The sequence below is a fragment of the Zophobas morio genome, unplaced genomic scaffold (assembly GCF_036711695.1).
Source record: "Zophobas morio isolate AGI-343-1 ecotype UQ-CSIRO unplaced genomic scaffold, CSIRO_AGI_Zmor_V1 ptg000090l, whole genome shotgun sequence".
Classification (NCBI taxonomy): domain Eukaryota; kingdom Metazoa; phylum Arthropoda; class Insecta; order Coleoptera; family Tenebrionidae; genus Zophobas; species Zophobas morio.
In genome coordinates this window covers 24,820-96,908 of record NW_026972195.1, presented here as the reverse complement: position 1 = coordinate 96,908, position 72,089 = coordinate 24,820, and the positions used below count along the sequence as shown (strand labels likewise).

Below are 72,089 nucleotides of genomic sequence, written 5' to 3'. Positions count from 1 at the left end.
GAAACGTCACTTTTGAAGTGTTTTCTTGTACTTTTAAGCCAATCAGATACCCTACGGGCTCGGAAAGTGCAACGAAACCATCAAATTTTAGCTAGAAACTGTATTTTTGTCGATTTTTATTGAATTTGAACTATATTTCAACGTTTTTTGATGGTTCTGAGCCACCAAACACACTTAAAGCATGCAGAATCGACTCAGAATAGGAAAAGGAGACGTTTAGGTCAATTTTATGCATTCTGGCGTTCGTAGATACAAGAAAACTGTTAAAATTCTTCAGAAACGTCACTTTTGAAGTGTTTTCTTGTACTTTTAAGCCAATCAGATACCCTACGGGCTCGGAAAGTGCAACGAAACCATCAAATTTTAGCTAGAAACTGTATTTTTGTCGATTTTTATTGAATTTGAACTATATTTCAACGTTTTTTGATGGTTCAGAGCCACCAAACACACTTAAAGCATGCAGAATCGACTCAGAATAGGAAAAGGAGACGTTTAGGTCAATTTTATGCATTCTGGCGTTCGTAGATACAAGAAAACTGTTAAAATTCTTCAGAAACGTCACTTTTGAAGTGTTTTCTTGTACTTTTAAGCCAATCAGATACCCTACGGGCTCGGAAAGTGCAACGAAACCATCAAATTTTAGCTAGAAACTGTATTTTTGTCGATTTTTATTGAATTTGAACTATATTTCAACGTTTTTTGATGGTTCTGAGCCACCAAACACACTTAAAGCATGCAGAATCGACTCAGAATAGGAAAAGGAGACGTTTAGGTCAATTTTATGCATTCTGGCGTTCGTAGATACAAGAAAACTGTTAAAATTCTTCAGAAACGTCACTTTTGAAGTGTTTTCTTGTACTTTTAAGCCAATCAGATACCCTACGGGCTCGGAAAGTGCAACGAAACCATCAAATTTTAGCTAGAAACTGTATTTTTGTCGATTTTTATTGAATTTGAACTATATTTCAACGTTTTTTGATGGTTCTGAGCCACCAAACACACTTAAAGCATGCAGAATCGACTCAGCCCGTAGGGTATGGGCTCGGAAAGTGCAACGAAACCATCAAATTTTAGCTAGAAACTGTATTTTTGTCGATTTTTATTGAATTTGAACTATATTTCAACGTTTTTTGATGGTTCTGAGCCACCAAACACACTTAAAGCATGCAGAATCGACTCAGAATAGGAGAAGGAGACGTTTAGGTCAATTTTATGCATTCTGGCGTTCGTAGATACAAGAAAACTGTTAAAATTCTTCAGAAACGTCACTTTTGAAGTGTTTTCTTGTACTTTTAAGCCAATCAGATACCCTACGGTCTCGGAAAGTGCAACGAAACCATCAAATTTTAGCTAGAAACTGTATTTTTGTCGATTTTTATTGAATTTGAACTATATTTCAAAGTTTTTTGATGGTTCTGAGCCACCAAACACACTTAAAGCATGCAGAATCGACTCAGAATAGGAAAAGGAGACGTTTAGGTCAATTTTATGCATTCTGGCGTTCGTAGATACAAGAAAACTGTTAAAATTCTTCAGAAACGTCACTTTTGAAGTGTTTTCTTGTACTTTTAAGCCAATCAGATACCCTACGGTCTCGGAAAGTGCAACGAAACCATCAAATTTTAGCTAGAAACTGTATTTTTGTCGATTTTTATTGAATTTGAACTATATTTCAACGTTTTTTGATGGTTCTGAGCCACCAAACACACTTAAAGCATGCAGAATCGACTCAGAATAGGAAAAGGAGACGTCTAGGTCAATTTTACGCATTCTGGCGTTCGTAGATACAAGAAAACTGTTAAAATTCTTCAGAAACGTCACTTTTGAAGTGTTTTCTTGTACTTTTAAGCCAATCAGATACCCGACGGGCTCGGAAAGTGCAACGAAACCATCAAATTTTAGCTAGAAACTGTATTTTTGTCGATTTTTATTGAATTTGAACTATATTTCAACGTTTTTTGATGGTTCTGAGCCACCAAACACACTTAAAGCATGCAGAATCGACTCAGAATAGGAAAAGGAGACGTTTAGGTCAATTTTATGCATTCTGGCGTTCGTAGATACAAGAAAACTGTTAAAATTCTTCAGAAACGTCACTTTTGAAGTGTTTTCTTGTACTTTTAAGCCAATCAGATACCCAACGGGCTCGGAAAGTGCAACGAAACCATCAAATTTTAGCTAGAAACTGTATTTTTGTCGATTTTTATTGAATTTGAACTATATTTCAACGTTTTTTGATGGTTCTGAGCCACCAAACACACTTAAAGCATGCAGAATCGACTCAGAATAGGAAAACGAGACGTTTAGATCAATTTTATGCATTCTGGCGTTCGTAGATACAAGAAAACTGTTAAAATTCTTCAGAAACGTCACTTTTGAAGTGTTTTCTTGTACTTTTAAGTAAATCAGATACCCTACGGGCTCGGAAAGTGCAACGAAACCATCAAATTTTAGCTAGAAACTGTATTTTTGTCGATTTTTATTGAATTTGAACTATATTTCAACGTTTTTTGATGGTTCTGAGCCACCAAACACACTTAAAGCATGCAGAATCGACTCAGAATAGGAAAAGGAGACGTTTAGGTCAATTTTATGCATTCTGGCGTTCGTAGATACAAGAAAACTGTTAAAATTCTTCAGAAACGTCACTTTTGAAGTGTTTTCTTGTACTTTTAAGCCAATCAGATACCCTACGGGCTCGGAAAGTGCAACGAAACCATCAAATTTTAGCTAGAAACTGTATTTTTGTCGATTTTTATTGAATTTGAACTATATTTCAACGTTTTTTGATGGTTCTGAGCCACCAAACACACTTAAAGCATGCAGAATCGACTCAGAATAGGAAAAGGAGACGTTTAGGTCAATTTTATGCATTCTGGCGTTCGTAGATACAAGAAAACTGTTAAAATTCTTCAGAAACGTCACTTTTGAAGTGTTTTCTTGTACTTTTAAGCCAATCAGATACCCTACGGGCTCGGAAAGTGCAACGAAACCATCAAATTTTAGCTAGAAACTGTATTTTTGTCGATTTTTATTGAATTTGAACTATATTTCAACGTTTTTTGATGGTTCTGAGCCACCAAACACACTTAAAGCATGCAGAATCGACTCAGAATAGGAAAAGGAGACGTTTAGGTCAATTTTATGCATTCTGGCGTTCGTAGATACAAGAAAACTGTTAAAATTCTTCAGAAACGTCACTTTTGAAGTGTTTTCTTGTACTTTTAAGCCAATCAGATACCCTACGGGCTCGGAAAGTGCAACGAAACCATCAAATTTTAGCTAGAAACTGTATTTTTGTCGATTTTTATTGAATTTGAACTATATTTCAACGTTTTTTGATGGTTCTGAGCCACCAAACACACTTAAAGCATGCAGAATCGACTCAGAATAGGAAAAGGAGACGTTTAGATCAATTTTTTTCATTCTGGCGTTCGTAGATACAAGAAAACTGTTAAAATTCTTCAGAAACGTCACTTTTGAAGTGTTTTCTTGTACTTTTAAGCCAATCAGATACCCTACGGGCTCGGAAAGTGCAACGAAACCATCAAATTTTAGCTAGAAACTGTATTTTTGTCGATTTTTATTGAATTTGAACTATATTTCAACGTTTTTTGATGGTTCTGAGCCACCAAACACACTTAAAGCATGCAGAATCGACTCAGAATAGGAAAAGGAGACGTTTAGGTCAATTTTATGCATTCTGGCGTTCGTAGATACAAGAAAACTGTTAAAATTCTTCAGAAACGTCACTTTTGAAGTGTTTTCTTGTACTTTTAAGCCAATCAGATACCCTACGGGCTCGGAAAGTGCAACGAAACCATCAAATTTTAGCTAGAAACTGTATTTTTGTCGATTTTTATTGAATTTGAACTATATTTCAACGTTTTTTGATGGTTCTGAGCCACCAAACACACTTAAAGCATGCAGAATCGACTCAGAATAGGAAAAGGAGACGTTTAGGTCAATTTTATGCATTCTGGCGTTCGTAGATACAAGAAAACTGTTAAAATTCTTCAGAAACGTCACTTTTGAAGTGTTTTCTTGTACTTTTAAGCCAATCAGATACCCTACGGGCTCGGAAAGTGCAACGAAACCATCAAATTTTAGCTAGAAACTGTATTTTTGTCGATTTTTATTGAATTTGAACTATATTTCAACGTTTTTTGATGGTTCTGAGCCACCAAACACACTTAAAGCATGCAGAATCGACTCAGAATAGGAAAAGGAGACGTTTAGGTCAATTTTATGCATTCTGGCGTTCGTAGATACAAGAAAACTGTTAAAATTCTTCAGAAACGTCACTTTTGAAGTGTTTTCTTGTACTTTTAAGCCAATCAGATACCCTACGGGCTCGGAAAGTGCAACGAAACCATCAAATTTTAGCTAGAAACTGTATTTTTGTCGATTTTTATTGAATTTGAACTATATTTCAACGTTTTTTTATGGTTCTGAGCCACCAAACACACTTAAAGCATGCAGAATCGACTCAGAATAGGAAAAGGAGACGTTTAGGTCAATTTTATGCATTCTGGCGTTCGTAGATACAAGAAAACTGTTAAAATTCTTCAGAAACGTCACTTTTGAAGTGTTTTCTTGTACTTTTAAGCCAATCAGATACCCTATGGGCTCGGAAAGTGCAACGAAACCATAAAATTTTAGCTAGAAACTGTATTTTTGTCGATTTTTATTGAATTTGAACTATATTTCAACGTTTTTTGATGGTTCTGAGCCACCAAACACACTTAAAGCATGCAGAATCGACTCAGAATAGGAAAAGGAGACGTTTAGGTCAATTTTATGCATTCTGGCGTTCGTAGATACAAGAAAACTGTTAAAATTCTTCAGAAACGTCACTTTTGAAGTGTTTTCTTGTACTTTTAAGCCAATCAGATACCCTACGGGCTCGGAAAGTGCAACGAAACCATCAAATTTTAGCTAGAAACTGTATTTTTGTCGATTTTTATTGAATTTGAACTATATTTCAACGTTTTTTGATGGTTCTGAGCCACCAAACACACTTAAAGCATGCAGAATCGACTCAGAATAGGAAAAGGAGACGTTTAGATCAATTTTTTGCATTCTGGCGTTCGTAGATACAAGAAAACTGTTAAAATTCTTCAGAAACGTCACTTTTGAAGTGTTTTCTTGTACTTTTAAGCCAATCAGATACCCTACGGGCTCGGAAAGTGCAACGAAACCATCAAATTTTAGCTAGAAACTGTATTTTTGTCGATTTTTATTGAATTTGAACTATATTTCAACGTTTTTTGATGGTTCTGAGCCACCAAACACACTTAAAGCATGCAGAATCGACTCAGAATAGGAAAAGGAGACGTTTAGGTCAATTTTATGCATTCTGGCGTTCGTAGATACAAGAAAACTGTTAAAATTCTTCAGAAACGTCACTTTTGAAGTGTTTTCTTGTACTTTTAAGCCAATCAGATACCCTACGGGCTCGGAAAGTGCAACGAAACCATCAAATTTTAGCTAGAAACTGTATTTTTGTCGATTTTTATTGAATTTGAACTATATTTCAACGTTTTTTGATGGTTCTGAGCCACCAAACACACTTAAAGCATGCAGAATCGACTCAGAATAGGAAAAGGAGACGTTTAGGTCAATTTTATGCATTCTGGCGTTCGTAGATACAAGAAAACTGTTAAAATTCTTCAGAAACGTCACTTTTGAAGTGTTTTCTTGTACTTTTAAGCCAATCAGATACCCTACGGGCTCGGAAAGTGCAACGAAACCATCAAATTTTAGCTAGAAACTGTATTTTTGTCGATTTTTATTGAATTTGAACTATATTTCAACGTTTTTTGATGGTTCTGAGCCACCAAACACACTTAAAGCATGCAGAATCGACTCAGAATAGGAAAAGGAGACGTTTAGGTCAATTTTATGCATTCTGGCGTTCGTAGATACAAGAAAACTGTTAAAATTCTTCAGAAACGTCACTTTTGAAGTGTTTTCTTGTACTTTTAAGCCAATCAGATACCCTACGGGCTCGGAAAGTGCAACGAAACCATCAAATTTTAGCTAGAAACTGTATTTTTGTCGATTTTTATTGAATTTGAACTATATTTCAACGTTTTTTTATGGTTCTGAGCCACCAAACACACTTAAAGCATGCAGAATCGACTCAGAATAGGAAAAGGAGACGTTTAGGTCAATTTTATGCATTCTGGCGTTCGTAGATACAAGAAAACTGTTAAAATTCTTCAGAAACGTCACTTTTGAAGTGTTTTCTTGTACTTTTAAGCCAATCAGATACCCTATGGGCTCGGAAAGTGCAACGAAACCATAAAATTTTAGCTAGAAACTGTATTTTTGTCGATTTTTATTGAATTTGAACTATATTTCAACGTTTTTTGATGGTTCTGAGCCACCAAACACACTTAAAGCATGCAGAATCGACTCAGAATAGGAAAAGGAGACGTTTAGGTCAATTTTATGCATTCTGGCGTTCGTAGATACAAGAAAACTGTTAAAATTCTTCAGAAACGTCACTTTTGAAGTGTTTTCTTGTACTTTTAAGCCAATCAGATACCCTACGGGCTCGGAAAGTGCAACGAAACCATCAAATTTTAGCTAGAAACTGTATTTTTGTCGATTTTTATTGAATTTGAACTATATTTCAACGTTTTTTGATGGTTCTGAGCCACCAAACACACTTAAAGCATGCAGAATCGACTCAGAATAGGAAAAGGAGACGTTTAGATCAATTTTTTGCATTCTGGCGTTCGTAGATACAAGAAAACTGTTAAAATTCTTCAGAAACGTCACTTTTGAAGTGTTTTCTTGTACTTTTAAGCCAATCAGATACCCTACGGGCTCGGAAAGTGCAACGAAACCATCAAATTTTAGCTAGAAACTGTATTTTTGTCGATTTTTATTGAATTTGAACTATATTTCAACGTTTTTTGATGGTTCTGAGCCACCAAACACACTTAAAGCATGCAGAATCGACTCAGAATAGGAAAAGGAGACGTTTAGGTCAATTTTATGCATTCTGGCGTTCGTAGATACAAGAAAACTGTTAAAATTCTTCAGAAACGTCACTTTTGAAGTGTTTTCTTGTACTTTTAAGCCAATCAGATACCCTACGGGCTCGGAAAGTGCAACGAAACCATCAAATTTTAGCTAGAAACTGTATTTTTGTCGATTTTTATTGAATTTGAACTATATTTCAACGTTTTTTGATGGTTCTGAGCCACCAAACACACTTAAAGCATGCAGAATCGACTCAGAATAGGAAAAGGAGACGTTTAGGTCAATTTTATGCATTCTGGCGTTCGTAGATACAAGAAAACTGTTAAAATTCTTCAGAAACGTCACTTTTGAAGTGTTTTCTTGTACTTTTAAGCCAATCAGATAACCTACGGGCTCGGAAAGTGCAACGAAACCATCAAATTTTAGCTAGAAACTGTATTTTTGTCGATTTTTATTGAATTTGAACTATATTTCAACGTTTTTTGATGGTTCTGAGCCACCAAACACACTTAAAGCATGCAGAATCGACTCAGAATAGGAAAAGGAGACGTTTAGGTCAATTTTATGCATTCTGGCGTTCGTAGATACAAGAAAACTGTTAAAATTCTTCAGAAACGTCACTTTTGAAGTGTTTTCTTGTACTTTTAAGCCAATCAGATACCCTACGGGCTCGGAAAGTGCAACGAAACCATCAAATTTTAGCTAGAAACTGTATTTTTGTCGATTTTTATTGAATTTGAACTATATTTCAACGTTTTTTGATGGTTCTGAGCCACCAAACACACTTAAAGCATGCAGAATCGACTCAGAATAGGAAAAGGAGACGTTTAGGTCAATTTTATGCATTCTGGCGTTCGTAGATACAAGAAAACTGTTAAAATTCTTCAGAAACGTCACTTTTGAAGTGTTTTCTTGTACTTTTAAGCCAATCAGATACCCTACGGGCTCGGAAAGTGCAACGAAACCATCAAATTTTAGCTAGAAACTGTATTTTTGTCGATTTTTATTGAATTTGAACTATATTTCAACGTTTTTTGATGGTTCTGAGCCACCAAACACACTTAAAGCATGCAGAATCGACTCAGAATAGGAAAAGGAGACGTTTAGGTCAATTTTATGCATTCTGGCGTTCGTAGATACAAGAAAACTGTTAAAATTCTTCAGAAACGTCACTTTTGAAGTGTTTTCTTGTACTTTTAAGCCAATCAGATACCCTACGGGCTCCGAAAGTGCAACGAAACCATCAAATTTTAGCTAGAAACTGTATTTTTGTCGATTTTTATTGAATTTGAACTATATTTCAACGTTTTTTGATGGTTCTGAGCCACCAAACACACTTAAAGCATGCAGAATCGACTCAGAATAGGAAAAGGAGACGTTTAGGTCAATTTTATGCATTCTGGCGTTCGTAGATACAAGAAAACTGTTAAAATTCTTCAGAAACGTCACTTTTGAAGTGTTTTCTTGTACTTTTAAGCCAATCAGATACCCTACGGGCTCGGAAAGTGCAACGAAACCATCAAATTTTAGCTAGAAACTGTATTTTTGTCGATTTTTATTGAATTTGAACTATATTTCAACGTTTTTTGATGGTTCTGAGCCACCAAACACACTTAAAGCATGCAGAATCGACTCAGAATAGGAAAAGGAGACGTTTAGGTCAATTTTATGCATTCTGGCGTTCGTAGATACAAGAAAACTGTTAAAATTCTTCAGAAACGTCACTTTTGAAGTGTTTTCTTGTACTCTTAAGCCAATCAGATACCCTACGGGCTCGGAAAGTGCAACGAAACCATCAAATTTTAGCTAGAAACTGTATTTTTGTCGATTTTTATTGAATTTGAACTATATTTCAACGTTTTTTGATGGTTCTGAGCCACCAAACACACTTAAAGCATGCAGAATCGACTCAGAATAGGAAAAGGAGACGTTTAGGTCAATTTTATGCATTCTGGCGTTCGTAGATACAAGAAAACTGTTAAAATTCTTCAGAAACGTCACTTTTGAAGTGTTTTCTTGTACTTTTAAGCCAATCAGATACCCTACGGGCTCGGAAAGTGCAACGAAACCATCAAATTTTAGCTAGAAACTGTATTTTTGTCGATTTTTATTGAATTTGAACTATATTTCAACGTTTTTTGATGGTTCTGAGCCACCAAACACACTTAAAGCATGCAGAATCGACTCAGAATAGGAAAAGGAGACGTTTAGGTCAATTTTATGCATTCTGGCGTTCGTAGATACAAGAAAACTGTTAAAATTCTTCAGAAACGTCACTTTTGAAGTGTTTTCTTGTACTTTTAAGCCAATCAGATACCCTACGGGCTCGGAAAGTGCAACGAAACCATCAAATTTTAGCTAGAAACTGTATTTTTGTCGATTTTTATTGAATTTGAACTATATTTCAACGTTTTTTGATGGTTCTGAGCCACCAAACACACTTAAAGCATGCAGAATCGACTCAGAATAGGAAAAGGAGACGTTTAGGTCAATTTTATGCATTCTGGCGTTCGTAGATACAAGAAAACTGTTAAAATTCTTCAGAAACGTCACTTTTGAAGTGTTTTCTTGTACTTTTAAGCCAATCAGATACCCTACGGGCTCGGAAAGTGCAACGAAACCATCAAATTTTAGCTAGAAACTGTATTTTTGTCGATTTTTATTGAATTTGAACTATATTTCAACGTTTTTTGATGGTTCTGAGCCACAAAACACACTTAAAGCATGCAGAATCGACTCAGAATAGGAAAAGGAGACGTTTAGGTCAATTTTATGAATTCTGGCGTTCGTAGATACAAGAAAACTGTTAAAATTCTTCAGAAACGTCACTTCTGAAGTGTTTTCTTGTACTTTTAAGCCAATCAGATACCCTACGGGCTCGGAAAGTGCAACGAAACCATCAAATTTTAGCTAGAAACTGTATTTTTGTCGATTTTTTTTGAATTTGAACTATATTTCAACGTTTTTTGATGGTTCTGAGCCACCAAACACACTTAAAGCATGCAGAATCGACTCAGAATAGGAAAAGGAGACGTTTAGGTCAATTTAATGCATTCTGGCGTTCGTAGATACAAGAAAACTGTTAAAATTCTTCAGAAACGTCACTTTTGAAGTGTTTTCTTGTACTTTTAAGCCAATCAGATACCCTACGGGCTCGGAAAGTGCAACGAAACCATCAAATTTTAGCTAGAAACTGTATTTTTGTCGATTTTTATTGAATTTGAACTATATTTCAACGTTTTTTGATGGTTCTGAGCCACCAAACACACTTAAAGCATGCAGAATCGACTCAGAATAGGAAAAGGAGACGTTTAGGTCAATTTTATGCATTCTGGCGTTCATAGATACAAGAAAACTGTTAAAATTCTTCAGAAACGTCACTTTTGAAGTGTTTTCTTGTACTTTTAAGCCAATCAGATACCCTACGGGCTCGGAAAGTGCAACGAAACCATCAAATTTTAGCTAGAAACTGTATTTTTGTCGATTTTTATTGAATTTGAACTATATTTCAACGTTTTTTGATGGTTCTGAGCCACCAAACACACTTAAACCATGCAGAATCGACTCAGAATAGGAAAAGGAGACGTTTAGGTCAATTTTATGCATTCTGGCGTTCATAGATACAAGAAAACTGTTAAAATTCTTCAGAAACGTCACTTTTGAAGTGTTTTCTTGTACTTTTAAGCCAATCAGATACCCTACGGGCTCGGAAAGTGCAACGAAACCATCAAATTTTAGCTAGAAACTGTATTTTTGTCGATTTTTATTGAATTTGAACTATATTTCAAAGTTTTTTGATGGTTCTGAGCCACCAAACACACTTAAAGCATGCAGAATCGACTCAGAATAGGAAAAGGAGACGTTTAGGTCAATTTTATGCATTCTGGCGTTCGTAGATACAAGAAAACTGTTAAAATTCTTCAGAAACGTCACTTTTGAAGTGTTTTCTTGTACTTTTAAGCCAATCAGATACCCAACGGGCTCGGAAAGTGCAACGAAACCATCAAATTTTAGCTAGAAACTGTATTTTTGTCGATTCTTATTGAATTTGAACTATATTTCAACGTTTTTTGATGGTTCTGAGCCACCAAACACACTTAAAGCATGCAGAATCGACTCAGAATAGGAAAAGGAGACGTTTAGGTCAATTTTATGCATTCTGGCGTTCGTAGATACAAGAAAACTGTTAAAATTCTTCAGAAACGTCACTTTTGAAGTGTTTTCTTGTACTTTTAAGCCAATCAGATACCCTACGGGCTCGGAAAGTGCAACGAAACCATCAAATTTTAGCTAGAAACTGTATTTTTGTCGATTTTTATTGAATTTGAACTATATTTCAACGTTTTTTGATGGTTCTGAGCCACCAAACACACTTAAAGCATGCAGAATCGACTCAGAATAGGAAAAGGAGACGTTTAGGTCAATTTTATGCATTCTGGCGTTCGTAGATACAAGAAAACTGTTAAAATTCTTCAGAAACGTCACTTTTGAAGTGTTTTCTTGTACTTTTAAGCCAATCAGATACCCTACGGGCTCGGAGAGTGCAACGAAACCATCAAATTTTAGCTAGAAACTGTATTTTTGTCGATTTTTATTGAATTTGAACTATATTTCAACGTTTTTTGATGGTTCTGAGCCACCAAACACACTTAAAGCATGCAGAATCGACTCAGAATAGGAAAAGGAGACGTTTAGATCAATTTTTTGCATTCTGGCGTTCGTAGATACAAGAAAACTGTTAAAATTCTTCAGAAACGTCACTTTTGAAGTGTTTTCTTGTACTTTTAAGCCAATCAGATACCCTACGGGCTCGGAAAGTGCAACGAAACCATCAAATTTTAGCTAGAAACTGTATTTTTGTCGATTTTTATTGAATTTATACTATATTTCAACGTTTTTTGATGGTTCTGAGCCACCAAACACACTTAAAGCATGCAGAATCGACTCAGAATAGGAAAAGGAGACGTTTAGGTCAATTTTATGCATTCTGGCGTTCGTAGATACAAGAAAACTGTTAAAATTCTTCAGAAACGTCACTTTTGAAGTGTTTTCTTGTACTTTTAAGCCAATCAGATACCCTACGGGCTCGGAAAGTGCAACGAAACCATCAAATTTTAGCTAGAAACTGTATTTTTGTCGAGTTTTATTGAATTTGAACTATATTTCAACGTTTTTTGATGGTTCTGAGCCACCAAACACACTTAAAGCATGCAGAATCGACTCAGAATAGGAAAAGGAGACGTTTAGGTCAATTTTATGCATTCTGGCGTTCGTAGATACAAGAAAACTGTTAAAATTCTTCAGAAACGTCACTTTTGAAGTGTTTTCTTGTACTTTTAAGCCAATCAGATACCCTACGGGCTCGGAAAGTGCAACGAAACCATCAAATTTTAGCTAGAAACTGTATTTTTGTCGATTTTTATTGAATTTGAACTATATTTCAACGTTTTTTGATGGTTCTGAGCCACCAAACACACTTAAAGCATGCAGAATCAACTCAGAATAGGAAAAGGAGACGTTTAGGTCATTTTATGCATTCTGGCGTTCGTAGATACAAGAAAACTGTTAAAATTCTTCAGAAACGTCACTTTTGAAGTGTTTTCTTGTACTTTTAAGCCAATCAGATACCCTACGGGCTCGGAAAGTGCAACGAAACCATCAAATTTTAGCTAGAAACTGTATTTTTGTCGATTTTGATTGAATTTGAACTATATTTCAACGTTTTTTGATGGTTCTGAGCCACCAAACACACTTAAAGCATGCAGAATCGACTCAGAATAGGAAAAGGAGACGTTTAGGTCAATTTTATGCATTCTGGCGTTCGTAGATACAAGAAAACTGTTAAAATTCTTCAGAAACGTCACTTTTGAAGTGTTTTCTTGTACTTTTAAGCCAATCAGATACCCAACGGGCTCGGAAAGTGCAACGAAACCATCAAATTTTAGCTAGAAACTGTATTTTTGTCGATTTTTATTGAATTTGAACTATATTTCAACGTTTTTTGATGGTTCTGAGCCACCAAACACACTTAAAGCATGCAGAATCGACTCAGAATAGGAAAAGGAGACGTTTAGGTCAATTTTATGCATTCTGGCGTTCGTAGATACAAGAAAACTGTTAAAATTCTTCAGAAACGTCACTTTTGAAGTGTTTTCTTGTACTTTTAAGCCAATCAGATACCCAACGGGCTCGGAAAGTGCAACGAAACCATCAAATTTTAGCTAGAAACTGTATTTTTGTCGATTTTTATTGAATTTGAACTATATTTCAACGTTTTTTGATGGTTCTGAGCCACCAAACACACTTAAAGCATGCAGAATCGACTCAGAATAGGAAAAGGAGACGTTTAGGTCAATTTTATGCATTCTGGCGTTCGTAGATACAAGAAAACTGTTAAAATTCTTCAGAAACGTCACTTTTGAAGTGTTTTCTTGTACTTTTAAGCCAATCAGATACCCTACGGGCTCGGAAAGTGCAACGAAACCATCAAATTTTAGCTAGAAACTGTATTTTTGTCGATCTTTATTGAATTTGAACTATATTTCAACGTTTTTTGATGGTTCTGAGCCACCAAACACACTTAAAGCATGCAGAATCGACTCAGAATAGGAAAAGGAGACGTTTAGGTCAATTTTATGCATTCTGGCGTTCGTAGATACAAGAAAACTGTTAAAATTCTTCAGAAACGTCACTTTTGAAGTGTTTTCTTGTACTTTTAAGCCAATCAGATACCCTACGGGCTCGGAAAGTGCAACGAAACCATCAAATTTTAGCTAGAAACTGTATTTTTGTCGATTTTTATTGAATTTGAACTATATTTCAACGTTTTTTGATGGTTCTGAGCCACCAAACACACTTAAAGCATGCAGAATCGACTCAGAATAGGAAAAGGAGACGTTTAGGTCAATTTTATGCATTCTGGCGTTCGTAGATACAAGAAAACTGTTAAAATTCTTCAGAAACGTCACTTTTGAAGTGTTTTCTTGTACTTTTAAGCCAATCAGATACCCTACGGGCTCGGAAAGTGCAACGAAACCATCAAATTTTAGCTAGAAACTGTATTTTTGTCGATTTTTATTGAATTTGAACTATATTTCAACGTTTTTTGATGGTTCTGAGCCACCAAACACTCTTAAAGCATGCAGAATCGACTCAGAGTAGGAAAAGGAGACGTTTAGGTCAATTTTATGCATTCTGGCGTTCGTAGATACAAGAAAACTGTTAAAATTCTTCAGAAACGTCACTTTTGAAGTGTTTTCTTGTACTTTTAAGCCAATCAGATACCCTACGGGCTCGGAAAGTGCAACGAAACCATCAAATTTTAGCTAGAAACTGTATTTTTGTCGATTTTTATTGAATTTGAACTATATTTCAACGTTTTTTGATGGTTCTGAGCCACCAAACACACTTAAAGCATGCAGAATCGACTCAGAATAGGAAAAGGAGACGTTTAGGTCAATTTTATGCATTCTGGCGTTCGTAGATACAAGAAAACTGTTAAAATTCTTCAGAAACGTCACTTTTGAAGTGTTTTCTTGTACTTTTAAGCCAATCAGATACCCTACGGGCTCGGAAAGTGCAACGAAACCATCAAATTTTAGCTAGAAACTGTATTTTTGTCGATTTTTATTGAATTTGAACTATATTTCAACGTTTTTTGATGGTTCTGAGCCACCAAACACACTTAAAGCATGCAGAATCGACTCAGAATAGGAAAAGGAGACGTTTAGGTCAATTTTATGCATTCTGGCGTTCGTAGATACAAGAAAACTGTTAAAATTCTTCAGAAACGTCACTTTTGAAGTGTTTTCTTGTACTTTTAAGCCAATCAGATACCCTACGGGCTCGGAAAGTGCAACGAAACCAGCAAATTTTAGCTAGAAACTGTATTTTTGTCGATTTTTATTGAATTTGAACTATATTTCAACGTTTTTTGATGGTTCTGAGCCACCAAACACACTTAAAGCATGCAGAATCGACTCAGAATAGGAAAAGGAGACGTTTAGGTCAATTTTATGCATTCTGGCGTTCGTAGATACAAGAAAACTGTTAAAATTCTTCAGAAACGTCACTTTTGAAGTGTTTTCTTGTACTTTTATGCCAATCAGATACCCTACGGGCTCGGAAAGTGCAACGAAACCATCAAATTTTAGCTAGAAACTGTATTTTTGTCGATTTTTATTGAATTTGAACTATATTTCAACGTTTTTTGATGGTTCTGAGCCACCAAACACACCTAAAGCATGCAGAATCGACTCAGAATAGGAAAAGGAGACGTTTAGGTCAATTTTATGCATTCTGGCGTTCGTAGATACAAGAAAACTGTTAAAATTCTTCAGAAACGTCACTTTTGAAGTGTTTTCTTGTACTTTTAAGCCAATCAGATACCCTTCGGGCTCGGAAAGTGCAACGAAACCATCAAATTTTAGCTAGAAACTGTATTTTTGTCGATTTTTATTGAATTTGAACTATATTTCAACGTTTTTTGATGGTTCTGAGCCACCAAACACACTTAAAGCATGCAGAATCGACTCAGAATAGGAAAAGGAGACGTTTAGGTCAATTTTATGCATTCTGGCGTTCGTAGATACAAGAAAACTGTTAAAATTCTTCAGAAACGTCACTTTTGAAGTGTTTTCTTGTACTTTTAAGCCAATCAGATACCCAACGGGCTCGGAAAGTGCAACGAAACCATCAAATTTTAGCTAGAAACTGTATTTTTGTCGATTTTTATTGAATTTGAACTATATTTCAACGTTTTTTGATGGTTCTGAGCCACCAAACACACTTAAAGCATGCAGAATCGACTCAGAATAGGAAAAGGAGATGTTTAGGTCAATTTTATGCATTCTGGCGTTCGTAGATACAAGAAAACTGTTAAAATTCTTCAGAAACGTCACTTTTGAAGTGTTTTCTTGTACTTTTAAGCCAATCAGATACCCAACGGGCTCGGAAAGTGCAACGAAACCATCAAATTTTAGCTAGAAACTGTATTTTTGTCGATTTTTATTGAATTTGAACTATATTTCAACGTTTTTTGATGGTTCTGAGCCACCAAACACACTTAAAGCATGCAGAATCGACTCAGAATAGGAAAAGGAGACGTTTAGGTCAATTTTATGCATTCTGGCGTTCGTAGATACAAGAAAACTGTTAAAATTCTTCAGAAACGTCACTTTTGAAGTGTTTTCTTGTACTTTTAAGCCAATCAGATACCCTACGGGCTCGGAAAGTGCAACGAAACCATCAAATTTTAGCTAGAAACTGTATTTTTGTCGATTTTTATTGAATTTGAACTATATTTCAACGTTTTTTGATGGTTCTGAGCCACCAAACACACTTAAAGCATGCAGAATCGACTCAGAATAGGAAAAGGAGACGTTTAGGTCAATTTTATGCATTCTGGCGTTCGTAGATACAATAAAACTGTTAAAATTCTTCAGAAACGTCACTTTTGAAGTGTTTTCTTGTACTTTTAAGCCAATCAGATACCCTACGGGCTCGGAAAGTGCAACGAAACCATCAAATTTTAGCTAGAAACTGTATTTTTGTCGATTTTTATTGAATTTGAACTATATTTCAACGTTTTTTGATGGTTCTGAGCCACCAAACACACTTAAAGCATGCAGAATCGACTCAGAATAGGAAAAGGAGACGTTTAGGTCAATTTTATGCATTCTGGCGTTCGTAGATACAAGAAAACTGTTAAAATTCTTCAGAAACGTCACTTTTGAAGTGTTTTCTTGTACTTTTAAGCCAATCAGATACCCTACGGGCTCGGAAAGTGCAACGAAACCATCAAATTTTAGCTAGAAACTGTATTTTTGTCGATTTTTATTGAATTTGAACTATATTTCAACGTTTTTTGATGGTTCTGAGCCACCAAACACACTTAAAGCATGCAGAATCGACTCAGAATAGGAAAAGGAGACGTTTAGGTCAATTTTATGCATTCTGGCGTTCGTAGATACAAGAAAATTGTTAAAATTCTTCAGAAACGTCACTTTTGAAGTGTTTTCTTGTACTTTTAACCCAATCAGATACCCTACGGGCTCGGAAAGTGCAACGAAACCATCAAATTTTAGCTAGAAACTGTATTTTTGTCGATTTTTATTGAATTTGAACTATATTTCAACGTTTTTTGATGGTTCTGAGCCACCAAACACACTTAAAGCATGCAGAATCGACTCAGAATAGGAAAAGGAGACGTTTAGGTCAATTTTAATCATTCTGGCTTTCGTAGATACAAGAAAACTCTCTTAAAATTCTTCAGAAACGTCACTTTTGAAGTGTTTTCTTGTACTTTTAAGCCAATCAGATAACCTACGGGCTCGGAAAGTGCAACGAAACCATCAAATTTTAGCTAGAAACTGTATTTTTGTCGATTTTTATTGAATTTGAACTATATTTCAACGTTTTTTGATGGTTCTGAGCCACCAAACACACTTAAAGCATGCAGAATCGACTCAGAATAGGAAAAGGAGACGTTTAGGTCAATTTTATGCATTCTGGCGTTCGTAGATACAAGAAAACTGTTAAAATTCTTCAGAAACGTCACTTTTGAAGTGTTTTCTTGTACTTTTAAGCCAATCAGATACCCTACGGGCTCGGAAAGTGCAACGAAACCATCAAATTTTAGCTAGAAACTGTATTTTTGTCGATTTTTATTGAATTTGAACTATATTTCAACGTTTTTTGATGGTTCTGAGCCACCAAACACACTTAAAGCATGCAGAATCGACTCAGAATAGGAAAAGGAGACGTTTAGGTCAATTTTATGCATTCTGGCGTTCGTAGATACAAGAAAACTGTTAAAATTCTTCAGAAACGTCACTTTTGAAGTGTTTTCTTGTACTTTTAAGCCAATCAAATACCCTACGGGCTCGGAAAGTGCAACGAAACCATCAAATTTTAGCTAGAAACTGTATTTTTGTCGATTTTTATTGAATTTGAACTATATTTCAACGTTTTTTGATGGTTCTGAGCCACCAAACACACTTAAAGCATGCAGAATCGACTCAGAATAGGAAAAGCACTGTTGATTTGCAATTAAAATTATCAAAAGTAAAATCTGTCAAAAATGGTGGTATGGTGGTTGGTTTTTCCTCGAGGGAAGATAATAACCGCTTTAAGAATGCTGCTAAAGAGAAATTGGCCGATAAGTATGATGTTCTAGAGCTTAAAGGTGTTCAGCCGCGTGTTAAGCTTGTGGGTTTGAAACAGATATACACTGAAGACGAAATTATTGAGTACGTTGAACATGCTATTAAAAACAATTCTGATGATATTAATCTTAATTCTGAATGTTCCTTTGTTAAGTTGTGGCCTACAAAAAAGAACTCCAAAATTTATCAGGTAATTTTACAGCTTGATAGAAAATCGTACGATTATCTTATGAATGCTGGAGGGTTGTTCATAGGGTATGATCATTGTTCAGTTTATGATGCTGTCGAGGTTTTGAGGTGTTTCAACTGTAATGGCTTTCACCACAGCTCTAAAAACTGCAAAAATGCTAAATCGTGTCCTAAATGTGGAATGCATGATAAACTCGATCATGCTGCTGCTGATTGTACTTCAACGGATTTGAAATGTATCAATTGCTTATCTGTCATAGCTAAAGAGAATCTTGATTTAGATGCTAACCATGCAGCTTGGGATGTTACGTGTCCTGTTTATATGAAGGCTGTTGAAAAATTCAAAAAAGATTTGCTTTTTAAGCAATGACTGCGTGCTACAAATGTTACTTCTTCTACCCCTGTATTTCAACATGTGTCTCTCTCCTCTAATAGGAGCGTCCTCAGTAATGATGGTTATTCTGTTACTTTGTCTTCATTATCTATATATTATCAAAATGTGAGAGGTTTGAATTCGAAGACGGTTGAGTTTTATAACAATATTTCAATATCAAATTTTGACCTAATAGCTTTGTCTGAAACTTGGCTTAGAAATGATTTTCATAACAGCGAAATTTTTCCCCCTGATTTTGTGGTCTTTCGTAAGGATAGAGACCTTAATTTATTAAACGTGTCAAGAGGTGGAGGGGTTTTGTTAGCTGCTAAATCCTCCCTGTCTGTGAAAGCTATCGTTTTTGACTCTGATGTTTTGAATCAACTAGGCAATATTGATGTGGTAGGTATAAAAATTGCTACTGGTGATAAATCTTTAGTTGTTTTTGTTACATACTTTCCCCCTGGTCTGAATTCTAATAATTTCTCGACGTTTGTTGATGTTGTACATTCCTTCCAGTTTATTTATGGATCTAATGTAATTTTTGTTGGAGATTTTAATATTCCCGATTTTCATTCGACTTTTAGTTCTGGGCGGATAGTAGGTCAGGTTGTTCCAATTTCACTTTTGATGGAAATGTTAAAACTCAAACAATACAATACTGTTTTGAACTTAAATTATAGATTATTGGATTTGGTTTTGTCTAATATGCCTTGCACTGTTAACAAATGTGATGATAGTATTGTGGAAGAAGACGTACATCATCCTGCTCTTCTCATTATAGTTAACGATATTTGCCGATCGAAGCGCAATTTTATAAAATCGAAGAGTGTGATCTGCAGGTATAATTTTCATAAAGTTGACATGAATTCTCTTAAAGAAGCCTTAAATCTTGTTGACTGGTCTTTTTTAAATGACTGCAATGATGTGAATGAAGCTTGCTCCTTGTTCTACAGTATATTATACGAAATATTTGATGCGGTAGTTCCGAAATATACGTTTCGGAAGAATGTTTACCCTCCTTGGTTTTCCTGTCAAATTATTCGTATGATTAAGCAGAAATTTAAACTGTGGAAAGAGTTCAAAATGCATGGTAATATGTTAACGTATGATAAATTTAAGACTATTCGAAAGGAGATCAAATATGAAGTTTCCAGGCTATATAAGGTATTTGTGGGAAAAATTGAGGTTAACATTTCGAAAGATTGCAATAAATTCTGGCAATTTATTAAAATGAAAAAGAAGGGTACTGGAATTCCTGTTAATATGACCTATAAGAATGAAGCTATTACTAGTCCAAACTCCATTGTTAACTGTTTTGCTGATCATTTTAAGTCAGCATACAGTTCAGTTAAAAGTGATTCCAATTTAAGTTTCGATTTCGACTCCCTTTCTTGTTGGTCCTTAGATACGGTTTCTGAGAAGAATGTAACTAATGCTATAAATAAATTAAAGATGAAATCTACATCTGGCCCCGACAATGTTCCGTCCTTTGTAATTAGAGAGTGCGCTGATGCTTTTTCGGAGCCGTTAACTGTTTTATTCAATTTGGCATTAAGATTAAATACTTTTCCGGATATGTGGAAGTCTGCAGTTATTATACCGGTTTTCAAGAAAGGCGATCGTACCGTCTTGGAGAACTACAGACCGGTATCCTTAATTAACAATTTTTCCAAAATTTTTGAATACCTTCTATCTGAATACATTTCATATTATCTGAAGCACAGCATTTCTGATTATCAACATGGATTTATTGCAGGTAGGTCCACGGTTACTAATTTGTGTTCTTTTACGCAATTCGTTGCTACTCACCTAGACTTAGGCTTACAGATTGATACTATATTCACTGATTTTTCAAAGGCCTTTGACAAGATGAGACACGAGGTTCTTATTGAGAAACTTGGTCGTCTAGGATGCTCTAGTGATTTTTTAAAATTCCTCTTGTCGTACTTAAGGGGTCGTAAACTTTGTGTTTGTGTTCATGGACATTACTCGGATGAGTTTATCGCTTTCTCAGGTGTGCCGCAAGGGTCTGTATTGGGACCGATACTTTTCAATATATTTATAAATGACATTGCTTCTAATTTATCAGTCCCGTGTTTGCTGTATGCTGACGATATGAAATTGTTTTCTGTCATTAGATCGGTTGAAGACTGCAGAAGTTTGCAGCTGAATATCAATAAGATAGTTGCTTGGGGAGATGTTAATGGTCTACCACTTAATGTTAATAAATGTGTTGCATTCACCTTCAGCAATAAAAAGAGGGATATTTCATACGATTACGTAATTGACACATGTATTTTACATAGACCTGAAACTGTCGATGATCTTGGAGTAACTTTTGATTGTAAATTAAGTTTTTCGAAGCATATACTTAAGGTCTGTAAAAAGGCATACGCGGTATATGGTTGTATCATGAGGAATACGAAGGATTTTAATAATGTAAGTACGTTTTTACATTTGTTTAGGACATGTATTAGAAGCATTATAGAATATGCAAATATAGTTTGGTTTCCGCACCACGCTAAATATATTGGGACTTTGGAACGCATACAGAGAAGGTTTCTGAAGTATATTTGTTTTAGACAAGATGGTTTCTACCCTCCAGTTGGTTACGAAATGTCTTTATTACTTGAGAGGTTTTCAATTATCAGTATTTCCGATAGACATAAAATTTCTGGTATAGTATTCCTTTATAAAATTTTAAATTCTAAAATTTACTGTCCTGAATTTTTAGGTCAAATTAATTTCAATATTAGCAAGCGTCTTATTCTGTCCAGAAATCAACAACTGTTTTATGTGCGCACACCGAAGACTGATTTTCTAGCCTTTTCACCATTGTATAAGATCCTAAAATTAGGTAACACAGCACAAAAAATGGTTGATTTATTTAGTTCTAATTCCAGAGTAATAAGATTAATTGATGTACGTGATTTATAAAATTAGTTTCTGAAGAATTACTAGTTTGTACGCATGTTCCGTAATTGGGTTCTTACCTGTGGAACATCGCAATTTATAATAATAATAATAATAATAATAATAGCCATGACGATATACAACGCTCTAGGCCCGTGCCATTATTACACATCTTAGCAGGCGAAGGGGGTACACCGGCCTAAGAGTTTAATGGCTTTATAGTGATTCTACTCATATTCAGATGGCGATGAAGTTGGTAAGTCAGAAATGGCATAACACAATTTGTGTGTGTCTCAGCTAGTCTCTTAGGCCCGAATATTCTCTAGCCCCGTGGAACGTTTATGTGTTATCCTGACTGTGTTGAAAAATTTACCAGGATGTCTACTTGGACATTGACAACTCCACCATCATATTATAATTAACATTTATACAAAATATTGTAAACATGAAAGCTTGAATAAATCTATTTGATTTAAAATTCGGAAATTGATATGTTTTCATGTAATTAAACGAAAAATTGAGCAAGGTTGGTTGCATACTACATTCGCAATGATTTGCAACACTTACAACAGAACACAGCGGCTTTACAATTAAGCTTTCATCTTGAGAACAGCAATGCAAATCTTAAGTTTTATATTTTCGTTTATTTAGTCTCGAATTCAACGGTTTTGCAATTCTGCATTCCTGTTTGCAGAAAGCAATTACTTGCACGTTTGTGTTTACTCTCGAGTTAAAAATACGAGCTGTGAATTTAAGACATTTTTTATTATATTATAAAATTTAATACAATATTAACATGTAAAGTCAGTGTTTAAAATTACAAAAATATCAAAAATTATCACAAATTGTAAACAAAACAAAAAAAAAACAAAAGAGACAGCTGATCCACTAGTTTCATCTTCGCTTAGTTCTCTGATACTGGATCCAGTTGTACACGTCTCGACCACTGCGATCAGAGAAGAGCTGGTTCGTTTCAACAAATTCTGCACACAGCTTCGGTGGTGCCAAATGACCCCTGGATATGTATTGCGAAAAATGTCTCTGCATTAAAGACATTTGCTCTGAGGTGAATGGTTTCTTTCCTCTTCTCTTTACAGGAGTTATTTGCAATTTCTGCTTTATCTCCGCGATTGTCGTTTTTCTTGGTGATTTCTGCGATTTTGGTGACTTCGTGTTCAAAGTTCCCCTGTGACTCGATATTTTTTTCTTTGGTGTTTCAATCCTCCGGTCTTCAGTACTGGCTCTCGCTATAAAAAATATCAGCAATGATATACAATTTTCTAGACTTTTCAGCATACGTACCCCCTACTTTTTCAGAAAGCGCTTCTTGTGTAGTATGTGTAACTTTGTCACACTTTCGACGATCCGAAGGCACTTCAGTAATATTGTCTGTAGTATAACATTCTATCACACCTGATTGTGAGACTTGAGTGTCTGTTGATACCTCCTGCATGAGGTTCGTTTCCATTCTGTTGATTGTACTTTCTGTTGAACAGGTAGTTTCAAACGAATCCAAACTGAGATTGTCTCCTAATAATTCTTCAGAGGTAATATGATCGTCTAACGCCGGATCCTCTTCAGGTACTGGTAAATCTTGTGCAATAGTGAGTATTTCGTCGAGACTTTTACCTCTGTATGAAAAGAGTTCTTCTCCATCTACGATAGTCAAAAATTTTGCCCACCCTGTTAGTTGAAATAAAAGTTCGTCTTGTCGATATACTTGTTCATGGACTTTCTGACTATGACCCATCAATTTTGCAATCTGACCGATTTCATTGTCATTCATTGTTAACAATTGGGAAAGGGTTGCGACTTGTTTTCTTAAATAAGTGGAACGTAAAAGATGCGGTTCTTCAGCACCACATTTCTCTGAGTAATCTCTTAAAACAACTGAAGCATCGATAAACATCGCTCTCGTAGGTATACCAAAAAGGTAATTGTTTGAATAGGGAACACCAGCTTCTTTTCGATATTGGAGAAACATATCTAGATACCTACAACACAATCAAAAATCTTTTAAAAAGTAGAAAAATCAAAGTACTCATTTACCTGCATTGATTTTCGTCCAACAGCACATGTAATATATGTAGACGCTTTCCAATCAAAGTCATAACTTTGTATTTATTCGCTAACTCCCGTTGATACATTGGAAGGGATTGAAGTATTTCATCATCAAGTTCGATTTTTTTGTTATACAATTCCAACGACATACTTGCAACTTCACTGACTCTACGTCTATTGTACACAATAACTCTTGCCAACGCAGCCTTTCCTAATTTTAGCCATGTGTCGAAATCGAAACCGTCCTGTAACCGTTGATACGCCTGCTCCGCTTCAGAAACTATCAATGTGGAAAATAATTTAACGTCCTTTGCCTTTGGTAAATTATGTAATTTGGCTGCTTTTCTTTGCAAGCTGGTTCGACCAGCTGACCTGCCAACATAGATTCCATAGTTTTTATCATGGAGAGTTTTGAAATTGTCGAAACGGCCACGCTCTTCACATTGTGTGGGAAGATTATGAGTTAAATAATCAACGTTAAGTGCGTCTAAAAGAAATGTAATACTCGATCGTAAAGCTTTTGCCAGACTTGGCTTTCCAAACTCGCCTGTTTCCTTGTCAAGTGAACACAAATTGAAAACTCCCTCTAGTAAGGCATCATAACCTCCATAGAGTATCAGATCTTCAAAATCCAGAATGGAGGGGTTTATGTCTTTAACATCTAAAATCAATCGTGCCATTCTACGCAAATGTTGGCGATCGTTCTTTAATGCGCTGTATGAACCACGATGCATTAAGGAATATCTTTCAGCAACAAGTTTCAAACATTTATCTTCTAATATCTCGTGTAGAATTAGCCCAACTTGAACAGGCTCTAAGAAAGCGAGAAAAAGTTTCTGACTGAAAGAATTCGCTGTAAATTCCTTCTGGATAATCTTAAAGCGAGCTTCTTTAAGCACATTTCTTCTATTTGGTGGCCGTCCAGTACATTTGCGTTCATGTCGAGCAAAGTTTCTGGTCATTATTTCACCAAAACAATTTGGGCAAGTAATTAAATTGGAGGCTTGTCCTGTCACTACTCTCCTTATAGCAATTTTTTCCTCACAGGTGGCATTTTTGTTAAAATTATAATCACCCTTTCGCCTGATCTCTCGTAACGCAGCATTCCGTTCCACACTATTAGCTTTCATAGTCATAATATTTTTCACTTCTTCCTGATCTTTGTGTTTTCGAAGAATATGTGAAGACATTTCAACAAAAAACTGTTCACAGAAATAACAACAATGGCGTTTTCCTTTGGTTTTTGACGTTAATGGGTTTACTAGGGCAGAAGAACCACAATCCATAATTAACGGTGTTATGAACTTACGTTCCTCTTCAATCGGCAGTTCCTCCCCTATTAATTTTCCGACGGGGAGACAGTAACGAACTTTCACTTGGATTTCACGTTCGCCAAAATTTCTAGACAGCAGCACAAGTGTTCTGTTTTTGTCGGAAAGTTTATTACCTACAACAAAAATTAAACTTCGATTTGCATTTTTTTGTTACTATACATACATTTATGGTCTGTCGCGGGCAAACCAGAATACAAAAATCCGCTGATGGTATTGTCATCTCCACTGCAAGCATCACAAACGTAATGCCCTTCATGTAAAACGGTGTGTATCTTCATTGAAACGAAACATTTCTTTATATAAATGGTCAAATGAGCGGAAATCCTGCAGTTTGATTCTTCAACAGGCGAAACCAATGGCGTAAACATCAAGTCAAAGTCTTCATTGCGGTTCGAGGTAGTGGGCATTGAAGAACTACTTGAACTTTGTCCTTCTATAAATATTTGAAAAATTATTAGAACATTATAAACGACTAATATTAGGTATAACGTAAGTTGTAAAAATCTCTACAGATGAGAGTAACTTACTTTTCAAATGGCATTGCATACATTATTTATTGGGTTGTTCCAGAGAATTATACAGGGTTAGTATAAAGTCCCGAAACGTTTGAATAACTTTGTTATTTGAAAAGTTTTTTTTTCTGAAATTTGCTTTGGATGTATAATTAAACATGGCAACTTTAATGGAACACCCAGATGTTGTTTCACTAGAAATAAACAAGTTGATAATTTCTGAAATTAGTTTTTTATTCTGCATCAGAAAATGCCAAAAAACCTGTATGTTGTAATCAATGCAATCAATGTTGTAGGTATATATCCAAAAAAAATTTCAGCAAAAAACTTTTCAAATAAAGTTATTCGCCCGTTCCGGGACTTTATACTAACCCTGTATATTAAAATATACTACATTTAGGTATCAGGCATAGCTAGAAAAAATTTTTCTAGTTATTTAAAAAAAAAAGTTTTGGTATGCCAAAAGTCTTATTTGCAACTTACATAACACCCGATTGGTGGTTTGGAGTTTAACATTTGAGTTAAGAAAAGATTTTTCAGATGGACGAATAAAAATATGTGATGGATGTGTGTAAGTTGTTTGTTTTCAAAAATGTGTAATATTGGTTTATGTTTATGCACGAAAGTATATTGGAAATAGCATATGTATAATGTATAGGTAATTAGTGTTACATGTGTTATGTAAGTTACGTTTATTATGTTAAGTTAGGTACTAATCATTTTTATAGCATCTTTGGAAATGTTAGCAAGAAAGCTAACGAAAAAAAATTGACATTTTAATAAAATTGATCAGAATCCGAGAAAATAGAAACCTGAGTTTAAGACAAGAGTAAAAAAATCTAAGTCGGCCATTAAAAAGACGTTTTGGATTTTTTTTACAAAAAGCCTGAATATTTCGTAATTATAATTACTTAATGAAATACCTACCTCCTTCAAACAATCTTTTCTTGCAAGTCTGTAACTGAGACTTCGTGTGCTCAGATGTTTCGCCATTTTCATCGCTTTCTTCTGACACTTCAGAAGTTGGCTCATATTCTTCGTCGGTAGCATTACTTTGGAAAGGTTCTTCGTCGCTGTCACTTATCTCGTATCGGCTGCAGGGTACGTATTCAAAAACGATCTCTTCTATTGGTCGCACCAAATCAACTTGCCAACATTCTGTGTCCTCTAAATGTTGTTTTGCCAATTTCAAAACATTCAGATCTATAGAAGAAGATTGACATGAAATAGATTGATTATAAAGAGTAGAAATGAGTTACCTGAACTACTCATTATAACATTGTCCAGCATCCTTTTTTTGAGTGTTTTATGCCATATTTGAAAGATTTTAGGAGTTCCCTCTGAATATGTCAGGTGATGGGTAAGACGTTTTTTTTTTCTGAAAAATAAGTGATGAACTCGTTAAGACCATAACACAAACACTGGTTCTAAAATTTCTTGGGCGAAACGAAAAAGAAAAAATGCGAAAACATGACAATTTTTTGCTTTGAGCCAGATACACCTTGCCACATATTGGTGTATCGAACTTTTGAAATATCGTGTTTTAATTTTTTTGTTTTGAAGCAAGAAAACAAAATTCCCGTTTTGTTTCTATTTTGAAACCGGAAAACGGGTTTTTCCTGCTTGTTAAGTATTTTTGTTTGAAGCGAATAATTACATAATTATAAGTACCAAATGAAGTTCCAAGATTCCACTACTGATCACAAGCTAAATTTCTAACAATTTTCTACGAAAGCAAAAAGCGAAACTACTTACCAATGCAATCTTTTGACTTCAGTCATTGAAGCGCACAAGGGATCAGGGCAGAAATATAAAACTGTGTCGTCCTCTTCTAAGACCACCACTCTGGCATGAGATAAGCATTGTTCACAAATAACATGCCCGCATGTGACTAAGTAGAAAGACTTACTGGGCAACAATGGCAATCTACAGGAGTGGCATACAATTTTTCCTAATAAAAAAAAGTGAAAAATAAAATGTCAAACACATTTTGTCATAACATACTCATGAGGGGCAACGGATAGTTTTCTTGAGGCTTACAGACTACACATGTTTTTCTTATACAAGTTTCTGTTCTTGTGAGCTCCCTTGTACACATATGATTCTGGATATCTGCTTTATAACTATTTGTTATAACATAGGCTAGCCGACGCAGTTCGATATTAATATTTTGTGAAAAAGGCATCTCCTCACTTTCAACCTGCTCTATTTCCTGCGGAGTTAAATTATGTACCATGATGCACTTTAAACTGCCCAAACATTGGATCTTGTTACATATAATAAATTCATGGCGGTATTTGCACTGAACCCTTCTACATCTCTTCATTAAGAACTCTCTGCAGGGAGTGGGTGTTAAAATTCTAAAAACGAGATCATATAGCACATAAAATTTCAGCGGATCGAACCGATGAGCTACTGAAGCTGATCGATTAAATTGGAGTCAAAGACGAAAAATTAAAAAAAAAAGTACCAATAAAAGAAAGTGGACAACTTCCCTCCTCTATTTGGCCTCTGCATACAGGGCATTGAGGCATATCACGTGCAATCAATTCTCTTAAACAACCTTCGCAAGTACTATGCATACAAGGGTTCAAAATGCACCAAGAGGTCATGCTTATTTCGGAGAAACAGACTGGACAAATAAACTTATCATTTTCTTGTTCCTCTATTGTCCTATGAGTAAATTTGCATTTGCTTCCGTATTTACAGTTGCCGAATTGTTTAAATTCTTGACAAATGCCCGAAATTTGTAATGTTCTCAACGTCTCGTACCTCATGGTGTCGCTTTGATATAGCGTTTCTCTGTACTGGATTTCATCTTTTGAGGACACATGAAGGTATCGACAGTACTCTCTATGACATCTCTCCATTTGAAAGTCCCGACAGAACTTATAGGGATGCTTTAAATTGCACATCGGATCTTTACATTCCCCCTTCGAGAATTTCGTACAATAACTACGACAAAAATAAATACTGAAACTTTGACTTGAAGTGTTGCACTTTAATCAAAATATAATCTAGTGTTGAAAAATTGTGACTTCAAAGAGATTAATTAAAAACTGTTTTCAGGGAACAATTTGAATATACACCGTTTTTTTAGGAGTTGCGTATTTTTTACTTTTATACAGGATGGCAGGTTTGAATTGCCAAACGTTAACGCAAGCTGTATCACTTCAAATCAAGCAAGAAATCATCCTTAAGAAGTTGGGGTCGCAAATGTGCTGTTATCGACCTTGCCAATTTTGCCGTTAGTACTCTTTCTGACCCTGCGTTAATAGATCCTCAAAAGCGTATTTTAATTCGGATTGGAGCAAACTATGGCCCCAACTTCTTAATAATTGTTGGTTTGTTTTGACGTGATAATGCAGCTTGTGTTATCGTTTGACACTTTGTATAACATAAAATTGTAAGTGAATTATTTTAAAATGAAATCAAAACATGCATGTTGAACTTACTATTTCTAAATTTCACGTAAACAATACGTTACTGTACTTTTTATCTTCTGTTAATGGGAAGAATATATCCAATAATTACAAAATTAAAAAAATGCTGATATGTACTTATCATTTTTGTTATTTTTTTGTTCTATATCGCTGCTTTTCTAAATGTGCATGTCCAGAGTTTCCCTCACTTTCAGAGCATTCTAATTTTTTTATTATTACCTATTCGTAGTTTTTTCAAAATACTTTTTAATGAGATATTACAAATTTCGCAGGGCGAGTCATTTACCGCGCGTTCCTTGATGTTTCATCAATTATTAGAAATGATAATTTATTTTTGAAATTCCGATGCCACGTTGGCACGCTATTCCAATTTTCTTCAATTTTTTTGGGAATGAAAGTATTCACAAATAAAATCGCAGCAGGGTTATTTTTTAAATTTGTGTAACAAGATTTTGTGGAAAGACGCGCTTTGTTGTGGTATAAATAAAATTAAATCTTCATGTACATAATGTTTATCAAAAAAATAAGTATTACAATTTTCAAATAACGATATTCCAATTTTTTCAAATACAACATCATGTATTTTATTATCGCATCTCATTCTATTTTTTGTTTTCTTCCCCATTTGTTAAGTATTTTCTATATTTAAAGTTGAGAGTTCCTATGTTTTTTTTTTTACTTTTTTAAGAGACATTGACATATTGAAAAAATGAGCACAAAATTAGAATAAGATATCGTAATAAAACACTGTGTGCTAATGGAAAAATATAAATATCCATATTTGTAAATTGTATTAAACTATCAGAACTTTTTTAAACAATGGGTATTTTAAAATTTGATTTAATTGGTACGACAACAAAGTGCCAAATATTGTAACACACAATTTGCGATTTTTTTGATAACTCTTTCATTGTCGAAAGAATTAAAAAAAAAAGGAATAACGTGGCAACCTCGCAATCGATTTTAAATGATAAATTATGCTTATAAAAACCAGGAAATGGCTAGTAAATGTAGAAATATATGGGCGTTTCATTAAAAAAAAAAAAAAACAAGCAGTGTCCCAACCCTAATAAACTGAAGATTCTGAGTTAAATAAAAATAATTTTAGCATACAGCCCTCAAAGTATCGTAAATTTTGGTGCTTGACTTTTTTTCTAACAATTTATGAGTTATCGATGACCGCGTGTTTTGTGACTCACCCTGTATAATGATATGAAATTTTTGCGATAAAATTCAGGTCTGTTAGAAGAAGAAAGAAAGCAAGCCAATACAACTAGATTTTAATAACTACCCAAGCTCTAATCTACTCCCACTACTAGCACTATTAACATATACTCTTTTCTACTGTGTTGTTAAATAACTGCGTAACACATTAGACAAATTTTTTGATTAATTGAAGCCAATGGACTTAAAATATATTCAAATTGATAGCAGGGCGTTCCGATTTTATTGTTCTGTTGTATAACTGACGCGAAGTAGTTTTTATCATTTGCGAAAGTTGCAGACTCGATATTGTCCCTAGACCAGGGTTGGCCTGACTTTTTGATTTAAATCGTAATTTAAACCAAGTATTTTTTTTTTAATCATTGATTTAAATCATTCTTGATTTTTTAAATTTTCTTTTTGAATTACGAGCATATAATGCATGTTACAGTCTTTTAAATGCAATTTAATTCAATAAGGGTACTACCTGAGTGCCGCCGCAATTTACGTAGATTTTTCCGGGACACCACGAAGGCGAAAGATCCGTTACAATTTACAAGTACAATCCAATTCTCCTAACTTTGGCAGTGTCGTAAATTAATAGCAAAAAACAAGCATCTGGCATGTTTACGTTTACGTCTACAATGGATGCAGACCCTTTCAAGCTTTCAATAAAAGAAACTGACAATGGTTTTACGACACTTTCCCAAAATTAATAGAATTAGACTCTTGGAACGTAAAGTATTTATTTCGTCAGCTGCAGTTTACATTTGCCGATAGAGGCACGATTCAAACTAGGCAGAGCCGCATTTGTGAATGTATGAAAATACCTAGAAAATGAAAATTACAACAACTACTAAAATATAGCTTTTAAAAACTGAATAAAAATAATTAAAAGTTAAAATTTAGTTACATAACTTTTAATTTTTGTCTCACTACTTTTGAAGTTTGAATTACTGTGGGTAACCGAAAAACTAAAAAAATCAAAGAAAAATTAAAAACATTAAAAAAAACAAAAAAAATGTAATTTAAAAACTAATCATTGATTTTTGATTTTTTTTTTAATCCGATTTTTTCCAACCCTGACATAGACATATATGTATTTATAAAAATTTAGCAAACTAGCATTAGCATTTTTATTGTTTTACTCTTAGAAAGCCATTTTTGTGAAAAATTTTGTTTTTGTCGTAGAAGCTTATCGATTGAAATCAAACTGTATCACTACAAGAGCAGCATAAAAATGCAAGTACTAAAAACAATCTACAACATTTTTCAACTTTCGTATTCCTTATGGGCAGCATATGTTTTTAAACTTTAACAAAAGCAATAGTAAGTTAAAAATTTGAAAAAGAAAAAAATACCAGGCTACGGCAAAAACGTTGAAACAAGATCAATTTAATAACACTAACAGAAAGATCGCTAAGAAATAAATATCTGAATTTTTATGATAACGGAACTTTAATGTTGTTTTAGATGTAATTTTTTTCAAGTCTGAGGTCATTGATAAATGAGCTTTTTTTCTTGATTACCAATATGGATCAACCACATAATTTAACAGTATTTCTAACTGAATTCAAAAAGATGGCACACTGAAATACATTTACTTTTAAATATGAAAGTATTCTCTATTCAGGCCCTTATTTTACGCCACCCGACTCTACGACTACTTTTGCGTTAAAATTAAGTTTTTGATTTTTTTTATAATTACTTTGTGTGGTTAATGGCGGTCGTCATTCAACAAATACATCGGACTAATGATACACAACTAAAATGTATAAAAATCTAAGTGAAAAAATGACCACCAAACCACTGTGGCCGGAACTCCCCTAGCGTTATCTGCACAACACGTTTTGTTCAACAATTTAAGCCAAAGTATAGAATCACCAGAAATTATTGTTATTGAAGTGCGTAATAAAAAAAATTATTCACCTACCTTTCTCTAGAACGACCTAGGCCAGAACTTCCTGCTTCCGAGTCACACATATTGTGATAAAATTCACTTTTTTTACGTAACAACGATGGCAGAATAAACAACGATGGCAGAATAAACAACGATGGCAGAATAAACAACGATGGCAGAATAAACAACGATGGCACAATAAACAACAATAGCGTGATAACAACAACAGCGGCTACATTCGACTCTTCGTTACAACTACAAATTGGAGACTGACGGGACGCGGTGGTAGGCTGGTAGGTTGGCGGCAAGTGCAGTAGACAGTATTGCACAATATTATTACACTTGCTACAGATTTCCAAGGTCAACGAGACAACGCTGGATGCATCAGATGCAGATGCATCGTTCCCTAATTTGATTTAAATGTTTGCAGTAAAATAACGATGAGTAACATTTTCATGCTGGCATATAACGCAGACAAATAAACTTTAAAATTATTCAATACGCTACGATACTGCTATCAATGGTTACCTATTTATCAGTAAAAAATTAGAAATTTGTCATTCTCGTTAATATTTTGAGCCTCAATAAAGTGGCAACAGCGCTGAAAATTTCAATTCAAGTCAATTTTTAATTAAAAAAGCGATATTCTGTTTAACATTAAAATAACAGAGACGTTAATCTCTTACTATCTTATTTGTAAATATGCAAATTAAGTTTCGCATTGCTGTTCGCAATATGAATGGAAAATTGCAACACCGTTTTGGTAATACCAAACGAGAATTCTAATAATATAACCTATAAATTTTTGACTTTATTTCTGCTTTCAGGACTAAGAGACTTCTCTTAGCGGTGTTACGGGGATAAGCACGTTATGATACGATTTCACCTTTGATGCCTAAATAATTATTACTTAACAAGATATTCCGCTTCCTTTTAGGGATGAATATTAAATTTTGATTTGGAACTTTTGAAAGTCAAGTTCTTACTGAAAATTCTATTTTTATGAATCATTACAAAAAAATTGTTACAAAACAACGAAAGCGGCTTCATAAATTTACGTATCTATTCTAGAAATTGGTATATTCAGAAAAATGCAGTTTGTTGAGTTAACTATTAAAATTTTGGTAATGACGGAACGCGTCCTATGAAAAAAAATGCTTCTTTAATTTCAAAACGTGTATTTAACTCGAGAGTAAATAAACGTAAAGATAAATATGCAACTTAAGTTTAGCATAGCTGTTCGCTTCATGAATGCAAAATTGCAACACCCTTTTGGCAATACAAACAGAAATGCTAATAACATAACTTCAAAATTTTTGGCCCAATTTACGTTTTCGATCCAAATAGCCGTCTCTTATCGTATGAGGATCGCGGAAATAAAGCACCTTAAGCAAATTTATAGACGTTTACGAATAAATGATTATTTAATCACACATTCCGTTTTTACATTCTGACTGTTAGACAGATTTTGAAAACTCTGAATATAGCTGCTAATATAAGTTAGTATAAATTTTGGACGCTGTGACTTACAAACGATGAACGCCGTACTTTATACATTCTGATTTATAACCAACGCGCGGAGTTGTGTTTCATACGCTCGATCCAGTGCTGTCGCGGCGATAGTTTGATTACAAATATATTTTTCTTTTGGACTACATCAACATAATATAACATTTTGGAGACCACAAATGTGTGGTCCTGTGTTTGAAAAATTAAAAATTGCATCGAGTATTTTTATTTGAAGTAATATAGTAATCAGTGTTGGGGACAGATACTTTTAAAAGTATCTAGATACAGATACAGATATATGGAAGATAAAAGTATCTAGATACAGATTGTTTTCGACTTTTTCGAAATGTATCTAGATACAAGATACAAGAAAACAGATACTTTTTGAAACTTTGGCGAATAAAATAACTGAAAACTTTTTATGTATTTTTTTATGTATTGTTTAATGAATTTTTTAAAATTAACAACATTTCAAAAGTATTATCACCTAAATTATTTCTTCGTGGTGTCAGAATTTGGTTTCCAGTACTAAACACCCGTTCCACAGGTGCAGAAGAAGGGATTGTGGTATTAAATTTAAAAAATAAACATTTTACAGTTGCATAGTTATGCAAGACTGAAAAATCTTTTCTTTTTTCCTGCAAATAGGCCATCGCTTCGCTATTCGCCAAATTTTGTACCGCTTCCTCGGATACGTAATTGCGAATAATATGATTCTTACATTCAATCTTTTGAATATGAAATTATGAACCATGCAGATGATATATATTAATTAATGACACTGATGACAGTAATTTATTGTAGACACTACTGTTTCCGTCGGATATTATTTTGCCATAAATTAGACCATACATACATAATTTCCTAAACCCTTCTAAAACAACGTCCACTTCCATAGCAGTAGAAGTGCCTTTATAATGTTTAGAACATGTGAAATTTATTTTTAAACTCTCATTGATTGATGTGTCGCAAATTGTCCAATATTTATTACGTACGCTTAAAAAGAATATGTTTTTTTGTTTTTATTCCCACACTGTCCAAATTGTGTTTGAGTATATCTAATAATTATCTCCAGCATTAAAATTATTATTTCAAAAGAATACCGGAAATGATTATTCTGTGCTGAAGGTCTGTTGGCGGCAACCTGTCATAAATTATTATTCTTCAATATCGGCTTACGATGTTTTTATGACCATGTCCGGTATTCGTCTATCCCGGTGCCGCAGGTATATACATTTTATGAAGCATTGCTGGTTCCGTTTAAGGCAAAATAAGTACAATTTCTTAGAAAGGTATTTAAATCCCTTATAGGATCAAAGGCTGCCTGGCAGGCAGAAATCGCCAGAGTGCAACTTTAAATTTTCAGATTTTTGTTGAAACTCATTTTATTTTAATCTCGTTTCACGATTTCTGAGAATATATCACGAATCACGATAAATTATTCTACGGAAGGTTGTAAAAATATTAATTTTATTGCCCAAGATAATTAATTACATTTAAACATAATCGGCACATTCTAGGGCAAAACGAACCTGCCAAGCCCGCCTCGCGTTAGGTCCAACAATGAAAAAGTGAAGAAATGACACATGTGGCAACAGGAAAAGGTGCTACATTTGTCCGAAAAATAAAGATATAAAACAGTAACAAATATGCAATTTATGCGAGAGAAATGTATGTATTGAACATTCGATTAGTCGATTACAAACTAATTTGTGCTAATTGAAAACATTAATCATTATGTAACACGCAATTATTATTTTCTAAAAATAATAACATACCTTAAACACATATTTTCACTATTAAAATTACTCTTATTTTTAATAACACAAATACAAACAGCGGGCCTACCGGACCCGGGTTGCTCAGGTACACAGCAGGGGCGGCTGGTCAGGGGCGGCAGGGTCGGCCACGCCGTACCAGTCATTTTAAAATACTTAGTAAGCGTTGAAATTAGAAAATAAAAAAAGAAATAAAGTTTGAATGTACGTTAGGATAGATCATATATATTAAAAATATATTTTATTATGTTGTAGGTACAAAATAAAGCATTTGTTGCTAATTTTAAATGCTGATAAACACGCTTTGCCGGCGAGATTTCGGCAAGCCGTACCCAGGAATGCATTATGCTCGATGTTTCGACTTCGTAGCAGCTTACGGTTTCATCGTTCTCTTTGTCTAGTACACTGTAGTAGACAAAGACCTGGCGGAACGTATGTTGTGCCAGGTCCGGCGAAATCCTCCTTCGCCGTACCCAGCAACGCGAATTTAGTTTTTAAAACGCTTAATATTTAAGATAGCTAACCAAATTACAAGACAATAACGGCTTCGATGTTCTTCAGTGCATACTATTTTTTTTTAAATAATAATTGTCGATTTAATACATTTTTCTGTGTATGAATAATAAACGAAAAAAATTACATTAAATTATCTAAAATTTTATTTTTCGTACATAACTTAGCTACACCATAAATGCGCTTTTTCTGTATTTTTAGCATCTAAGCGTTTTCAGATATTTCAGAAACGAATTTAAAGTTTTAAATCATTTTAATTTTTCAATTATTCAATTAATTTATTTGACAATTTGTCATATACATTAAAAATAAATAAATGTAAATGAAGATAGTTAACAGTTGGTACTTTTATTATTACTTTTTTTATATTTTTTAACTGCATGTCATTATTTAATTATTATTATTTAATTGTGGATGTCCGGGGTCGGCAAGCCGTATAGCCGCCGGTCGACGCGGAACTCAGTAAAAATAATGTTTTCGGTGGTTCTCAATTAATGATAAAGCAGAACAAGTAGAATTAAGGATTAATAGTATTTGGAATCAAACTGACATTGTCAATTTCCTATAAAAAATTATTTTAACAGGTCGAAACATTTGAGATGTTTTGTACATCCTGGCACGTAAAATGTCAGTGGTTAATGAGTAGCAGCCATACATTACGAAAATATATAACACCAAGGTGTAGACTCAAAATATTTGGCCGACCCGAAATTTTGACCCACCAGCCGCCACTGGTACACAGATAAAGTACATTGCCCCGACAAGGGTAAAACGCAGTGAATAGTGAATTGCGGTTTATGGTTTTTAAAATATCTTCTTACGATGGCTTAGATTTATTACCCCTCAGGATTATATTTAAAGATGTATAAGTACTGAAGGCTACCATGTAGGAAATGATGGTATTTAAAATATGAAAATTTCCGTGACAGAACACTATTAGTGTACCTCTTACCTCTACTTTTGTTTATGTGACCAAAATCACCAACATGAAGTATCAAAAATTACTACTAGTAGTATAACTCAACTAATAATTACTGAAAAAAAAAGTGAAATAAAAAAATGTATCTGTATCTGCGCCACTAATTTTGTATCTAGATACAGATATTTAGTGCTTAAATTCGATTGTATCTAGATACAGATACTAGATACCCAAAAATGTATCTAGATACTTTATTTAGATACAAGTATCTAGATACTGCCCAACACTGATAGTAATATAGAAGTAGTTTTTTAACAAGCTGTAAACACTCCTAGCGACGCACTGGCTACGACCTTGTGGACCAGATCAAAGCGTCCCCGCTACTCGCCGTAAAACACACATTGCTTCAACTGGGGAATTGCATCCGTAAGATACTTTTCCGCCTAGTGTTTATAACATAAATGATGACTGCCATCCTTCACGAATGACGAAGGTCGTAGTTTAACAGCGAATTGAACTCTGTCTTTTGTAATAATAATTTTAGTTCTGGTAATAAAAAATTTGTAAATTTTGAGAGTTGTAGTTTCAATTAAGAATTGCTTATATATGCTGGTTGAAAAGACTATAAAATTAATCAGTTTATTTGAATGAGCAAACCAAAAATGGATTTCCCCATCTTATCGAAAATTTGAAAATGCTGTACCGTTTCGGTTATTTTTGAACCGCGCATACCCAAACAGATGCACGTGTCTTTGAGACAATGTTGATGACGTTATCAGAAAATTTTCTTTTAACAAAATTTGCATGAAATCTGCTCTTACTATTTTTTTTATCTGTACATTAACAGATCATTTATGTTTTTTTTTATTTATCAGGATATAAAAACCAAAAAATAAAATTTTAAAATTCTGCGATTGACTGAATTGTTATACATCGGGTAAGGAAGATCTGTACAATACCACGGACAATTTGGGTTAATGGTAAATGCTAAATTACAAATTTGAAGTTGATACCTTAATGTAAATTTCAATTCACAGTTTATTCCAAAAAATATATTACAAAATTACGGCACCAGGTGTTAAAATTTACGTATGTATTCTACAAATTGGTTAAATGAGAAATATTCATTTTGCTCCACGATGAAAATTTTGGTCGGGGCAAAGCACGCTATATATTGAAATAAATGTTTCTCTAAATTCTCATGTGTTTAATTCGAAACTTAATAAACAGAAATATGCAACTTAAGTTTTCCATTGTTTGTCGCAACACGAATGTCAAATTGCAACACCGTTTTGGCAATACCAAAAGAAAATTTTAATAACATAACCTCCAAATTTTTGACTTTATTTCTGCTTTCGGGCCTAAGAGACTTCTCTTAGAGGCGTTTCGGGGACAAGCACGTAATGATACGGTTGCTTTTTTGAAGCGTAAATTATTACATAGCAAAATATCGCGCTTCTTTTTAGGGATGAATATTAAATTTTGCCTTTGCTGTTAACATCTTATCGTAAATTTCAACTTGAGGGTTTATAACAAAAAAGGTATTTCAAAACACAAAGGCTTTACAAATTTACGTATCCATTCCACAAATTGGTATATTGAGGAAAATTTAGTTTGTGTAGGTAACCATTAAAATTTTGTTGATGACGAATCACCAGGGTGCCCAGATCAGTTGTCACAGCAATCGCCAATAGAGGGACTCGAAAGCCGCCAAAATCGCCAACCCAAAACCATATATTAAATATAGGGACTATAGCCCCTAGAAATACCAGAGATATAGAGAAATACATAGTACCGTTATCCATTGTTGTACGAGTGGAGCAAACGGAGTTGGTAACGCAAAAAATTTCCCTGGTTTAGAACCAAATTGTGTCAGCAGAGAGTTGACAGCGCGTAAACCGTTGTTGTCACGTGGTCTTGGCGTGGTCTTTTTGTTTAAAGTCAATTAATTGTCAATTAATATAACTAATAATTATTAAATAAGATTTTATTGATTAAATTTTATATTTTATTCATATTAAAAATCCATATTTTGTACATAAACTACAAACTTTAAATCCAACATAAAACCATTTTAAATTTCGCGATCTGTCAAATGGTGTTAATAACTTTTGTTTTTGTTAAGTTTCCGCCAGGTTTGCTCCACGGTGACGATACTATGTGTTTTCTAGAGGCTATAATAGGGACTTTGCCAACAAAATATATTGTTGAAATCTAATGAAAGCACTTATCCTTTTTTTAATATTTATTTTAATTAAAAAATGCATTGACCCTTTCAGTGTGATGAACTGACGAGTGATGACTAATGACTGACGAGCGACTGTGAGGGGATGAGAGTGAGAGTGATAGTTGATTGTTGACTTTTTCGATTTTTTTCATTACTTAACTGTACACAAAAATGGAAAAATAATAGAGTCCCCAAAATTCGCCAAAATCGCCAACTGGCGCCGACATTAAAAAACAGCGCTAATCTTGGGCGCCAAGTCGCCAAAATGGCGATAAATCGCCAAATCTGGGCACCCTGCGAATCACGCTTAATGGAAATAATTGCTTCTTTAAATTCAAAACGTGTATTTATCTCGAGAGTAAATAATCGGAGTTATGCAGCTTAAGTTATGTATTGCTTTCCGCAATTCCAATGCAAAATTGCAACACCGTTTTGGCAATACCAAACGAGAATTCTAATAACATAACCTCCAAATTTTTTTATCTTATCTACGTTTTCGACCCTAAGAGCTGTCTCTTAGGCGGGTTGCGAGGATAAAGTACCTTAAGCAAATATAAAGATGTTTATGAATTAATGATTTTTTAATTACACATTCCGTTTTGACATTCCGACCGTTAGATAAAAGTCTAAATTTAGTTCTTTATAAATTTGGAAGATGTGACTTACAAACGATGAACGCCGTACTTTGTACAATCCGAACGTCATGATTTATTTATAAATGCTGGCCGCGGTCCTTCATGAATGACTAAGATCATAGTTTAATAGCGATGGACGGCGCAATCCTTTATTCTGAACTCTGTATTTTGTACTGAGCGACTAACGCCATAATTTTAGTTCTCGTAATAAAAAACTGATAAATTTTGAAAGTTGTATTTTAAACTAAGAATTGCTAATATATGAGGCTTGAAAAGATGAAAGAATTAATCAGTTTATTTTAAATAGTAACTCAAGAATGGTTTTCCCCGTCTTAAGTAGTAATGTAATGATGGATCACAAGTATAAACTCATCATATTTTGCATATCTTAGACATTTATTCGTAAAAATTTTGACATGACGTCATCAATTTCTTGAGGAGATAGAGATATATTTTGATTAAAAATTTACCATGCTGCAATACCTTCAAAATATCTGCACGATTTCAAGGCATTCGGTTTTGCAGTTGTTGATTTCATCAATAAACTAAATTGAGTCATTCATTATTTTTTTTGCATCACCCTGTATCAGCAAATTGAAAAAATAATAATGCAAATGCAGTAATTTCAAAAGTGTGCGGTACACTTTTAAAATTATTGAACTATATGTAGGAGAGAAAATTTGGAGAAAACATGTTTTTTATGTGTGTGTGTGTGTGAGGGCGTTACATTATTTTTTTACCATTTATCTACATTATCAAACGTCAGATTTTGATATAACATAAATTATAAATTCACTTTTAAGTCATTGCAAAGTGTTTAATTACATCTCACGAACACATAAATCACATTTTTAATGATAATATTCTATACTAACATAAATAGAACAAATTAGAAAATAGTAGTAATTGACTATTTAATTACTATTTTGGTAACAGTAATGCAGGTGGCTGCTTGGCTGGAAGTCGTATGTGCCAACAAACGCTCAGTTGAAAACGAAATAGTAATTTTGTAATAATCAAATTAAAAACAAATAAATTTTATATTCCGTTACATTTGAGCCAGAAGGGCTTGAGCAGCATATCCGTCTTGTTTGTTAGCGCCGCTGACGATGTGTTGCGACTCGAAACTCAAGGTTGAACTTGCGCTAATCGCCCGACGAGTAAGATGACCAATTTTGCAAGGTCAGGAGACGTGCCAAGAAATTCCCACAGACTGACTGTTCCATGCGTCAAGCGTCATTCCATATCGGAGACTGCACGGAGTGTTCGGAATCCGTTGTAAAAAGGGAGCAGCGAATAAAGCATTTGTTAAGACGCTGTGTTTTTCTAAATTTGGGGAAAAACAAGCTAGTAGTATAAACAGTCTCTGCACAAGTTCAGACATAGTAAAATATTATACAAGACGATAAACAATCTTAATCTAGTCGTGAAAAATAATCCACTCATGGCTATTGCCACTCGTGAATTAACACTTTTCACTCATAGATAAAGAATTTGTTTATCGTCTTGTATAATACACAACTATTAGTCAGCTGTTTTGAGGCGATAAACTTATTCAAATCAAAGAAGTGTCTAACTGACATTCTTCCGATGTATAAACACAAACATTTTTAACACCGCGCATGATGTTGAAATACTCGTATTGCAGTTGGTAATGTGTTGTAAATGTATTTTATTTTATTTTGTACCAAATTTTAAAAATATTCCAAAGCGACTGTAGCAATACCTACTTTCAATACGCCGCGCTGGCAAAAGAAAACGCTGGCTCGTCCGGTTCTTTATCATAATTGTGTTTATAATGTATTAAAGAATTTTTAATGTAATACTTTCAATTATGCAATTTAAAAATTGGTAAAAAGAGTTTAGACAGTAAATACAAAATGTTGTCCTCAATTCTCAAAATTGTTGATTTTTAAAGTTAAAATTACATATTAGAAATAATTTATGAATAAATAATAAAACTTCGGTTACTTACATCACAGAAAATTTTATTATGTTGATCATCTTATGAAAATAGTAGATTTTTTTGGAGATTCTTTTATTATAAACATGATCATGAATGTGAAATGACTTAATTAAAAGAAACATTTAAAAACTGATTAATGCTATAAAAGTTATCCTCAATTCTCAATCTTGTTTATTTTTAAAGTTAAAATTACATATTAGAAATTATTTTGGAATGCTTCTTTAATTTCAAAACGTGCAGTTAACTTGAGAGTAAGTGAACGTAAAATCTGCAACTCAAGTTTCGCATTACAGTTTGTAACATGAATGCAAAATTGCAACACATTTTTGGTAATACCAAACGAGAATTCTAATAACATAACCTCCAAATTTTTGACTTTATCTCTGCTTTCGGGCCTAAGAGACTTCACTTAGAGGCGTTTCGGGGATAAACACGTTATGATACGATTTTATCTTTGATGCATAAATGATCATTACATAACATAATATTCCGCTTCCTTTTAGGAATGAATATTAAATTTTGCTTTGGAAGTCAAGTTCTTACTGAAAATTTAATTTTTAAGATTCATTACAAAAATTTGTCACAAAACAACGAAAACGGTGTCTTAAATTTACGCATCCATTCTAGAAAGTGGTAGGATATTCAGAAAAATTCATTTTGTTGAGTTAACTATTAAAATTTTTGTAATGACGGAACATGTCATATGGAAAAAAATGCTTCTTTAATTTCAAAACGTGCAGTAAACTTGAGAATAAGTGAACGTAAAATCTGCAATTTAAGTTTCGTATTAGAGTTTGTAACATGAATGCAAAATTGCAACACCTTTTCGGTAATACCAAACAAGAATATTAATAACATAACCTTCAAATTTTTTACTTTATCTCTGCTTTCGGGCCTAAGAGACTTCTCTTAGCGTTGTTACGGGGATAAGCACGTCATGATACGCTTTCGTCTTTGACGCATAAATAATTAATACTTAACAAAATACATATTCCGCTTTCTTTTAGGGATGAATATCTTAGATCATATAATAAATAGATACCACCATGCCGTGTTCTTTCCCTAGCAGAGCCTGTGACGACATCCTCCTGTCACACATCTCTCTCGTGCATGGAGGGATTACAATGAAGCTATCCTTGCCTGATCACTATTTGAATTTTGCGCGCCTAAATTTTAGGAAGTATGTCTGAACTAACTTCGTACGAAAGATGTTGACAGCTTGATTTTATAAATAATTCACAGTAGATAATGAAAGGAATAGTAAATTATTGGGCAGCAATTGTGATCCTTTATGATTACATCACTTAAAATAGGATCTTTGTTCTAAATTCTAAAATTGTTTTCTGTACAACAACTCGAAAGAGAGGTTAGAAGAAACATCTGTCAAAAGCGATTTGTTGTGCTGGTGCGGTACAAGGATAGAAGTGAAATAGACATATACAGATGAAATGCATCTAACAAAGATGAAGATGTGGTGATCACACAAGGATAGCATTATACTACTCTTCTTGACGTAGAAAACGACAACAGATAGCTTCATGTCTAGTCACAGCTTTCAGTTTGAGTATTGGTATCTATTTATTATATGATCTAAGATGAATATTCAATTTTACTTTGGAAGTCATGTTCTTACTGAAAATTTTATTTTTAGGATTCATCACAAAAAATTTGTTACAAAACAACGAAAGCGGCTTCTAAAATTAACGTATCTATACTAGAAATTTGTATATTCAGAAAAATTCAGTTTGTTGAGTGAACTATAAAAATTTTGGTAATGACGAAACACGTCATATGGAAAAAAATGCTTCTTTAATTTCAAAACGTGCAGTTTACTTGAGAATAAGTGAACGTAAAATCTGTAACTCAAGTTTCGCATTACAGTTTGTAACAAGAATGGAAAATTGCAACACCTTTTTGGTAATACCAAACGAGAATTCTACTAACATAACCTCCAAATTTTTGACTTTATCTCTGCCTTCGGGCCTAAGAGACCTCTCTTAGAGGCGTTTCGGGGATAAGCACGTCATGATACGATTTTATCTTTGATGCATAAATGATTATTACATAACAAAATATTCCGCTTCCTTTTAGGAATGAATATTATATTTTGCTTTGGAAGTCAAGTTCTTACTGAAAATTTCATTTTTATGATTCATTACAAAAATTTGTCACAAAACAACGAAAACAGTGTCTTAAATTTACGCATCCATTCTAGAAAGTGGTAGGATATTCAGAAAAATTCATTTTGTTGAGTTAACTATTAAAATTTTGGTAATGACGGAACATGTCATATGGAAAAAATACTTCTTTAATTTCAAAACGTGCAGTTAACTTGAGAATAAGTGAACGTAAAATCTGCAATTTAAGTTTCGTATTACAGTTTGTAACATGAGTGCGAAATTGCAACACCTTTTTGGTAATACCAAACAAGAATACTGATAACATAACCTCCAAATTTTTGACTTTATCTCTCCTTTCGGGCCTAAGAGACTTCTCTTAGCGTTGTTACGGGGATAAGCACGCTATGATACGATTCCATCTTTGACGCATAAATAATTAATACTTAACAAAATACATATTCCGCTTTCTTTTAGGGATGAGTATTCAATTCTGCTTTGGAAGTCATGTTCTTACTGAAAATTTTATTTTTATGATTCATCACAAAAAATTTGTTACAAAACAACCAAAATGGCTTCTAAAATTAACGTATCTATTCTAGAAATTTGTATATTCAGAAAAATTCAGTTTGTTGAGTGAACTATAAAAATTTTGGTAATGACGAAACACGTCATATGGAAAAAAATGCTTCTTTAATTTCAAAACGTGCAGTTTACTTGAGAATAAGTGAACGTAAAATCTGTAACTTAAGTTTCGCATTACAGTTTGTAACAAGAATGGAAAATTGCAACACCTTTTTGGTAATACCAAACGAGAATTCTACTAACATAACCTCCAAATTTTTGACTTTATCTCTGCCTTCGGGCCTAAGAGACTTCTCTTAGAGGCGTTTCAGGGATAAGCACGTCATGATACGGTTCCATTTTTGATGTGTAAATTATTACTTAACAAAATATCGCGCTTCTTTGAGCGACTAACGTTATAATTGTAGTTCAGGTACTAAAAAATTGTAAATTTTGACAGTCCTCTTTTCAATTAAGAATTGCTTTTATATAGTGATTGAAAAGATTAAAAAATTAATCAGTTTATTTGAATAAGCAAACCAAAAATATTTTCTCCATCAAATTGAAAATTTGAAAATTCTGTACAGTTTCTGTTATTGTTGAAAAACGCATACCCAAACATATGCACGTGTCTTATTAGCGACGGTTTTGATGACGTCATCAGAAAATTTTCTTGTAGCAAAATTTGCATGAAACCTACTCTTACTATTTTTTTATCTGTACATTAACAGATCGTTCATGTTTTTTTTTATTTATCAATATATAAAAATTAAAAATAAAATTTTAAAATTCTGCAATTGACTGAATGGGGTAAGGAAGATCTGTACAACACCACTGACAATTTGGGTTAGTGGTAAAAGCTAAATTACAAATTTGAAGTTAATACCTTATGTAAAATTTAACATAGTCAAATCCGGTAGCTTCGAAGATTATCTGTCTAAGAAAAATTCATATATTTTTTTAAACAATTCAAGGCGGATTCATAAACTACACGTGCAGGAGTATGTTATTTCATGAAACTTAATCAACATATATTATGTCAAATTTTGGTGTGACGTCATCACAGCATTGGTGGCGATGATTGGACAAAATGGTTAGCGTTTTACCATCTACACGATATGTATAACATATGTGCAAAATTTGAGAAACATCGGTTCGGTAGTTTCGAAGATTATCTGTCTAACATCAATTCATAATTTTTTTTTTCTGAAACAAATCAAGACGGATTCATACACTAGACGTGCTGGAGTATGTTATTTCATAAAATTTAACCAACATATATTAAGTAAATTTTTGGTGTGACGTCATCACCGCGTTGATGGAGATGGTTACACAAAATTTGATTATCGTTTTACCATCTACATCATATGTATAACATATGTGCAAAATTTGACAAATATCGGTCCGGTAGTTTCGAAGATTATCTGTCTAACAAAAATTTATGAACTGTATTTTTTTTCTAAACACTCGGAGGTCTGAGGTAAAAATTGAAGACGGATTCATAAACTACACGTGAGGGGTATCTTATTCCATAAAGTTTAACCAACATGTGTGAACTAAAATTTGGGTGTGACGTCATCACACGGTGGGGATGGTTAGACAAGGTTTGATTAGGGTTTCACCATCTACACGATATACGATATGCGTAAACTTTGATAAAAATCGGTACAGTGGTAAAAAAATTGACATCGACGACAGACGACACCAGACACGTAACCAAGGGGAGGCCACCCCTGCAAAACCCTGTGCCACCCCTGGTGCCCCCTTAAATTAATTTTAAATTTTAAAAGTAAAGAAAATTCGAAATTTCAGGTCAGAAGTAAATTTTATCTGTGAGTAGTCTTATGTTCTTATCTTGTAATATAACTCTCTGAGTAATGCGATACTGCTGTGAACAGTTTTGTCGATAACTTTTTTAAGCAATTAGCCGGTACAACTGATATGCCTTTTACACACTATGCAGTATTGGCACGCAGACTTTAAATGCATTCTCATGGTGTTGGTCAATTTCAACTATTTGCACCCCATTAAATTTATATACTGGTTGTGATTCAAGTAAAATATTGATTTATAATAATGAACACTTTTTTTAAAGGCCCCCTTATTTGAAATTAGTGCCCGGCTGGGCCCCTCCAAAATAAAGGGCTGGTTACGTGTCTGGACGACACATTAGAGACGACAGACGACAGACGACAGACAAAAGACGACAGAAGACAGACGACAGACAGACGGAAATGAGACACCTATGTATTCGTATTGTAGAGGTCATGAAACGTCGAGAAACTATAAAATTGGCCATTCGTCCGATGGATCCGATTACAATACTTCTTTGGCTCACTCTCGGGAAGTAAAAATTGAAAAAACGAAATCTCTCGACAATCTCAATTTCAAGCCCGATTGTCATACAAACAAAAAAGGTTAAACTATGTTACCTCAAATCTAAATCATCTATCTGATATCGTAACCAAATTATTTCTCTCATCAGGCGTTCGTTTTCTCTTTAGTTAATTTGTCTCTACTTTCCGTTGTCTACCCACATTTCATCACCCTGCCTTTGCAGCGCTTATTTAGTGCGTTTTATTACTTTGAATATTTTTAAAAATACGAGATAATTGACAGTCCAGATTTTTTTGGTGAAAACACCATAAAACATAGGGTCGCCCAGATGGGCGGCATGACGCATAAAATTTAGTGCGTTTTATACCTTTCAAGATTTCTAACAACCCGTGATAATTGACAGTCCCGACCTTTTTGGTAAAAACACCATAAAATACACGGTCACCCATCTGGTTTGAATGTGTCTGCGAAAATTAAAAATAAATGCCTTAACACTGTTTAAATACAAAATGTTATCCTCAATTCTCAAAATTGTTTATTTTTAAAGTTAAAATTACATATTAGAAATAATTTATGAATAAATAATAAAACTTCGTGTACTTACATCACAGAAAATTTTATTATGTTGATCATCTTATGAAAATAATAGATTTTATGGGAGTTTCTTTTATTATAATCATGATCATGAATGTGAAATACCTTAATTAAAAGAAACATTTAAAAACTGATTACTTAATGCTATGAAAGTTATCCTCAATTCTCAATCTTGTTTATTTTTAAAGTTAAAATTACCTATTAGAAATGATTTTGAAATGCTTCTTTAATTTCAAAACGTGCAGTTAACTTGAAAATAAGTGAACGTAAAATCTGCAACTTAAGTTTCGCATTATAGTTTGTAACATGAATGCAAAATTGCAACACCTTTTTGGTAATACCAAACGATAATTCTAATAACATAACCTCCAAATTTTTGACTTTATTTCTGCTTTCGGGCCTAAGAGACTTCTCTTAGCGTTGTTACGGGGATAAGCACGTTATGATACGATTCCATCTTTGATGCATAAATAATTAATACTTAACAAAATACATATTCCGCTTTAGGGATGAATATTAAATTTTGCTTTGGAAGTCATGTTCTTACTGAAAATTTTACTTTTATAATTCATCACAAAAAATTTGTTACAAAACAACCAAAGCGGCTTCTAAAATTAACGTATCTATTCTAGAAATTTGTATATTCAGAAAAATTCAGTTTGTTCAGTGAACTATAAAAATTTTGGTAATGACGAAATACGTCATATGGAAAAAAATGCTTGTTTAATTTCTAAACGTGCAGTTTACTTGAGAATAAGTAAACGTAAAATCTGCAACTTAAGTTTCGCATTACAGTTTGTAATATGAATGCAAAATTGCAACACCTTTTTGGTAAAACCAAACGAGAATTCTAATAACATAACCTCCAAATTTTTGACTTTATCTCTGATTTCGGGCCTAAGAGACTTCTCTTAGAAGCGTTTCGGGGATAAGCACGTCATGATACGATTTTATCTTTGATGCATAAATGATTATTACATAACAAAATATTCCGCTTCCTTTTAGGAATGAATATTATATTTTGCTTTGGAAGTCAAGTTCTTACTGAAAATTTAATTTTTATGATTCATTACAAAAATTTGTCACAAAACAACGAAAACAGTGTCTGAAATTTACGCATCCATTCTAGAAAGTGGTAGGATATTCAGAAAAATTCCTTTTGTTGAGTTAACTATTAAAATTTTGGTAATGACGGAACATGTCATATGGAAAAAAATACTTCTTTAATTTCAAAACGTGCAGTTAACTTGAGAATAAGTGAACGTAAAATCTGCAATTTAAGTTTCGTATTACAGTTTGTAACATGAATGCGAAATTGCAACACCTTTTTGGTAAAACCAAACGAGAATTCTAATAACATAACCTCCAAAGTTTTGACTTTATCTCTGCCTTCGGGCCTAAGAGACTTCTCTTAGAGGCGTTTCGGGGATAAGCACGTCATGATACGATTTTATCTTTGATGCATAAATGATTATTACATAACAAAATATTCCGCTTCCTTTTAGGAATGAATATTATATTTTGCTTTGGAAGTCAAGTTCTTACTGAAAATTTAATTTTTATGATTCATTACAAAAATTTGTCACAAAACAACGAAAACAGTGTCTGAAATTTACGCATCCATTCTAGAAAGTGGTAGGATATTCAGAAAAATTCATTTTGTTGAGTTAACTATTAAAATTTTCGTAATGACGGAACATGTCATATGGAAAAAAATACTTCTTTAATTTCAAAACGTGCAGTTAACTTGAGAATAAGTGACCGTAAAATCTGCAATTTAAGTTTCGTATTACAGTTTGTAACATGAATGCGAAATTGCAACACCTTTTTGGTAATACCAAACAAGAATACTGATAACATAACCTCCAAATTTTTGACTTTATCTCTGCTTTCGGGCCTAAGAGACTTCTCTTAGTGTTGTTACGGGGATAAGCACGTTATGATACGATTCCATCTTTGATGCATAAATAATTAATACTTAACAAAATACATATTCCGCTTTCTTTTAGGGATGAATATTCAATTTTGCTTTGGAAGTCATGTTCTTACTGAAAATTTTACTTTTATGATTCATCACAAAAAATTTGTTACAAAACAACCAAAGCGGCTTCTAAAATTAACGTATCTATTCTAGAAATTTGTATATTCAGAAAAATTCAGTTTGTTCAGTGAACTATAAAAATTTTGGTAATGACGAAATACGTCATATGGAAAAAAATGCTTGTTTAATTTCTAAACGTGCAGTTTACTTGAGAATAAGTAAACGTAAAATCTGCAACTTAAGTTTCGCATTACAGTTTGTAATATGAATGCAAAATTGCAACACCTTTTTGGTAAAACCAAACGAGAATTCTAATAACATAACCTCCAAATTTTTGACTTTATCTCCGATTTCGGGCCTAAGAGACTTCTCTTAGAGGCGTTTCGGGGATAAGCACGTCATGATACGATTTTATCTTTGATGCATAAATGATTATTACATAACAAAATATTCCGCTTCCTTTTAGGAATGAATATTATATTTTGCTTTGGAAGTCAAGTTCTTACTGAAAATTTAATTTTTATGATTCATTACAAAAATTTGTCACAAAACAACGAAAACAGTGTCTGAAATTTAGGCATCCCTTCTAGAAAGTGGTAGGATATTCAGAAAAATTCATTTTGTTGAGTTAACTATTAAAATTTTCGTAATGACGGAACATGTCATATGGAAAAAAATACTTCTTTAATTTCAAAACGTGCAGTTAACTTGAGAATAAGTGACCGTAAAATCTGCAATTTAAGTTTCGTATTACAGTTTGTAACATGAACGAAATTGCAACACCTTTTTGGTAATACCAAACAAGAATACTGATAACATAACCTCCAAATTTTTGACTTTATCTCTGCTTTCGGGCCTAAGAGACTTCTCTTAGTGTTGTTACGGGGATAAGCACGTTATGATACGATTCCATCTTTGATGCATAAATAATTAATACTTAACAAAATACATATTCCGCTTTCTTTTAGGGATGAATATTCAATTTTGCTTTGGAAGTCATGTTCTTACTGAAAATTTTACTTTTATGATTCATCACAAAAAATTTGTTACAAAACAACCAAAGCGGCTTCTAAAATTAACGTATCTATTCTAGAAATTTGTATATTCAGAAAAATTCAGTTTGTTCAGTGAACTATAAAAATTTTGGTAATGACGAAATACGTCATATGGAAAAAAATGCTTGTTTAATTTCTAAACGTGCAGTTTACTTGAGAATAAGTAAACGTAAAATCTGCAACTTAAGTTTCGCATTACAGTTTGTAATAGGAATGCAAAATTGCAACACTTTTTTGGTAAAACCAAACGAGAATTCTAATAACATAACCTCCAAATTTTTGACTTTATCTCTGATTTCGGGCCTAAGAGACTTCTCTTAGAGGCGTTTCGGGGATAAGCACGTCATGATACGATTTTATCTTTGATGCATAAATGATTATTACATAACAAAATATTCCGCTTCCTTTTAGGAATGAATATTATATTTTGCTTTGGAAGTCAAGTTCTTACTGAAAATTTAATTTTTATGATTCATTACAAAAATTTGTCACAAAACAACGAAAACAGTGTCTGAAATTTACGCATCCATTCTAGAAAGTGGTAGGATATTCAGAAAAATTAATTTTGTTGAGTTAACTATTAAAATTTTGGTAATGACGGAACATGTCATATGGAAAAAAATACTTCTTTAATTTCAAAACGTGCAGTTAACTTGAGAATAAGTGAACGTAAAATCTGCAATTTAAGTTTCGTATTACAGTTTGTAACATGAATGCGAAATTGCAACACCTTTTTGGTAATACCAAACGTGAATTCTAATAACTTAACCTCCAAATTTTTGACTTTATCTCTGCCTTCGCGCCTAAGAGACTTCTCTTAGAGGCGTTTCGGGGATAAGCACGTAATGATACGTTTCCATTTTTGATGTGTAATTTATTACTTAACAAAATATCGCGCTTCTTTTTAGGGACGAATATTAAATTTTGCCCTTGAAGTCAAAATCTTATTGTGCTTTTTAGTTGAACAGTTTGTTAGAAAACATTTATTGCAAAATAAAGGAAACTGTTTTTCAAATTTACGTATTTATTCCACATACTTTTTAATTAACGAGAATTCGATTTGAACCCTGGTAATTTTGGTAAAAACAAATCGCGTTTAGGGAAATATTCTTCTTAAATTCAGAACATTTGATTAACTCGAGAATCAATAAACGAAAGTAGGGAAATTAAGTTTCGCATTGTTTTTAGCAAGATTTTAAAATCATTTTGACAAAACCAAACAAAAACTCTTAAATAATCTTATCACAAAATTTTTGACGTTATCCATGCTTTCGGGCCTAAGAAACTTCTTTTAGATAAGATGACCAAATCTAGTAGTAGTTTTTAGAGTTTTGTACTGTTTTTAAATCATGTATTCTCCAATTTAACAGCATACTGTAAATGTACTCCTCTCCGACAAGCGTATTCCCAAAACAGCTTCTTGGTTTATTTTTCTTGTTGTATTGTTTTTGATGATGGGATATATATGAAAAGGATAACGGACCCACGATATGAGTTGTATTTAAAGTTTAAATAATTATAATGACTGCAATTTATTTCCTGTTTAATAAAATTTTTGAAGCAGCATCTTGAGTGGTGAATCATCGAAGTAATATTCAAAAAATACAAAAAATGTAGCCACTAATATGTGTGAATTGAGAATATTTCATTTATTAGTTTCTAATAAATTATTCTAGTTAGTACGTTCTTGTTACAATTATACGTATATTTACTATTTTAGAATTTGTCGAAACAATCATTTAACTGAAAAGCTAAAAAATAGGTTTCCATTTATATTAACTTCAAAAGTCAAAAGAAGAAATCAAGTTTATCTATAAAAACATTGTTCGCTGAACCCAAAGTAAATTAAATCATAAATGATTTTGACAGTAACAATGTGAGTGAAAAATTAATTACTGGAGAAAAATGAAACTAACAAAAAAATCAATTTATAAACAAATATAAGTTTTTTGAATAGTAAATTGTATTCGTTAAAAATGATGTTTTTTAAGTAACAGTTCCGTATTTTTGGAAAAATGTTTCTCGCTTATGTACTATTTTTGAATTTATGAAAGTTGCACACCTTGGTTTAACAGGAGAATAAATTAAGGTAAATGTGCAGTTCTAACCTCAAAAATTCTCTTATCCATGTTTCGGGTATAAGAAGTGTTTGATTGATTCACAAGCCTTAGCAGTGTTGCTCTGAATTATGGATTCGAAAAAGTTTTCCGTTCGGCAAAATTGAAGCATTGAGTTATGCAGCCAGTAATTTTTCATTTAGAAATCAGTTGAATTTCTTTTCCCAAAATGCATAGAGTCCCCATCTGTTTGTCGGGAGCTTAAGCCCGAATTTGGTGAAATCTTTTCGAGGATACGACGGCAATTTCCCCCTGTAAAGACGAACTGCTCTTAGGCCGGACACGGTACTTATAGAAGCAGATTGCGTACTCTTAAGCCCGACAAGCGCACGGGCTTTTTCGTGATTTTACGCCCGCGGCACGGGTCTGTAGAGTCGCTCAGCATAATAATAATAATAAAAAACGTTGAAATATAGTTCAAATTCAATAAAAATCGACAAAAATACAGTTTCTAGCTAAAATTTGATGGTTTCGTTGCACTTTCCGAGCCCGTAGGGTATCTGAGTGGCTTAAAAGTACAAGAAAACACTTCAAAAGTGACGTTTCTGAAGAATTTTAACAGTTTTCTTGTATCTACGAACGCCAGAATGCATAAAATTGACCTAAACGTCTCCTTTTCCTATTCTGAGTCGATTCTGCATGCTTTAAGTGTGTTTGGTGGCTCAGAACCATCAAAAAACGTTGAAATATAGTTCAAATTCAATAAAAATCGACAAAAATACAGTTTCTATCTAAAATTTGATGGTTTCGTTGCAATTTCCGAGCCCGTAGGGGATCTGAGTGGCTTAAAAGTACAAGAAAACGCTTCAAAAGTGACGTTTCTGAAGAATTTTAACAGTTTTCTTGTATCTACGAACGCCAGAATGCATAAAGTTGACCTAAACGTCTCCTTTTCCTATTCTGAGTCGATTCTGCATGCTTTAAGTGTGTTTGGTGGCTCAGAACCATTAAAAAAACGTTGAAATATAGTTCAAATTCAATAAAAATCGACAAAAATACAGTTTCTAGCTAAAATTTGATGGTTTCGTTGCACTTTCCGAGCCCGTAGGGTATCTGAGTGGCTTAAAAGTACAAGAAAACACTTCAAAAGTGACGTTTCTGAAGAATTTTAACAGTTTTCTTGTATCTACGAACGCCAGAATGCATAAAATTGACCTAAACGTCTCCTTTTCCTATTCTGAGTCGATTCTGCATGCTTTAAGTGTGTTTGGTGGCTCAGAACCATCAAAAAACGTTGAAATATAGTTCAAATTCAATAAAAATCGACAAAAATACAGTTTCTAGCTAAAATTTGATGGTTTCGTTGCACTTTCCGAGCCCGTAGGGTATCTGAGTGGCTTAAAAGTACAAGAAAACACTTCAAAAGTGACGTTTCTAAAGAATTTTAACAGTTTTCTTGTATCTACGAACGCCAGAATGCATAAAATTGACCTAAACGTCTCCTTTTCCTATTCTGAGTCGATTCTGCATGCTTTAAGTGTGTTTGGAGGCTCAGAACCATCAAAAAACGTTGAAATATAGTTCAAATTCAATAAAAATCGACAAAAATACAGTTTCTAGCTAAAATTTTATGGTTTCGTTGCACTTTCCGAGCCCGTAGGGTATCTGAGTGGCTTAAAAGTACAAGAAAACACTTCAAAAGTGACGTTTCTGAAGAATTTTAACAGTTTTCTTGTATCTACGAACACCAGAATGCTTAAAATTGACCTAAACGTCTCCTTTTCCTATTCTGAGTCGATTCTGCATGCTTTAAGTGTGTTTGGTGGCTCAGAACCATCAAAAAACGTTGAAATATAGTTCAAATTCAATAAAAATCGACAAAAATACAGTTTCTAGCTAAAATTTGATGGTTTCGTTGCACTTTCCGAGCCCGTAGGGTATCTGAGTGGCTTAAAAGTACAAGAAAACACTTCAAAAGTGACGTTTCAGAAGAATTTTAACAGTTTTCTTGTATCTACGAACGCCAGAATGCATAAAATTGACCTAAACGTCTCCTTTTCCTATTCTGAGTCGATTCTGCATGCTTTAAGTGTGTTTGGTGGCTCAGAACCATCAAAAAACGTTGAAATATAGTTCAAATTCAATAAAAATCGACAAAAATACAGTTTCTAGCTAAAATTTGATGGTTTCGTTGCACTTTCCGAGCCCGTAGGGTATCTGAGTGGCTTAAAAGTACAAGAAAACACTTCAAAAGTGACGTTTCTAAAGAATTTTAACAGTTTTCTTGTATCTACGAACGCCAGAATGCATAAAATTGACCTAAACGTCTCCTTTTCCTATTCTGAGTCGATTCTGCATGCTTTAAGTGTGTTTGGTGGCTCAGAACCATCAAAAAACGTTGAAATATAGTTCAAATTCAATAAAAATTGACAAAAGTACAGTTTCTAGCTAAAATTTGATGGTTTCGTTGCACTTTCCGAGCCCGTAGGGTATCTGAGTGGCTTAAAAGTACAAGAAAACACTTCAAAAGTGACGTTTCTGAAGAATTTTAACAGTTTTCTTGTATTTACGAACGCCAGAATGCATAAAATTGACCTAAACGTCTCCTTTTCCTATTCTGAGTCGATTCTGCATGCTTTAAGTGTGTTTGGTGGCTCAGAACCATCAAAAAACGTTGAAATATAGTTCAAATTCAACAAAAATCGACAAAAATACAGTTTCTAGCTAAAATTTGATGGTTTCGTTGCACTTTCCGAGCCCGTAGGGTATCTGAGTGGCTTAAAAGTACAAGAAAACACTTCAAAAGTGACGTTTCTGAAGAATTTTAACAGTTTTCTTGTATCTACGAACGCCAGAATGCATTAAATTGACCTAAACGTCTCCTTTTCCTATTCTGAGTCGATTCTGCATGCTTTAAGTGTGTTTGGTGGCTCAGAACCATCAAAAAACGTTGAAATATAGTTCAAATTCAATAAAAATCGACAAAAATACAGTTTCTAGCTAAAATTTGATGGTTTCGTTGCACTTTCCGAGCCCGTAGGGTATCTGAGTGGCTTAAAAGTACAAGAAAACACTTCAAAAGTGACGTTTCTGAAGAATTTTAACAGTTTTCTTGTATCTACGAACGCCAGAATGCATAAAATTGACCTAAACGTCTCCTTTTCCTATTCTGAGTCGATTCTGCATGCTTTAAGTGTGTTTGGTGGCTCAGAACCATCAAAAAACGTTGAAATATAGTTCAAATTCAATAAAAATGGACAAAAATACAGTTTCTAGCTAAAATTTGATGGTTTCGTTGCACTTTCCGAGCCCGTAGGGTATCTGAGTGGCTTAAAAGTACAAGAAAACACTTCAAAAGTGACGTTTCTGAAGAATTTTAACAGTTTTCTTGTATCTACGAACGCCAGAATGCATAAAATTGACCTAAACGTCTCCTTTTCCTATTCTGAGTCGATTCTGCATGCTTTAAGTGTGTTTGGTGGCTCAGAACCATCAAAAAACGTTGAAATATAGTTCAAATTCAACAAAAATCGACAAAAATACAGTTTCTAGCTAAAATTTGATGGTTTCGTTGCACTTTCCGAGCCCGTAGGGTATCTGAGTGGCTTAAAAGTACAAGAAAACACTTCAAAAGTGACGTTTCTGAAGAATTTTAACAGTTTTCTTGTATCTACGAACGCCAGAATGCATTAAATTGACCTAAACGTCTCCTTTTCCTATTCTGAGTCGATTCTGCATGCTTTAAGTGTGTTTGGTGGCTCAGAACCATCAAAAAACGTTGAAATATAGTTCAAATTCAATAAAAATCGACAAAAATACAGTTTCTAGCTAAAATTTGATGGTTTCGTTGCACTTTCCGAGCCCGTAGGGTATCTGAGTGGCTTAAAAGTACAAGAAAACACTTCAAAAGTGACGTTTCTGAAGAATTTTAACAGTTTTCTTGTATCTACGAACGCCAGAATGCATAAAATTGACCTAAACGTCTCCTTTTCCTATTCTGAGTCGATTCTGCATGCTTTAAGTGTGTTTGGTGGCTCAGAACCATCAAAAAACGTTGAAATATATGTAGTTCAAATTCAATAAAAATGGACAAAAATACAGTTTCTAGCTAAAATTTGATGGTTTCGTTGCACTTTCAGAGCCCGTAGGGTATCTGAGTGGCTTAAAAGTACAAGAAAACACTTCAAAAGTGACGTTTCTGAAGAATTTTAACAGTTTTCTTGTATCTACGAACGCCAGAATGCATAAAATTGACCTAAACGTCTCCTTTTCCTATTCTGAGTCGATTCTGCATGCTTTAAGTGTGTTTGGTGGCTCAGAACCATCAAAAAACGTTGAAATACAGTTCAAATTCAATAAAAATCGACAAAAATACAGTTTCTAGCTAAAATTTGGTGGTTTCGTTGCACTTTCCGAGCCCGTAGGGTATCTGAGTGGCTTAAAAGTACAAGAAAACACTTCAAAAGTGACGTTTCTGAAAAATTTTAACAGTTTTCTTGTATCTACGAACGCCAGAATGCATAAAATTGACCTAAACGTCTCCTTTTCCTATTCTGAGTCGATTCTGCATGCTTTAAGTGTGTTTGGAGGCTCAGAACCATCAAAAAACGTTGAAATATAGTTCAAATTCAATAAAAATCGACAAAAATACAGTTTCTAGCTAAAATTTTATGGTTTCGTTGCACTTTCCGAGCCCGTAGGGTATCTGAGTGGCTTAAAAGTACAAGAAAACACTTCAAAAGTGACGTTTCTGAAGAATTTTAACAGTTTTCTTGTATCTACGAACACCAGAATGCTTAAAATCGACCTAAACGTCTCCTTTTCCTATTCTGAGTCGATTCTGCATGCTTTAAGTGTGTTTGGTGGCTCAGAACCATCAAAAAACGTTGAAATATAGTTCAAATTCAATAAAAATCGACAAAAATACAGTTTCTAGCTAAAATTTGATGGTTTCGTTGCACTTTCCGAGCCCGTAGGGTATCTGAGTGGCTTAAAAGTACAAGAAAACACTTCAAAAGTGACGTTTCTGAAGAATTTTAACAGTTTTCTTGTATCTACGAACGCCAGAATGCATAAAATTGACCTAAACGTCTCCTTTTCCTATTCTGAGTCGATTCTGCATGCTTTAAGTGTGTTTGGTGGCTCAGAACCATCAAAAAACGTTGAAATATAGTTCAAATTCAATAAAAATCGACAAAAATACAGTTTCTAGCTAAAATTTGATGGTTTCGTTGCACTTTCCGAGCCCGTAGGGTATCTGAGTGGCTTAAAAGTACAAGAAAACACTTCAAAAGTGACGTTTCTGAAGAATTTTAACAGTTTTCTTGTATCTACGAACGCCAGAATGCATAAAATTGACCTAAACGTCTCCTTTTCCTATTCTGAGTCGATTCTGCATGCTTTAAGTGTGTTTGGTGGCTCAGAACCATCAAAAAACGTTGAAATACAGTTCAAATTCAATAAAAATCGACAAAAATACAGTTTCTAGCTAAAATTTGATGGTTTCGTTGCACTTTCCGAGCCCGTAGGGTATCTGAGTGGCTTAAAATTACAAGAAAACACTTCAAAAGTGACGTTTCTGAAGAATTTTAACAGTTTTCTTGTATCTACGAACGCCAGAATGCATAAAATTGACCTAAACGTCTCCTTTTCCTATTCTGAGTCGATTCTGCATGCTTTAAGTGTGTTTGGAGGCTCAGAACCATCAAAAAACGTTGAAATATAGTTCAAATTCAATAAAAATCGACAAAAATACAGTTTCTAGCTAAAATTTTAATGGTTTCGTTGCACTTTCCGAGCCCGTAGGGTATCTGAGTGGCTTAAAAGTACAAGAAAACACTTCAAAAGTGACGTTTCTGAAGAATTTTAACAGTTTTCTTGTATCTACGAACACCAGAATGCTTAAAATTGACCTAAACGTCTCCTTTTCCTATTCTGAGTCGATTCTGCATGCTTTAAGTGTGTTTGGTGGCTCAGAACCATCAAAAAACGTTGAAATATAGTTCAAATTCAATAAAAATCGACAAAAATACAGTTTCTAGCTAAAATTTGATGGTTTCGTTGCACTTTCCGAGCCCGTAGGGTATCTGAGTGGCTTAAAAGTACAAGAAAACACTTCAAAAGTGACGTTTCAGAAGAATTTTAACAGTTTTCTTGTATCTACGAACGCCAGAATGCATAAAATTGACCTAAACGTCTCCTTTTCCTATTCTGAGTCGATTCTGCATGCTTTAAGTGTGTTTGGTGGCTCAGAACCATCAAAAAACGTTGAAATATAGTTCAAATTCAATAAAAATCGACAAAAATACAGTTTCTAGCTAAAATTTGATGGTTTCGTTGCACTTTCCGAGCCCGTAGGGTATCTGAGTGGCTTAAAAGTACAAGAAAACACTTCAAAAGTGACGTTTCTGAAGAATTTTAACAGTTTTCTTGTATCTACGAACGCCAGAATGCATAAAATTGACCTAAACGTCTCCTTTTCCTATTCTGAGTCGATTCTGCATGCTTTAAGTGTGTTTGGTGGCTCAGAACCATCAAAAAACGTTGAAATATAGTTCAAATTCAATAAAAATCGACAAAAATACAGTTTCTAGCTAAAATTTGATGGTTTCGTTGCACTTTCCGAGCCCGTAGGGTATCTGAGTGGCTTAAAAGTACAAGAAAACACTTCAAAAGTGACGTTTCTGAAGAATTTTAACAGTTTTCTTGTATCTACGAACGCCAGAATGCATAAAATTGACCTAAACGTCTCCTTTTCCTATTCTGAGTCGATTCTGCATGCTTTAAGTGTGTTTGGTGGCTCAGAACCATCAAAAAACGTTGAAATATAGTTCAAATTTAATAAAAATCGACAAAAATACAGTTTCTAGCTAAAATTTGATGGTTTCGTTGCACTTTCCGAGCCCGTAGGGTATCTGAGTGGCTTAAAAGTACAAGAAAACACTTCAAAAGTGACGTTTCTGAAGAATTTTAACAGTTTTCTTGTATCTACGAACGCCAGAATGCATAAAATTGACCTAAACGTCTCCTTTTCCTATTCTGAGTCGATTCTGCATGCTTTAAGTGTGTTTGGTGGCTCAGAACCATCAAAAAACGTTGAAATATAGTTCAAATTCAATAAAAATCGACAAAAATACAGTTTCTAGCTAAAATTTGATGGTTTCGTTGCACTTTCCGAGCCCGTAGGGTATCTGAGTGGCTTAAAAGTACAAGAAAACACTTCAAAAGTGACGTTTCTGAAGAATTTTAACAGTTTTCTTGTATCTACGAACGCCAGAATGCATAAAATTGACCTAAACGTCTCCTTTTCCTATTCTGAGTCGATTCTGCATGCTTTAAGTGTGTTTGGTGGCTCAGAACCATCAAAAAACGTTGAAATAGAGTTCAAATTCAATAAAAATCGACAAAAATACAGTTTCTAGCTAAAATTTGATGGTTTCGTTGCACTTTCCGAGCCCGTAGGGTATCTGAGTGGCTTAAAAGTACAAGAAAACACTTCAAAAGTGACGTTTCTGAAGAATTTTAACAGTTTTCTTGTATCTACGAACGCCAGAATGCATAAAATTGACCTAAACGTCTCCTTTTCCTATTCTGAGTCGATTCTGCATGCTTTAAGTGTGTTTGGTGGCTCAGAACCATCAAAAAACGTTGAAATATAGTTCAAATTCAATAAAAATCGACAAAAATACAGTTTCTAGCTAAAATTTGATGGTTTCGTTGCACTTTCCGAGCCCGTAGGGTATCTGAGTGGCTTAAAAGTACAAGAAAACACTTCAAAAGTGACGTTTCTGAAGAATTTTAACAGTTTTCTTGTATCTACGAACGCCAGAATGCATAAAATTGACCTAAACATCTCCTTTTCCTATTCTGAGTCGATTCTGCATGCTTTAAGTGTGTTTGGTGGCTCAGAACCATCAAAAAACGTTGAAATATAGTTCAAATTCAATAAAAATCGACAAAAATACAGTTTCTAGCTAAAATTTGATGGTTTCGTTGCACTTTCCGAGCCCGTAGGGTATCTGAGTGGCTTAAAAGTACAAGAAAACACTTCAAAAGTGACGTTTCTGAAGAATTTTAACAGTTTTCTTGTATCTACGAACGCCAGAATGAATAAAATTGACCTAAACGTCTCCTTTTCCTATTCTGAGTCGATTCTGCATGCTTTAAGTGTGTTTGGTGGCTCAGAACCATCAAAAAACGTTGAAATATAGTTCAAATTCAATAAAAATCGACAAAAATACAGTTTCTAGCTAAAATTTGATGGTTTCGTTGCACTTTCCGAGCCCGCAGGGTATCTGAGTGGCTTAAAAGTACAAGAAAACACTTCAAAAGTGACGTTTTTGAAGAATTTTAACAGTTTTCTTGTATCTACGAACGCCAGAATGCATAAAATTGACCTAAACGTCTCCTTTTCCTATTCTGAGTCGATTCTGCATGCTTTAAGTGTGTTTGGTGGCACAGAACCATCAAAAAACTTTGAAATATAGTTCAAATTCAATAAAAATCGACAAAAATACAGTTTCCAGCTAAAATTTGATGGTTTCGTTGCACTTTCCGAGCCCGTAGGGTATCTGAGTGGCTTAAAAGTACAAGAAAACACTTCAAAAGTGACGTTTCTGAAGAATTTTAACAGTTTTCTTGTATCTACGAACGCCAGAATGCATAAAATTGACCTAAACGTCTCCTTTTCCTATTCTGAGTCGATTCTGCATGCTTTAAGTGTGTTTGGTGGCTCAGAACCATCAAAAAACGTTGAAATATAGTTCAAATTCAATAAAAATCGACAAAAATACAGTTTCTAGCTAAAATTTGATGGTTTCGTTGCACTTTCCGAGCCCGCAGGGTATCTGAGTGGCTTAAAAGTACAAGAAAACACTTCAAAAGTGACGTTTCTGAAGAATTTTAACAGTTTTCTTGTATCTACGAACGCCAGAATGCATAAAATTGACCTAAACGTCTCCTTTTCCTATCCTGAGTCGATTCTGCATGCTTTAAGTGTGTTTGGTGGCTCAGAACCATCAAAAAACGTTGAAATATAGTTCAAATTCAATAAAAATCGACAAAAATACAGTTTCCAGCTAAAATTTGATGGTTTCGTTGCACTTTCCGAGCCCGTAGGGTATCTGAGTGGCTTAAAAGTACAAGAAAACACTTCAAAAGTGACGTTTCTGAAGAATTTTAACAGTTTTCTTGTATCTACGAACGCCAGAATGCATAAAATTGACCTAAACGTCTCCTTTTCCTATTCTGAGTCGATTCTGCATGCTTTAAGTGTGTTTGGTGGCTCAGAACCATCAAAAAACGTTGAAATATAGTTCAAATTCAATAAAAATCGACAAAAATACAGTTTCTAGCTAAAATTTGATGGTTTCGTTGCACTTTCCGTGCCCGTAGGGTATCTGAGTGGCTTAAAAGTACAAGAAAACACTTCAAAAGTGACGTTTCTGAAGAATTTTAACAGTTTTCTTGTATCTACGAACGCCAGAATGCATAAAATTGACCTAAACGTCTCCTTTTCCTATTCTGAGTCGATTCTGCATGCTTTAAGTGTGTTTGGTGGCTCAGAACCATCAAAAAACGTTGAAATATAGTTCAAATTCAATAAAAATCGACAAAAATACAGTTTCTAGCTAAAATTTGATGGTTTCGTTGCACTTTCCGAGCCCGTAGGGTATCTGAGTGGCTTAATGGTACAAGAAAACACTTCAAAAGTGACGTTTCTGAAGAATTTTAACAGTTTTCTTGTATCTACGAACGCCAGAATGCATAAAATTGACCTAAACGTCTCCTTTTCCTATTCTGAGTCGATTCTGCAAGCTTTAAGTGTGTTTGGTGGCTCAGAACCATCAAAAAACGTTGAAATATTGTTCAAATTCAATAAAAATCGACAAAAATACAGTTTCTAGCTAAAATTTTATGATTTCGTTGCACTTTCCGAGCCCGTAGGGTATCTGAGTGGCTTAAAAGTACAAGAAAACACTTCAAAAGTGACGTTTCTGAAGAATTTTAACAGTTTTCTTGTATCTACGAACGCCAGAATGCATAAAATTGACCTAAACGTCTCCTTTTCCTATTCTGAGTCGATTCTGCATGCTTTAAGTGTGTTTGGTGGCTCAGAACCATCAAAAAACGTTGAAATATAGTTCAAATTCAATAAAAATCGACAAAAATACAGTTTCTAGCTAAAATTTGATGGTTTCGTTGCACTTTCCGAGCCCGTAGGGTATCTGAATGGCTTAAAAGTACAAGAAAACACTTCAAAAGTGACGTTTCTGAAGAATTTTAACAGTTTTCTTGTATCTACGAACGCCAGAATGCATAAAATTGACCTAAACGTCTCCTTTTCCTATTCTGAGTCGATTCTGCATGCTTTAAGTGTGTTTGGTGGCTCAGAACCATCAAAAAACGTTGAAATATAGTTCAAATTCAATAAAAATCGACAAAAATACAGTTTCTAGCTAAAATTTGATGGTTTCGTTGCACTTTCCGAGCCCGTAGGGTATCTGAGTGGCTTAAAAGTACAAGAAAACACTTCAAAAGTGGCGTTTCTGAAGAATTTTAACAGTTTTCTTGTATCTACGAACGCCAGAATGCATAAAATTGACCTAAACGTCTCCTTTTCCTATTCTGAGTCGATTCTGCATGCTTTAAGTGTGTTTGGTGGCTCAGAACCATCAAAAAACGTTGAAATATAGTTCAAATTCAATAAAAATCGACAAAGATACAGTTTCTAGCTAAAATTTGATGGTTTCGTTGCACTTTCCGAGCCCGTAGGGTATCTGAGTGGCTTAAAAGTACAAGAAAACACTTCAAAAGTGACGTTTCTGAAGAATTTTAACAGTTTTCTTGTATCTACGAACGCCAGAATGCATAAAATTGACCTAAACGTCTCCTTTTCCTATTCTGAGTCGATTCTGCATGCTTTAAGTGTGTTTGGTGGCTCAGAACCATCAAAAAACGTTGAAATATAGTTCAAATTCAATAAAAATCGACAAAAATACAGTTTCTAGCTAAAATTTGATGGTTTCGTTGCACTTTCCGAGCCCGTAGGGTATCTGAGTGGCTTAAAAGTACAAGAAAACACTTCAAAAGTGACGTTTCTGAAGAATTTTAACAGTTTTCTTGTATCTACGAACGCCAGAATGCATAAAATTGACCTAAACGTCTCCTTTTCCTATTCTGAGTCGATTCTGCATGCTTTAAGTGTGTTTGGTGGCTCAGAACCATCAAAAAACGTTGAAATATAGTTCAAATTCAATAAAAATGGACAAAAATACAGTTTCTAGCTAAAATTTGATGGTTTCGTTGCACTTTCCGAGCCCGTAGGGTATCTGAGTGGCTTAAAAGTACAAGAAAACACTTCAAAAGTGACGTTTCTGAAGAATTTTAACAGTTTTCTTGTATCTACGAACGCCAGAATGCATAAAATTGACCTAAACGTCTCCTTTTCCTATTCTGAGTCGATTCTGCATGCTTTAAGTGTGTTTGGTGGCTCAGAACCATCAAAAAACGTTGAAATATAGTTCAAATTCAAGAAAAATCGACAAAAATACAGTTTCTAGCTAAAATTTGATGGTTTCGTTGCACTTTCCGAGCCCGTAGGGTATCTGAGTGGCTTAAAAGTACAAGAAAACACTTCAAAAGTGACGTTTCTGAAGAATTTTAACAGTTTTCTTGTATCTACGAACGCCAGAATGCATTAAATTGACCTAAACGTCTCTTTTCCTATTCTGAGTCGATTCTGCATGCTTTAAGTGTGTTTGGTGGCTCAGAACCATCAAAAAACGTTGAAATATAGTTCAAATTCAATAAAAATCGACAAAAATACAGTTTCTAGCTAAAATTTGATGGTTTCGTTGCACTTTCCGAGCCCGTAGGGTATCTGAGTGGCTTAAAAGTACAAGAAAACACTTCAAAAGTGACGTTTCTGAAGAATTTTAACAGTTTTCTTGTATCTACGAACGCCAGAATGCATAAAATTGACCTAAACGTCTCCTTTTCCTATTCTGAGTCGATTCTGCATGCTTTAAGTGTGTTTGGTGGCTCAGAACCATCAAAAAACGTTGAAATATATGTAGTTCAAATTCAATAAAAATGGACAAAAATACAGTTTCTAGCTAAAATTTGATGGTTTCGTTGCACTTTCAGAGCCCGTAGGGTATCTGAGTGGCTTAAAAGTACAAGAAAACACTTCAAAAGTGACGTTTCTGAAGAATTTTAACAGTTTTCTTGTATCTACGAACGCCAGAATGCATAAAATTGACCTAAACGTCTCCTTTTCCTATTCTGAGTCGATTCTGCATGCTTTAAGTGTGTTTGGTGGCTCAGAACCATCAAAAAACGTTGAAATACAGTTCAAATTCAATAAAAATCGACAAAAATACAGTTTCTAGCTAAAATTTGGTGGTTTCGTTGCACTTTCCGAGCCCGTAGGGTATCTGAGTGGCTTAAAAGTACAAGAAAACACTTCAAAAGTGACGTTTCTGAAAAATTTTAACAGTTTTCTTGTATCTACGAACGCCAGAATGCATAAAATTGACCTAAACGTCTCCTTTTCCTATTCTGAGTCGATTCTGCATGCTTTAAGTGTGTTTGGAGGCTCAGAACCATCAAAAAACGTTGAAATATAGTTCAAATTCAATAAAAATCGACAAAAATACAGTTTCTAGCTAAAATTTTATGGTTTCGTTGCACTTTCCGAGCCCGTAGGGTATCTGAGTGGCTTAAAAGTACAAGAAAACACTTCAAAAGTGACGTTTCTGAAGAATTTTAACAGTTTTCTTGTATCTACGAACACCAGAATGCTTAAAATCGACCTAAACGTCTCCTTTTCCTATTCTGAGTCGATTCTGCATGCTTTAAGTGTGTTTGGTGGCTCAGAACCATCAAAAAACGTTGAAATATAGTTCAAATTCAATAAAAATCGACAAAAATACAGTTTCTAGCTAAAATTTGATGGTTTCGTTGCACTTTCCGAGCCCGTAGGGTATCTGAGTGGCTTAAAAGTACAAGAAAACACTTCAAAAGTGACGTTTCTGAAGAATTTTAACAGTTTTCTTGTATCTACGAACGCCAGAATGCATAAAATTGACCTAAACGTCTCCTTTTCCTATTCTGAGTCGATTCTGCATGCTTTAAGTGTGTTTGGTGGCTCAGAACCATCAAAAAACGTTGAAATATAGTTCAAATTCAATAAAAATCGACAAAAATACAGTTTCTAGCTAAAATTTGATGGTTTCGTTGCACTTTCCGAGCCCGTAGGGTATCTGAGTGGCTTAAAAGTACAAGAAAACACTTCAAAAGTGACGTTTCTGAAGAATTTTAACAGTTTTCTTGTATCTACGAACGCCAGAATGCATAAAATTGACCTAAACGTCTCCTTTTCCTATTCTGAGTCGATTCTGCATGCTTTAAGTGTGTTTGGTGGCTCAGAACCATCAAAAAACGTTGAAATACAGTTCAAATTCAATAAAAATCGACAAAAATACAGTTTCTAGCTAAAATTTGATGGTTTCGTTGCACTTTCCGAGCCCGTAGGGTATCTGAGTGGCTTAAAATTACAAGAAAACACTTCAAAAGTGACGTTTCTGAAGAATTTTAACAGTTTTCTTGTATCTACGAACGCCAGAATGCATAAAATTGACCTAAACGTCTCCTTTTCCTATTCTGAGTCGATTCTGCATGCTTTAAGTGTGTTTGGAGGCTCAGAACCATCAAAAAACGTTGAAATATAGTTCAAATTCAATAAAAATCGACAAAAATACAGTTTCTAGCTAAAATTTTAATGGTTTCGTTGCACTTTCCGAGCCCGTAGGGTATCTGAGTGGCTTAAAAGTACAAGAAAACACTTCAAAAGTGACGTTTCTGAAGAATTTTAACAGTTTTCTTGTATCTACGAACACCAGAATGCTTAAAATTGACCTAAACGTCTCCTTTTCCTATTCTGAGTCGATTCTGCATGCTTTAAGTGTGTTTGGTGGCTCAGAACCATCAAAAAACGTTGAAATATAGTTCAAATTCAATAAAAATCGACAAAAATACAGTTTCTAGCTAAAATTTGATGGTTTCGTTGCACTTTCCGAGCCCGTAGGGTATCTGAGTGGCTTAAAAGTACAAGAAAACACTTCAAAAGTGACGTTTCAGAAGAATTTTAACAGTTTTCTTGTATCTACGAACGCCAGAATGCATAAAATTGACCTAAACGTCTCCTTTTCCTATTCTGAGTCGATTCTGCATGCTTTAAGTGTGTTTGGTGGCTCAGAACCATCAAAAAACGTTGAAATATAGTTCAAATTCAATAAAAATCGACAAAAATACAGTTTCTAGCTAAAATTTGATGGTTTCGTTGCACTTTCCGAGCCCGTAGGGTATCTGAGTGGCTTAAAAGTACAAGAAAACACTTCAAAAGTGACGTTTCTGAAGAATTTTAACAGTTTTCTTGTATCTACGAACGCCAGAATGCATAAAATTGACCTAAACGTCTCCTTTTCCTATTCTGAGTCGATTCTGCATGCTTTAAGTGTGTTTGGTGGCTCAGAACCATCAAAAAACGTTGAAATATAGTTCAAATTCAATAAAAATCGACAAAAATACAGTTTCTAGCTAAAATTTGATGGTTTCGTTGCACTTTCCGAACCCGTAGGGTATCTGAGTGGCTTAAAAGTACAAGAAAACACTTCAAAAGTGACGTTTCTGAAGAATTTTAACAGTTTTCTTGTATCTACGAACGCCAGAATGCATAAAATTGACCTAAACGTCTCCTTTTCCTATTCTGAGTCGATTCTGCATGCTTTAAGTGTGTTTGGTGGCTCAGAACCATCAAAAAACGTTGAAATATAGTTCAAATTCAATAAAAATCGACAAAAATACAGTTTCTAGCTAAAATTTGATGGTTTCGTTGCACTTTCCGAGCCCGTAGGGTATCTGAGTGGCTTAAAAGTACAAGAAAACACTTCAAAAGTGACGTTTCTGAAGAATTTTAACAGTTTTCTTGTATCTACGAACGCCAGAATGCATAAAATTGACCTAAACGTCTCCTTTTCCTATTCTGAGTCGATTCTGCATGCTTTAAGTGTGTTTGGTGGCTCAGAACCATCAAAAAACGTTGAAATAGAGTTCAAATTCAATAAAAATCGACAAAAATACAGTTTCTAGCTAAAATTTGATGGTTTCGTTGCACTTTCCGAGCCCGTAGGGTATCTGAGTGGCTTAAAAGTACAAGAAAACACTTCAAAAGTGACGTTTCTGAAGAATTTTAACAGTTTTCTTGTATCTACGAACGCCAGAATGCATAAAATTGACCTAAACGTCTCCTTTTCCTATTCTGAGTCGATTCTGCATGCTTTAAGTGTGTTTGGTGGCTCAGAACCATCAAAAAACGTTGAAATATAGTTCAAATTCAATAAAAATCGACAAAAATACAGTTTCTAGCTAAAATTTGATGGTTTCGTTGCACTTTCCGAGCCCGTAGGGTATCTGAGTGGCTTAAAAGTACAAGAAAACACTTCAAAAGTGACGTTTCTGAAGAATTTTAACAGTTTTCTTGTATCTACGAACGCCAGAATGCATAAAATTGACCTAAACATCTCCTTTTCCTATTCTGAGTCGATTCTGCATGCTTTAAGTGTGTTTGGTGGCTCAGAACCATCAAAAAACGTTGAAATATAGTTCAAATTCAATAAAAATCGACAAAAATACAGTTTCTAGCTAAAATTTGATGGTTTCGTTGCACTTTCCGAGCCCGTAGGGTATCTGAGTGGCTTAAAAGTACAAGAAAACACTTCAAAAGTGACGTTTCTGAAGAATTTTAACAGTTTTCTTGTATCTACGAACGCCAGAATGCATAAAATTGACCTAAACGTCTCCTTTTCCTATTCTGAGTCGATTCTGCATGCTTTAAGTGTGTTTGGTGGCTCAGAACCATCAAAAAACGTTGAAATATAGTTCAAATTCAATAAAAATCGACAAAAATACAGTTTCTAGCTAAAATTTGATGGTTTCGTTGCACTTTCCGAGCCCGCAGGGTATCTGAGTGGCTTAAAAGTACAAGAAAACACTTCAAAAGTGACGTTTCTGAAGAATTTTAACAGTTTTCTTGTATCTACGAACGCCAGAATGCATAAAATTGACCTAAACGTCTCCTTTTCCTATTCTGAGTCGATTCTGCAAGCTTTAAGTGTGTTTGGTGGCTCAGAACCATCAAAAAACGTTGAAATATAGTTCAAATTCAATAAAAATCGACAAAAATACAGTTTCTAGCTAAAATTTTATGATTTCGTTGCACTTTCCGAGCCCGTAGGGTATCTGAGTGGCTTAAAAGTACAAGAAAACACTTCAAAAGTGACGTTTCTGAAGAATTTTAACAGTTTTCTTGTATCTACGAACGCCAGAATGCATAAAATTGACCTAAACGTCTCCTTTTCCTATTCTGAGTCGATTCTGCATGCTTTAAGTGTGTTTGGTGGCTCAGAACCATCAAAAAACGTTGAAATATAGTTCAAATTCAATAAAAATCGACAAAAATACAGTTTCTAGCTAAAATTTGATGGTTTCGTTGCACTTTCCGAGCCCGTTGGGTATCTGAGTGGCTTAAAAGTACAAGAAAACACTTCAAAAAGTGACGTTTCTGAAGAATTTTAACAGTTTTCTTGTATCTACGAACGCCAGAATGCATAAAATTGACCTAAACGTCTCCTTTTCCTATTCTGAGTCGATTCTGCATGCTTTAAGTGTGTTTGGTGGCTCAGAACCATTAAAAAACGTTGAAATATAGTTCAAATTCAATAAAAATCGACAAAAATACAGTTTCTAGCTAAAATTTGATGGTTTCGTTGCACTTTCCGAGCCCGTAGGGTATCTGAGTGGCTTAAAAGTACAAGAAAACACTTCAAAAGTGGCGTTTCTGAAGAATTTTAAAAGTTTTCTTGTATCTACGAACGCCAGAATGCATAAAATTGACCTAAACGTCTCCTTTTCCTATTCTGAGTCGATTCTGCATGCTTTAAGTGTGTTTGGTGGCTCAGAACCATCAAAAAACGTTGAAATATAGTTCAAATTCAATAAAAATCGACAAAGATACAGTTTCTAGCTAAAATTTGATGGTTTCGTTGCACTTTCCGAGCCCGTAGGGTATCTGAGTGGCTTAAAAGTACAAGAAAACACTTCAAAAGTGACGTTTCTGAAGAATTTTAACAGTTTTCTTGTATCTACGAACGCCAGAATGCATAAAATTGACCTAAACGTCTCCTTTTCCTATTCTGAGTCGATTCTGCATGCTTTAAGTGTGTTTGGTGGCTCAGAACCATCAAAAAACGTTGAAATATAGTTCAAATTCAATAAAAATCGACAAAAATACAGTTTCTAGCTAAAATTTGATGGTTTCGTTGCACTTTCCGAGCCCGTTGGGTATCTGAGTGGCTTAAAAGTACAAGAAAACACTTCAAAAGTGACGTTTCTGAAGAATTTTAACAGTTTTCTTGTATCTACGAACGCCAGAATGCATAAAATTGACCTAAACGTCTCCTTTTCCTATTCTGAGTCGATTCTGCATGCTTTAAGTGTGTTTGGTGGCTCAGAACCATCAAAAAACGTTGAAATATAGTTCAAATTCAATAAAAACCGACAAAAATACAGTTTCTAGCTAAAATTTGATGGTTTCGTTGCACTTTCCGAGCCCGTAGGGTATCTGAGTGGCTTAAAAGTACAAGAAAACACTTCAAAAGTGACGTTTCTGAAGAATTTTAACAGTTTTCTTGTATCTACGAACGCCAGAATGCATAAAATTGACCTAAACGTCTCCTTTTCCTATTCTGAGTCGATTCTGCATGCTTTAAGTGTGTTTGGTGGCTCAGAACCATCAAAAAACGTTGAAATATAGTTCAAATTCAATAAAAATCGACAAAAATACAGTTTCTAGCTAAAATTTGATGGTTTCGTTGCACTTTCCGAGCCCATAGGGTATCTGAGTGGCTTAAAAGTACAAGAAAACACTTCAAAAGTGACGTTTCTGAAGAATTTTAACAGTTTTCTTGTATCTACGAACGCCAGAATGCATAAAATTGACCTAAACGTCTCCTTTTCCTATTCTGAGTCGATTCTGCATGCTTTAAGTGTGTTTGGTGGCTCAGAACCATCAAAAAACGTTGAAATATAGTTCAAATTCAATAAAAATCGACAAAAATACAGTTTCTAGCTAAAATTTGATGGTTTCGTTGCACTTTCCGAGCCCGTAGGGTATCTGAGTGGCTTAAAAGTACAAGAAAATACTTCAAAAGTGACGTTTCTGAAGAATTTTAACAGTTTTCTTGTATCTACGAACGCCAGAATGCATAAAATTGACCTAAACGTCTCCTTTTCCTATTCTGAGTCGATTCTGCATGCTTTAAGTGTGTTTGGTGGCTCAGAACCATCAAAAAACGTTGAAATATAGTTCAAATTCAATAAAAATCGACAAAAATACAGTTTCTAGCTAAAATTTGATGGTTTCGTTGCACTTTCCGAGCCCGTAGGGTATCTGAGTGGCTTAAAAGTACAAGAAACCACTTCAAAAGTGACGTTTCTGAAGAATTTTAACAGTTTTCTTGTATCTACGAACGCCAGAATGCATAAAATTGACCTAAACGTCTCCTTTTTCTATTCTGAGTCGATTCTGCATGCTTTAAGTGTGTTTGGTGGCTCAGAACCATCAAAAAACGTTGAAATATAGTTCAAATTCAATAAAAATCGACAAAAATACAGTTTCTAGCTAAAATTTCATGGTTTCGTTGCACTTTCCGAGCCCGTAGGGTATCTGAGTGGCTTAAAAGTACAAGAAAACACTTCAAAAGAGACGTTTCTGAAGAATTTTAACAGTTTTCTTGTATCTACGAACGCCAGAATGCATAAAATTGACCTAAACGTCTCCTTTTCCTATTCTGAGTCGATTCTGCATGCTTTAAGTGTGTTTGGTGGCTCAGAACCATCAAAAAACGTTGAAATATAGTTCAAATTCAATAAAAATCGACAAAAATACAGTTTCTAGCTAAAATTTGATGGTTTCGTTGCACTTTCCGAGCCCGTAGGGTATCTGAGCGGCTTAAAAGTACAAGAAAACACTTCAAAAGTGACGTTTCTGAAGAATTTTAACAGTTTTCTTGTATTACGAACGCCAGAATGCATAAAATTGACCTAAACGTCTCCTTTTCCTATTCTGAGTCGATTCTGCATGCTTTAAGTGTGTTTGGTGGCTCAGAACCATCAAAAAACGTTGAAATATAGTTCAAATTCAATAAAAATCGACAAAAATACAGTTTCTAGCTAAAATTTGATGGTTTCGTTGCACTTTCCGAGCCCGTAGGGTATCTGAGTGGCTTAAAAGTACAAGAAAACACTTCAAAAGTGACGTTTCTGAAGAATTTTAACAGTTTTCTTGTATCTACGAACGCCAGAATGCATAAAATTGACCTAAACGTCTCCTTTTCCTATTCTGAGTCGATTCTGAATGCTTTAAGTGTGTTTGGTGGCTCAGAACCATCAAAAAACGTTGAAATATAGTTCAAATTCAATAAAAATCGACAAAAATACAGTTTCTAGCTAAAATTTGATGGTTTCGTTGCACTTTTCGAGCCCGTAGGGTATCTGAGTGGCTTAAAAGTACAAGAAAACACTTCAAAAGTGACGTTTCTGAAGAATTTTAACAGTTTTCTTGT

At 34.2% G+C, this 72,089-nt stretch overlaps 1 protein-coding gene and 1 long non-coding RNA gene across 6 annotated transcripts; one reads left to right on the top strand and one right to left on the bottom strand.

Moving 5' to 3' along the window:
• The first annotated feature begins 21,761 nt into the window (after positions 1–21,761).
• LOC135144272 (uncharacterized) lies at positions 21,762–22,125 on the top strand. Its single transcript, XR_010283059.1, has 2 exons — positions 21,762–21,895; positions 21,949–22,125. It is a non-coding gene; the product is annotated as an uncharacterized LOC135144272 (long non-coding RNA).
• A 260-nt stretch (positions 22,126–22,385) lies between these two features.
• On the bottom strand, positions 22,386–32,436 carry LOC135144270 (uncharacterized). Of its 5 annotated transcripts, none has more exons than XM_064076252.1 (10): positions 32,126–32,436; positions 27,551–28,501; positions 27,302–27,497; positions 26,806–26,924; positions 26,474–26,749; positions 25,198–25,467; positions 24,248–25,147; positions 23,689–24,187; positions 22,942–23,633; positions 22,386–22,886 (listed from the first exon to the last, which is right to left on the bottom strand). In XM_064076252.1, exons 4-10 carry the CDS (start codon positions 26,834–26,836, stop codon positions 22,534–22,536), a joined length of 3,021 nt encoding a protein of 1,006 aa, XP_063932322.1. In that variant the 5' UTR covers positions 26,837–26,924; positions 27,302–27,497; positions 27,551–28,501; positions 32,126–32,436; the 3' UTR covers positions 22,386–22,533. The 5 variants fall into 5 exon arrangements, with proteins under 5 accessions (XP_063932322.1, XP_063932318.1, XP_063932317.1 ...); XM_064076248.1 differs by having other exon boundaries at positions 23,689–25,147; positions 27,551–27,906; positions 28,017–28,501; positions 32,126–32,430; XM_064076247.1 differs by having other exon boundaries at positions 23,689–25,147; positions 32,126–32,430.
• Between the last annotated feature and the right edge of the window lie 39,653 nt (positions 32,437–72,089).

Bases quoted from the DNA above. Each gene is read 5' to 3' on its own strand.
- LOC135144270 (XM_064076247.1), bottom strand. From the start codon at position 26,836: ATGCTGGACAATGTTATAATGAGTAGTTCAG. The intron at 26,750-26,805 runs GTAACTCATTTC...CTTCTTCTATAG, and splicing joins TGTTATAATGAGTAGTTCAG to ATCTGAATGTTTTGAAATTG. The intron at 23,634-23,688 runs GTAAATGAGTAC...ATTGTGTTGTAG, and splicing joins TTGGACGAAAATCAATGCAG to GTATCTAGATATGTTTCTCC.